The sequence below is a fragment of the Mytilus galloprovincialis genome, chromosome 3, assembly GCF_965363235.1.
Source record: "Mytilus galloprovincialis chromosome 3, xbMytGall1.hap1.1, whole genome shotgun sequence".
In the NCBI taxonomy this organism is placed as follows: Eukaryota; Metazoa; Mollusca; class Bivalvia; order Mytilida; family Mytilidae; genus Mytilus; species Mytilus galloprovincialis.
Genome location: NC_134840.1, coordinates 43731046 through 43791993, shown reverse-complemented (window position 1 = coordinate 43791993; position 60948 = coordinate 43731046). Strand labels below are relative to the sequence as shown.

The 60948-nt window shown below is 31.8% G+C and overlaps 3 protein-coding genes and 1 long non-coding RNA gene across 6 annotated transcripts in view; 3 read left to right on the top strand and 1 right to left on the bottom strand.

Moving 5' to 3' along the window:
• The first annotated feature begins 2189 nt into the window (after positions 1-2189).
• On the top strand, positions 2190-6708 carry LOC143068026 (uncharacterized). 2 transcript variants are annotated; one of them, XR_012976085.1, is made up of 3 exons: positions 2190-2558; positions 3097-3760; positions 5695-6708. It is a non-coding gene; the product is annotated as an uncharacterized LOC143068026 (long non-coding RNA). The 2 variants fall into 2 exon arrangements; XR_012976084.1 differs by lacking the exon at positions 2190-2558 and having other exon boundaries at positions 2565-3760.
• Positions 6709-7468: 760 nt separating this feature from the next.
• Positions 7469-17450, bottom strand: LOC143068025 (neo-calmodulin-like). The gene is made up of 5 exons (XM_076241766.1): positions 17306-17450; positions 11291-11330; positions 9607-9750; positions 8545-8793; positions 7469-8020 (listed from the first exon to the last, which is right to left on the bottom strand). Exons 1-5 carry the CDS (start codon positions 17306-17308, stop codon positions 7995-7997), a joined length of 462 nt encoding a protein of 153 aa, XP_076097881.1. The 5' UTR covers positions 17309-17450; the 3' UTR covers positions 7469-7994.
• An 11189-nt stretch (positions 17451-28639) lies between these two features.
• Positions 28640-39254, top strand: LOC143066434 (uncharacterized). The gene is made up of 5 exons (XM_076239362.1): positions 28640-28984; positions 31856-32058; positions 34312-34478; positions 38030-38208; positions 39112-39254. The coding sequence occupies exons 1-5, from the start codon at positions 28642-28644 to the stop codon at positions 39159-39161; spliced, it is 942 nt and encodes a 313-aa protein (XP_076095477.1). The 5' UTR covers positions 28640-28641; the 3' UTR covers positions 39162-39254.
• A 20385-nt stretch (positions 39255-59639) lies between these two features.
• The window catches only part of LOC143068024 (ADP-ribosyl cyclase/cyclic ADP-ribose hydrolase-like), an 11711-nt gene continuing 10402 nt past the window's right edge, over positions 59640-60948 (top strand). For both annotated transcript variants that reach the window (XM_076241764.1, XM_076241763.1), the window contains exons 1-2: positions 59640-59878; positions 60449-60578. Coding sequence is in view for 1 of the 2 variants with exons in the window: in XM_076241763.1 (XP_076097878.1) it covers positions 59718-59878; positions 60449-60578 (291 nt within the window). In the remaining variant the exon portion in view is untranslated. The remainder of the gene's footprint in view (positions 59879-60448; positions 60579-60948) is intronic.

Here is a 60948-nt window from a genome sequence, read left to right as displayed (position 1 = left end):
ACTCGGACTTTTACCTTTATATTTGCATTGGTATTATTAGTTCTCAAAACAAAAGAAAGAAAATTAAGAATCTTCTAAAATTTTGGTATATGACCTTTCATGAGCTATTAAGTCTTATATGAAAAAATAAATGGGTGTTATGGGGCAAAATATTTTACATTATATTGTATGGAAAAACACCAAGGAGTCCGAACATTTGACACAAATTCCAAAACCTCACCTAAGTACATCCTTAAGTCACTCTATATATATATATAACGTCGTGAATGACGTTCAGAGTTATATTTGGAACACTCACGTCCATTGTGTTACAGGAATTTTCGCCGTTTCCTAAAATTTCCCCAGTAAGTCATATTGATTGACAAACTGCAATTTAAGAAATTAAAAGCTGTCAAATATCTTCAAAAAACACGCATACCACTTGATGCAGGATTGCAAACACTGCATCGGCTAGGTAAGTACATAACACATGACCAAGATACCCTTAATGAAGCCTTTTGACATGGAGAAACTACAAAAGTGTATTGACAAGAGAGGAATTTCTAACATTTTTACCTATTATGTCTATTTGTTTTGTTAACGGATATTTGCCAATATAAGTGAATTTGATGCAACTGTATTTACAAATGAGAGGTTTAGCTAGTATAAAACCAGGTTCAATCCACCATTTTCTACATAAGAAAATGCCTGTACAATGTCAGGAATATGACAGTTGTTATCCATTCGTTTGATATGTTTTAACTTTTGTGGGTACAGAAGTCAACATTGTTACAATATCACCGAGTTAAAACGGGTAAATGGGAACATTCTTATATATCATCGTATGGTCATAGATAGGAAGGAATAGACAACAAAAGATCAATCGACAACATCTATTTTAGAAAGTTATATTCAGACATGAAAGATCTATAAATGATTTATGATTTTGCTCGTTATTGCTATTTATAATCAAAATAAGTGGTAATGGGCGAATACGAACATTCTTATATCATCGTATGACCATAAAAGTATGAAGAAATTTAAAAACAAAAATCTATTTTAGAAATATTTGTACAGATATGAAAAATGTATAAATAATTGAAGATTTTGATCGTTATAGCTTTTTATTCACTATATTATGCACCCTTGAAATCTTCTTTCACAACTATCATATTCATTTCGAAATAAAATCATTTCAAAACGGAGTGGTTATTGTTCTTTTACTTCAAAGAATGTAAATCAATTAAATAAATATACAATTATATGTTATACTTTTATATTCACATATTCATTTATTATATATAAGAAACGTTAACTTTCATTGGGTTTAGTTTTTCAAAACCATTAAAGCACCACTGCATGCAATTAATAATAATTTTTAAAAAGTTAAATCATAATATGCCAACATGCTTGATAGTTGTAAAGCTGTAATTTTGATACTATCACAAGCATTGAACATTTAATACGGAAGTCATAAGAACTTTTGAACCAAAGCTATCTTGCGATTTTAAATTGAATCTTCAGTTTATTTAGAATAGTATATTGATAGTGATTTTTTTTGCCTGCCGACGCATTACCAACGAGTCGTCTTGCAGTTTAAGTCCAGTCCATTTTATGTTCTGTTGTTACAAAACATATGCTTCTTGCATTTTATTAATGTCTCATGAATTCAACGATAGAAACATTTTAGTCATTAAAAAGTGTATAGTGCATTGATTTTTTTCTAGTGAATTGAGAATGTCAATTGGGAATGTGTCAAAAGAGACAACAATCCGACCAAAGAGTACAAAACAACCATAGGCCAACAATTGGTCTTCGACACAGCTTTAAAATCCCACACCTGCAGGCGGGCTAAAGACTGGCCCTTAACAAAATGTGTATTAGTTCAATGAAAACGGATGTTACACCAAACTCCAAAATATATATCAATGCACTAAATTTGAAAAAAAAATATACTCAAGACAAAAAAAGGCCAGAGGCTCCTGACTTTTAACAGGCGCATATAAATGCGGCGAGGTAAAAGATGTTTTGTGAGACACCAAGTCTTCTCCTATACCTCTAGCCAATGAAGAATAAATAAACACACAGCAACTCTCAGTTTTAAAAAAGTCCGAGTCCGATGTCAGAATAGGTAACAAAAGAAACTAATGACAATTATACATAAATCAACAAGATTAATGTGTCCTCATCATATGAAGACATCATATATATATTTTATTTCGTTTGAAATTGGTGTTTTCCCGTTTGCTATTAGTGGTAATTATTTATAGATGGGAACTAGTATAACTAGTTCTGCAACAGTATGTACTATTTATAGAGTTTGATGTCGGGTGTATAATGCACGAGGAAAGTTTTGGCGGTTTCTACGGGTGGGATTTAATGGTACTATATAAAGTTTGGCATTTAAATGTAATATTATCGAAGGTGCTCGCAGTTGCGTCGAACTGAAGTTGGTCACATTGGTAAATTGACAGTTGCTGCTATGTTTATTACATACGTACAGTCGTTGGAGGTATTAACTCAGGAAAAAGAAAAGATGCGAATGAGAAACAATGTTATATGGAAGTATTATGAATGGAGTTGAGTATAATGTTGATTTTAATTACAATTTTAAAATTAAGTCTGGAGATCAAATTATTAACGTTAAAGTGAATTTAAAATATAATGTATACTTTTGGAAAACCGTTTTACAGGCTTATAATTTATTTTAGATACGATATAATTTGGTTATATAATTCCATTCAATAATGAAGCATGTTGTGTTCATTAATCTTAAAAAAAAAAAATCAGCTTTTAAGCATGCAATTTTTGTTGAAGTCTTTATGAAATTCTATAATTGTAGCAATGAAATAGAGTGTCCATAATTTGTATTAAATCCGATAACTGTTTCAGTACAAAGTTCAGGTATAGAAAGACGTGTACTAGATTTGAGTCGTGTAAACAAATATATATAAACGAAAGATCAAATTTGAAGGTGTTAATGGAGTCTAAACGTTTGTACATAATTCAATATATGTATACATTTTATTTGAAGCATAGATGAGAATTGTGATCATCAAAGATTTCATTTTTTTCCCCCTAGAAATTTGACTAAAATCAGATTATTTACTTTCACAGTTTTACTAGAAAACGATCAGAGTTTTAGAACAATATTGGAGAGCTGTAAGTATTCCGATTGTGGTTTATTTAGACGACTGATAGGGAACAGCAGAAAGTTCTGAAATTTGTGAAATTATGGACTTGCAGGTTAAAAGTGAGTTAGTAAAAATATGGTTTTATTTTAAACTTTAGTAAGACTAGAGCATATGGACACCAGTTCAAATTATAGAATGACTAGGTGTTAATTGTAATTTAAAATAAGGGACATTAGAAATACCTGTTAAAATTTAAGAGTTTATAAAACATTATATCTGTTTTATTTGCATGAATGCGATATTACTATTAATTGTGGAAATTTAGTTAAAGTGGGTTGAAAAATAATTTTAAGGTTAACAGCATTTTCAGGTATTTGTCAATTATGATGAGGCTTTTATGTATGACGATCTTGTAGAGCTTATTGTGATTCTTTTGTATTTTGAAAGACAAAAATTGGGTTTGGGTATTTTGAATATGACAAATCTAATTTAAGGCATCTTTTATATTTTCATAGAATACCTGAGAGGATTTGTTTTTTTTCCCGATGCCACTGAATATGCAGATGTACTAGGTAATAAATGTAACACATTTTAAGAGAGATAAATCGGAGTGAACCAAGAGTTAAACTTGGAGAGAATTAAAAACGGTAAGCAATTATATTTTACAATCCGTACATAACCTATTGAGTGGATAATTAGTTTAGATTTACACCGATAATTAGAATGTATAAACTAAAGAAAATAAGAAAAGTTTGTATGAAGTAGGAGCTTCAGACACAGCTTTAGAGTTTTTAACGATATGCTTAAACTGTATTAGATATGATCAAAACTGAATGGATTCCTAGAGATAAATATATAAAAGCTGACAAATTTAGTAAAATTTTGATTTCGAAGATCCGGGTGTTTCAGATATCAATTTCAAATAATTTGATCTGTTACGGTGTTCATTCATTTGTGATTTATTTACCGACAGAAGAAATATGGTGTTGTAGTTTGTCTTAAAGTTTGTTTTTTTTACACCTCGAACATTGAGTGTTGATGCATTTGCATATGATTGGTCATCATTTAATAACTGCATTAGTTTGGATAGTTCCTACATGTATAATTATTTGATTGATAGGGTTATTTAATAAATTTTATACTGCATATGCGAAAAGTAACAGCTACATTAATGGTACTTAAGTGAAAATCAGCTGTGAATTGTTTACAGTACGAATATTAAGGCTATATAAAATATTTCCGTGGTTAGAGAAATCAAATTCAGTTTTATGCAAGGATCGGACGAATACAGCATTTTTGATATGCAACCATTTAACAGTAATTTGTTAGATTTATTTCGGTCTGCCTACTAATAGTAATTTAGAAGGTATATATTTAAATAAGATACACTTATAAGGGTATTGCACACAGTGTGTACAGTTTATTCGTGAACAATATAGCTGTTCTGTGACATAATATACAGTATTAGGATGGACTTTGTATGGAATTTCATGAGCTATGTTGTACCATAGATGTACAGTGTAGCAGTGTGATTAGATGTTGATGTATGTAGATATGAGATATGTACATGATGTATATATGTATAGACTTTCATGAGTTGTGTTGCACAGTGTAACATAAAGTATCGCAATGTGGTTAGAAGTTTAATTTTTCACGTGTCGTTAGTTTACGGAGAAATACTGAATTGTATGTACAGTACTAGTGTATAGTTTGTATAAGGTTAAGATATGTGATTATTTTATAGCGGACATTTTCCTCTGATACTATCACTTTATAGGCCGGTGTAGACCTGAGGTGTAGACAGGGCATCATTCAAGTTTCATTCATATTATGAATGTACAATGATACATGTATATTTGTTTTTAAAACAATACACGTCCGAGTATGTCTAGCGAGACGTCTTGTCGCATTGGATCGGATCCAGGTTTCCAGTTGATCCCTTTATTAGGTTTATTGGATTGTTCCTAGCCGGCGGGGTAGTTCCTGAGTTATTCATTTATTCAGTTATTGTATTTAGATTCATGCCAACCATACATAAGTTATTGTTTGTATATGATTCACATTAATTTAGTCAAGTTGTACCTAATAGTTCATGTATATATCCTGGTTTCGTTTTGGGAAAAATTGTGGTCTTTGTTTTTTCATATGTTATATAGATATGAGATATGTATATGTATATATATATAGACTTTCACGAGCTATGTTGTACAGTGTACCATAAAGAATCACAGTGTGATTAGAAATTGATGTATGTGCACATAATAAAGAATCACACAATGTGATTAGAAGTTGATGTATGTAGATATGAAATATGTATATGTATAGACTTTCGTGAGCTATGTTGCACAGTGTAACATAAAGAATCACACAGTGTGATTAGAAGTTGATGTATGTAGATATGAGATATGTATATGTTTTGACTTTCATGAGCTATGTTGCACAGTGTAACATAAAGAATCGCACAGTGTGATTAGAAGTTGTATATAGATATGAAGTATGTATATATCTATAGAAGTTTAATGTTTATCTAATTAACATACATGTATATATGAAGTTTTTGATTGTTTTCTTCTATTTGCAGAATCAATGGAAACAGTCTGGGAAATTATCCAATGATTCAAGATTTGAAAAATTGTCTTTGCATTACCATCTCATGTGGAAGCGTCAGTCTAGTTCACTATATATATTTACCGTTTTGAAATATAAATTTTATTTTGGAAAGTTACGTTTTTGGTGTTCCGATTGCCGATTTGGATATGAGATCAGTCCTGTTAAGTGGTTAAAAGATTTATCTGAAATTAACTTGTTTAGAATCTGATTTCATTTTTGTTTTGTGTTCTCTTTGAAGTCGCGAAGTGTTTACTAGCTAAGAGAAGATAATACACCTTTATCGTACTATAGAGCTCGTGATGTCAGTTTGAAGATGGTTATATGAAGAAAAATTTTAGATCTGACATCAATTGGTAATATCTTTTTGTATCGGCATCTTATTCTGATCTGTTTCATTTCCTTTGTTTCGATGTTACTGCGAGCAACTAATCCTATATCTGTGTTCGTTTTGTTTATAGCCTATTGAATTTAGAGATTAAATACTTTAAATTCGGACGAGCAGGGCGAGGGAGAATTTAAATATATTTTATTTCGTTTGAAATTGGTGTTTTCCCGTTTGCTATTAGTGGTAATTATTTATAGATGGGAACTAGTATAACTAGTTCTGCAACAGTATGTATTATTTATAGAGTTTGATGTCGGGTGTATAATGCACGAGGAAAGTTTTGGCGGTTTCTACGGGTGGGATTTAATGGTACTATATAAAGTTTGGCATTTAAATGTAATATTATCGAAGGTGCTCGCAGTTGCGTCGAACTGAAGTTGGTCACATTGGTAAATTGACAGTTGCTGCTATGTTTATTACATACGTACAGTCGTTGGAGGTATTAACCGAGGAAAAAGAAAAGATGCGAATGAGAAACAATGTTATATGTCATGGATTTATATGTCAGTGGTTTGAATCGGAAGAAATATGTAGAAGAAAGTAAAATAAAATATTGTATCGCAATAGAAAATGATATGTTACTGCGAGCAACTAATCCTATATCTGTGTTCGTTTTGTTTATAGCCTATTGAATTTAGAGATTAAATACTTTAAATTCGGACGAGCAGGGCGAGGGAGAATTTAAAGTGTTTTCATGTGCATCGTTTGTGATGTCAATTCTTTGGCTAAAATCTGTTTGTATTAAAAATCTGTATTGCGGGTAATTCTTATGTGTCTTTCAGAAACAGCACTTCCAAATACATAAAAAAGTAGAATTCTTCATAGCATCGTAAACTTTTTAAATAACAAAGGAGTAGGTCTGGTAAAGGTCGATTTTGTTCTCAAATTTCAGGTTCATCTGACGAAAGATTTTGGACACTTTTTAAACACTTGAGTGTCTATTTCAGTTGATTCAATTAGTTTATGTGAAAGATTTTAACTGATTTAGTCATTAAAAACGCTCCGATTCAAGCCAAAATATGAAAAATCTATCAAATATGCCCCCAAAAAAATGTCACTTTTCAGATGGTTTTTGTCAAAAATGAAAGTGGCCGCATCCGTGTTCATCCTCAACCTTTATATAAGATATGTATTATCATCTTCATATTAATCAGACTTAATGATGCTAGTACCCGATAAATGTGCATTATTTTGTCGAAAACAGCCCATATGTATGTAGCAGAAGCATTCTAATTTCTAATAAATAAATAAAAGTTTACATTTTCACAATTTTGTCAAACTGCTATATTTTGGGGCCAAAAAGGGATCTTACTGGACCTACTTCTTTCCGTTCCGTGCGTAAATAAATTCAAAACTGCAATTATAATTGATATTTATTTAGAAATATATATTGGTCTTTACGTGTGTATACATATTAAACTAAAGTAAGCACATACAACATACATGTATGCTATATACTGTGTGACACTTATGTTGATACCACAAAGTACAAAATATTTAAAACAACAAGATAACAACGGATACATGTATACAAGGTCTAAGACTACAAATTGTTTACAATTGTCTTGTTCTTTTTCCATATGCATTTTTATATAAAACATATACTCTTTAAGTTACATTAATAAGCTACAAGTACTTTTACTAATCTATATCTGCCAATATGCAAAATCTAATTTTATTAGATAATTGCATATTTAATGTGTACCATAGTTGCATGGAATAGAACCGACATTTGGCTTTAAATGTCTCATGCATAGTCTTATGCAAAGCACATTATCACAGTCTAATTATAGTTCACAAATGTTGAATGCAACAATCCTAGTATGTCATAACTTGTGTATGACCTTAAATATAAGGTAAATATCTTAGCACAACTTGATTCCATTTCAGTTTGACATCATTTGTACGAATTCTGAAATCAAGATAACATGATGATTAAACATTTCATTAACTAACTATCTAACAGTGTTGTTTTCTTCTGCATGTACTGATTTTGTATCATGGAAGGATTTTCTTTTTCTTTTATACTACTCGATCTATATGTTTTGCTGTTGTAGTGTTTTGTCTTATATTACATCAATTTTTCTCATCACGGTCTTGTCTTTTTTAGTTCGAATTTGTATTATCTTTAATGTTTGTGCTTGTTTTATGTAGAATACGATTAAAAAGGTAGAGTAACATTTCCATATGCATGAACATTCCAGTAAACAATTCAAGGACATCAAATAAAAAAAACAGAGGTCCTCTCCGTGTTTTGAAATCAAAATTGTATTTAAAAAAGTGTTTAGCTTAGTAAATTTTTAAAACTACAAAATCAATCATATTCATTTACCTGTAAATGTTGCCATTACAAAAGGAATGGTAGATAATCTAAAGTGTTTATTTAAATGTAAAACAAAATATATATTTTATGATTATATTATCATTATGATATACCTTTATAATTGATTTCACCATCCCCATCAAGATCAACTTCTTTGATCATTTGTTTGACTTGTTTATCTGATAATTTATTTCCTAGTTTAGCCATAGCTTTCTTGAATTCTTTCATAGTTATGACTCCATTGCCATCTTTGTTAAATTCCCGAAATGCATCACGGAATTGATCGTTTGTTGCTGGGGGTTCCTCTGCTGTTTCAGTCGACATCATTACCAGGAATTCTTGAAATTCTATAGAACCACTATCTTTAAAAAAAACGTATTTGTATTAAGGTATATTTATTTTCATTTGTAAAACAGTCGCCGTCAAGCTGAAAGTCCAAGACATCTGATTACAATAGAGTTATGTTAGAAATGCATTACTACCTTTCAAAGCTGAAAACAACTTTCTAAAACTATTTCATCAACTCAGATTTGTCTTCAATTGTACAAATACATTGATCATTTTGATCTAAGTATATTCAGAATGGACAAGGTCATATATAATAGCTTAAAACTAAAATACAGTGACAACCAATTCATTATCTATTCCAGTTACAAATTTTACACGTACATCCATTATGTAATATGTGTAGTGGGCGGCTTTAACTTTTACTACTAAACCAAGCGTTTTAGTTTACGTCATCATATGACATGAACGGAATGTCTATGCCGAATACGATTTTGTTATAGAAATACCATTCATGTGTCCTGTCTCATTTGCATTGCCTATTTTTTTTTTTATAACTTGTCGCCAATGGCGAGTTAAACTTGTTGTGACCAACATTACAGGTGCCATTTAAAAAGTGAATTAACTCATATTTCGGTAAGATTACCTGCAAAATACATTTGATCTGGAATCTTGGTTTTTTTTCATATCTGTACTTTCATCTACTTCCGAGTAAGATTTATTCATATAACATCTATATTGTTATATTCATATATACTACTTGCTCTTTCTGTTATAAACATATGTAGCGGTTAATCGTACTAAATGAGCATACGTTGATACACTCCGAAAAGATCTTTTGCATGCTAAAAAATGTGTTGTGTTCGTTCGTCCTGATTATTTATACTTACTATCGTGATCTACTCTTAGCATTATCCTTTGTACTTCAGCATCAGAGGCATCTTGTCCTACAGAATTTAGGAATGTCCTCAGTTCTTTACAAGATATTTTTCCATCGCCATTTTTGTCGAAGTTCTTAAATGCTTCTTTAAATTCTGTAAATACATCATTATAATTTATATCAAAACAGTAATACACGCATACTGGTCAACAAAGCCCATATCAAACTAAAATTTACATTTTCTTACATATCGTATTACTTAAGGATGTACGTCGGAATTAATTAAGATATAGATCTATATTGATATTATTTGGGTCTCAGATCGACAGAAAGAAAAACCAGGAATCTGCTTAAATTTTTCTGAATGACCTTATATGAAAAGATAAAGGGGTGTTATGGGGCAAAATATTTCACTTTGAATCGTATAGAAAAACACTAAGGAGTCCGAACATCGAACACAAATTCCAAAAAATCAAGTACATCCTTAATGCTGCTATCATTGAAAGAATAAAAGAATATGATTTACATTTTACAGCTCTCTCGTTTTTTTTTCATGTTTTTGTCGATATTTCTTCGACTGATGGATTTTGATTGACATTTGGGTATCTTCCCCCTCTTTTTTGACTGATGAATTTTTTTGAACGATCTTTAAATTACAATCAGGAAAGGAACATTCATGACATTCATTCATTCATTGACATGGTGATAGTATAAAAAATGCATATAGGATTCTGCAGTTTTTTGGACATATTATCTTACAAGTAAAATAACAAAAATACCGAACTCCGAAGGAAATTCAAAACAGTAGGTCCCTAATCTAAAATATTCGTATTGATAGGGTGTGAATCGATTATATCGTCTTTTTGTCTCGTTCCAAGGAAAATGTAGGGTCTAAGATTATTCTTATCTCTTTGATTAAGTCCAAATGATTCATAAAAAAATCATTTTTTTCACTTAACAAACAAAAAGCAAGACATTGCTGTTTAGTAATGTTCGTTATTGTAAAGTAAGGAATGCCTTCAACTGTAAGTAATGATCACACCAAAGTAATGTAAGCTACTTGAACCAGTTTTAGCAGAAGAGTTTATCAAGTGTATACGATACATGTACACCATTTATATATTGATATTGAAGAACGTATATGTACTGTGGCATAAATATACATGTTATAAGAGAGATTACAATTTCAATCTTTAATTGCCCGACAGAATCATTCATAATGATCGGTCTTTCTTCTAATGAACACAAAATAAATATAAAATAGGGTTCAAACTGAATTTACATACAAGTACTAGACGCTTACGAATTTGTTTGAAAGTAAGTTAAATTCAAACAACAAAAAATGTAGACATTCACTTAGTTCAGCCATCACTGTTTCAAAACTAATGATTTTAGTATAATTATGCACACACAATACTTTTGGATGAAAAAGGCTTCAATTGCTTTTCGTTTCGTTAAAACGGTTACGGATCCAATGTCGTAATAGGCACTGCATGGTTCAAGAAACTTCAGTGTATTTTTTCTCTCGATTAAACGGGATTATGTTACTGAAAGAACGACAATTTTCTATTATCCAAGCATTGGCCCGAAGATCGTGTTAGTATTACATAATTGATTGCACATATGCATTTCAATATGTTGAAAACATCGAGAAATTTGTATAATCCATGTTTTGCTCCATAGTTAGATCTTACCTTGCACTTGGGCTTTCGTTAATTTTGACTTTACATCAGCCTGCACAAAACAAAAAAAATAGTTTTAGAATAAGTATTGCCGGAACTAAAAGAAAAATTAATTTAGAATAAGTCTTGCAAGAACTCAACAGAAATTGGTATTATACATGTAACGATAAGCTTTCTGGCTTAATTTTATAGCTGGTTTTGTTTCGATATGATATTTTAACAACAATCATGTAAGTAGTGCTGTCGATGAACGTTTTACGATTAAGATGACAAATAAAGTTCGTCGTCATGTGAACATGCTAATTCTAGTTCTGCTGGAATTGTTGAGCCTTCCGAAGTACCTGTGTTTATCCATGGTTTTTGCTCATTGTTGAAGTCTGTAACGTTGTGACCTAGAATTGCTGATTTAAATTGTATTTAGACACTGTTGATAAGTTGTCTAATCGCACCTCCAGAAAAATCCTTCCATAAAAAGGAGGTGATTTTATGCAAACGGTTGTGAGATATTTTTTTTGCAAAAATTTTATACAATAATTAGATCTAAAACTATATATATGAAATTAGAAATGGATATTGCCTTTCTGTTTTTTTTTTTTGTTTTTTTTTGTTTATTTTGTGTATATATATACATTTCAACCACAACTACATTTTAATGACATGCTAAATGTAATAACCTAGTAGACATTTGATTGGAAAGGCTTTTTATTTTAAAACATTTTAAGCACGTATACATGAGCTAAATTCCTACTGCAAATATGTATTGAATTAAAACTTGGGTAAAAGCTAAAAGACAAAGTTTCCTAAATTCTTATATCAAATACTGCACAATGTAATTGAAATATATGCAAATAACCTGATAGACCTATCATATCAAGCATAATTTACACTTTCGAACATTTAAAGCTTTTTAAAAAATACACGTGTATGCTAGAGCCCTATGTCTCTTGTTAAAAACTGTATATATTGACCTCTTATATTTAGTTAGGTCAATATAAAAAAGAAGATGTGGTATGATTGCCAATGAGACAACTGTCAAGAAGAGACCAAAATGACACAGACATTAACAACTATAGGTAACCGTACGGCCTTCAACAACGAGCAAAGCCAATACCGCATAGACAGCTATAAAAGGCCCCGATAAGACAATGTAAAACAATTCAAACGAGAAAACTAACGGCCTTATTTATATAAAAAAAAAATGAACGAAAAACAAATATGTAACACATAAACAAACGACAACCACTGAATTACAGGCTCCTGATTTGGGACAGGCTCATACATGTTCATAATAATATGGCGGGGTTAAACATGTTAGCGGGATCCCAACCCTCCCATAACCTAGGACAGTGGTATAACAGTACAACACAAGAACGAACTATACAAATCAGTTGAAAAAAAGGCTTAACTCATCAGATGGAAAAAAAAATACAAGTGGATGTGGCCGGGTACTTGTACATCCCGACACAAAAAGTCACAATTAACAGATCTGAGAGTACTCACAGTTATCTGACAGCTAGTTCAAAGCCACTAACTACTAATAGAATGAAATTCAAAACAGTGTAGCTGTGGCCATTGATTGACACATTAAAATCATCCATTGACTGGGACAATTTAGGTGAACGTTTGTATGTAACGACCAATGCTCACTATGTACTTTTTAAAGACACTTAAACTATGGGGTCACCAAAGGTTCTCAACACCTAAATAAAGTAATTCGAAAAATTAATCAGAAATAACACGATATTTTGATTTATATCAATTATATAAATCAAAACACAAAGGTTATTCCTGATTAATTTTTCGAATTATTTTATAATTAAAGGCGTTAAGAAACCTTTGGTGACCCCACAGTTTAAATGTCTATCGTAGGTTCGTCGTGAACAGTGGTCGTTACAGACAAACGTTCACGTAAATTGTCCCAGTCAATGGATGATTTTAATGTGTCAATCAATGGCCACAGCTACACTGTTTTGAATTTCATTCTAAAAAAATCATGCATCTAACTTAAAGATTAAACTATCAATCCGTACATCCAACATCCATGGATTAAGTGAAAGACGTCATAAACAGCCAGAGAAAAACATGACCTTGTGCAATGCCAAGTTACAGGTATCGACAGATTGTAGATCCATGCATATGTATATGTATATACCACACTAGTAATATTTAGTTAGCTTTTAATTTACTGATAACAAAATCAATATTTATACGAATAAAAACAATATTCAATTATCTTATTACAGTATTGAATAGGTAACCTTTTAGAATAAGTTTATTTAAAGGAGCGACAAGTTTACATGGATCATTTCTAAATTTTCTGCACGGTTAACAACATTTCCGAAAAAAATAAGGATGTGCTATCCCGTTTGAAATAAATTTTATACAGGTACAACCAAACTTCAAAACCAAATCTTTATATCTATGGAAAAATTTAGTAAAGATTTTAAGTAATGTATGGTAACGATATCCCTGGTTTAATAATTTACCAGTAATACATAGACTGCGTTCGTTAAAATCAGAAACGTCACAACAGACACGTGCATACCGAACGAGCTGTGAAATATAAACACCGTAAGATGGTGCCAAAAGAACATCACCATCTAAAAATGGAAAATTAACAAAAGGGAACGAAAAATCGTCTCTTTTGTCGTAAATTTTGGTGTGGAGTTTCCCGTTTAAAACCGAAATATCTAAATCCAGGAAAGAACAGTTATTACCGAATAAATTTGATTTATTTAAAGTAAGTTCCTTGGCGTAAATTTCAGCAGTATATTGAGAAAATTCTTGATTATTTGACGAAAAAATATCATCAAGATAACGGTAAGTGTTGTTGAATTTAACAATTAAATGCAATTTCGACGGGTCTTTACTGAGTTTAGTCATAAACTGTGATTCGTAACAGTACAAAAACAAGTCTGCTATTAAAGAGGCACAATTTGTGCCCAAAGGGATACCTACAACCTGTCGATGAACTTTGTTGCCGAAACGAACAGGTTACAAATTGTTGTAATGTTAGGTGAAGCACTTCATAGATTGTTGTAATGTTAAGTGAAGCAGGTTACAAATTGTTGGAATGTATGATGAAGCACATCAGATATTTTTGTAGTGTAAAGTGAATCACTTCATAAGCTGTTGTAATGTTAAGTGAATCACTTCATATATTGTTGTAACGTTAAGTGAATCACTCTATGGATTGTTGTAATGTCAGGTGAATCACTTCATAGATTGTTGTAATGTTAAGTGAATCACTTCATAGATTATTGTAATGTCAGGTGAATCACTTCATAGATTGTTGTAATGTTGAGTGAAGCAGGTTAGAGATTGTTGTAATGTTAGGTGAATCACCTCATAGAATAGATGGTTGTAAGGTTAGGTGAAGCAGGTAACAGATTGTTGTAATGTTAGGTGAATCACCTCATAGAATAGATGGTTGTAAGGTTAGGTGAAGCAGGTAATAGATTGTTGTAATGTTAGGTGAATCACCTCATAGAATAGATGGTTGTAAGGTTAGGTGAAGCAGGTAACAGATTGTTGTAATGTTAGGTGAAGCAGGTTACAGAGTGTTGTAATGTTAGGTGAAGCAGGTTAGAGATTGTTGTAATGTTAGGTGAATCACCTCATAGAATAGATGGTTGTAAGGTTAGGTGAAGCAGGTAACAGATTGTTGTAATGTTAGGTGAAGCAGGTTACAGAGTGTTGTAATGTTAGGTGAAGCAGGTTAGAGATTGTTGTAATGTTAGGTGAATCACCTCATAGAATAGATGGTTGTAAGGTTAGGTGAAGCAGGTAACAGATTGTTGTAATGTTAGGTGAAGCAGGTTACAGAGTGTTGTAAGGTTAGGTGAAGCAGGTTACAGAGTATTGTAATATTAGGTGAAGCAGGTTAGAGATTGTTGTAATGTTAGGTGAATCACCTCATAGAATAGATGGTTGTAAGGTTAGGTGAAGCAGGTAACAGATTGTTGTAATGTTAGGTGAATCACCTCATAGAATAGATGGTTGTAAGGTTAGGTGAAGCAGGTAACAGATTGTTGTAATGTTAGGTGAAGCAGGTTACAGAGTGTTGTAATGTTAGGTGAAGCAGGTTACAGAGTGTTGTAAGGTTAGGTGAAGCAGGTTACAGAGTGTTGTAATGTTAGGTGAAGCAGGTTACAGATTGTTGTAATGTTAGGTGAAGCAGGTTACAGAGTGTTGTAATGTTAGATCTAGCGCGTTACTGACATATTGTTGCAATGTTAGATAAAACAAATCATAGATTGTTGTAATCATGTTAAGTGAAGCAGGTTACAGATTGTTGTAGTATCAGGTCAAGAAGATTAAAGATTGGTGTTATGTAAGGTCAAGTATTTTACAGTTTGTTGTAGTATTTGGTCAAGCAACATAAAACGAATAATTTGTTTGTGTAAAGGATTATTTTGGCCGTGAGAATGAATAAGTTTAATAGGTCTTTGAAATGACATAGTATACATGATGTGTTATTGTTATGCTTTTGGCTAATCCGTATTCAAATCAACTATCTATCTTACATGTATCAACTGGTACCCTTATGTCAAGTACTATACTTTTGTGACATGAAAAAAAAACAAAGCTTGAACTTGTTTTGTCCTAAAATTTACAATATTTACATTTCCCTTGTTGAATGCAATGACCTTGTTATTACATTTAAAACGAATTATTCCAACAATAAGCTGAAGACATGTTTTGTTAAAATTTACTGATGCGAAAGTTGATTTAAAGTCAATACATGTTTCTCTTTGGAATTGACGCGTTCTGAACTTTTTTTATAAGGCTGAATGGTGAATTAGAATAATAAATAATTTGTATTCTTTACTATGAGTTTTTACTACAAAATAATGAAGCTGTTGATTTTTTTTTTGCATTTAAATTATTAAAAGCGATCGCGGTATTATTAATAAGTTACACTTGAGTGTTCGTGCTGGATGAACGCCTTGTTATGTGTAGATTATTATGTACGGAATAGCGCACGGTGTATAAAGCATGAAATTCTTTATGAATCTCCTATACTAAAATCCATTTAAGAAAATAACTTGATTTTTGGTTTGACTGGTTTTTGTGTCTGAAAAAGTTTCTTTATTTGGAAGTCTTCAAGTTATAACGATACAGTAGATAATGGGAAAACACCAATAAAACTGCATCCAAACTACTCATGTTAACTACACTAAAAAGCATAGAATTAAATATAAGGACCTCATTATAAAATTATTGAAAAACTAATTCATTTTAAGTGGGTTTTTTTTTGTATAAAATAAAAACTTTAATTGAGTGAATGACGACAGATTGTCGTTCTGCTGGAAATGTAACATGTGTAATCGGGACTTTAACATGTAAATGGCCATTTTCTTAAAATGCTCTTAATGTTTCAACTTAAAGGAGTTTTGTATGTCCCTTTTGCTCTAAATGCTCTTCATCTTAGTTCCAGCATGTTGGGTAAAATTCTCAAACATAATACACCGAGAAAGACCAAAACTTGTATCATCATAAATAAAACCAGTGTCGAATTACTTACGGGAAATATGAAACACTCAGTCAAATAAAAGCCACCAGCAGCCGGATGCAGTATATTACACACATTGCTCTTAATGTTTGCATTTGTTTACATCCCGATGGTATTCAGAACGCGCCCACGGGTATTGAAATGTCTTAAAATTAACTTGCTTATATAAAGACTATTTCATTGCAGCTCTTATTTCTTAAAAGTAACTGTATATGCTATAAATTTACAATAAAAAACTGAAACAGTCGAAAGTATTTATTTCAGGATAAATAAGTGCATACAACTCTTGAAATGTCCTGCAAAATGATCAAAATTTATAACATATAACCCCTATCCACATAATGAAGTTTGACATTTAAATTGATCTTATGTTCATAGATGTCTTTGAATTCGTTTTTCAAATTAATATCTCTTAAACAAAATTGAGTTGAAAGCAGAACAAATATCGTCTTGAAAATAGAAATAAATGAAGGCGACACACATACATAAAGAAGTTTTACGATAAAACTTACCATTATAGCTACTGTTTTGTCTCTTTCTTTCCAAAATGCAAGGTGTTCCTAAATCCAATGTCAATTCATAACTAACTTTAAACTCTAATTTGTCTATGATCTCCACTTCGATCTTATTCAAAAGTATATCTGTATATTAGATAATGCTTTGACAACAACATAAAAAGGTTATTTAAAAGTTTGGTTTACATTGACATGGTTGACAATAGCTTTCATTTGTAATTAGAAGAGACATTTAAAAATCTGAAGGGAATTTAACTATATTGATACTCATAATATATCGCCGAATATTTTGTTTCCTTTAATTAAACCCTAACGTAAAAACTATTATAAAACATCTACAGTATTATAATTAAATAGATCGACAGCATAACCAGACGAAAAGTTTGTCAATTGTTTGAATTACTAGTATGTTCTTTTCAGACTTTAATTTGTATTATCTTTTAATTGTCATGATTCTATAAAAGCTGTAATTTTCTCCACATAATTATCTCTTGGTTTAAGATATGTTTCAACTAATCCGACAATGGACTTCGTATCTACGTGTCAAAGACAGTTTCTTGCAGATTATCTTAACAATAGACACAGTCTATGGAAGAAGCGTATCGATAAAAACTTTTCTTATATCACATAACGATATTGTCTAATATCAATTGTAAATATGCAGACATTCTATGCGGAAAATGTTGTTTTCGGCAACGAAAAATTAAGAAAAAACTAACTTTAAAACTTATTGTTCAAATATAAACAACAATTGAGTCTGAATATAAATTCAGAAGTTGGTTAGAAGCTAAAGTTTATGTCCGTGTAAAATTTGAAGTGCTGTGTTTTTCTTATATACATAAATAAACAAATGCCATTAGTTCTTATATCAATGCGATACTTTTAAAATATCATAGCGGTGTTTTTGTTATATCAATATTAGTACTAATTAGTATTAATATACTGAACTACTTTAGAAACGCAACACTCATTTTGTTGATTTATTTTTACCAAATCTTGTTTGATTCTCTCACAACTACTTTTAATGCTTATCATGCTTCTTTCTCCTTACAAAAAATCAAATTCTGACGTACCTGTGTTTATTGAACATACCGAATTTTTGAAGTCGCACGAATTTTTTAAAGCGAAATTTTGGACCCATGAAAGATTGTTTCAGGTTTTTTTGCTTTGTGAAACAGTTCTTTCAATCCTTTGTCTCACTTAAATCAGTTAAAAAATGTTGCATCTTTATTTTGCCAAGACTGAGAAATAAAAAACTGAATTAGCCCTTAAAAATACTGCAAACATGAAAGCATAAACGTGCTGCAACCATACTGTATGACTTCAGAAACTCGTCTTACCGTCCTTCCAACATCGATACAAGTAGATAAGATTTGTTGCTGGCCATCAATGAACAGCTCAACGTGTAGTGACAATGAAACGTCAACAGAATTTGATTATGCAACGTCATTTGCCAGGCATATTTACGGCCGCAACGTCAACTGCTAATCAAATTGCCGAGTGCCATTGATTACAGATACATGCCATAAATGTTTCACATCAACTGAATTGCCAAAGAATCGACTGAAGGAAAACCTTTAAAGCCCTAAAGTTCCAACCGTATAATTGCCAAAACCAAATAACGGGTTGAAAAAATGCAAAATCAGAAGGTGTAAAACATAACCCAAAACATGTCAGACAGAATTTGTTGACCTTTCTGACAATCATTTTGGCGTTTGTAACAGGCAGTCATCGCATTTGACGGTGACAAATTCATTCAAAAATAACACAAAAATAATCTAGTGTTGCGTTTCTAAAGTCGGTCAGTATATTAGACTGCTGTACCAATATTTTGACAATTTTACCTATTATGTCTGTTTTGTTCACGCATCGTTGTAAATATGACAGAATTTAAGGTGGTACCCAACACTTTCACTAAAATTAATTTGGCTCGTTTAATTTTCATAAAATTTTGTCAAAGTATTTACTTTAACCCTTTAACAAAAATATAAAAATTTAAAAAATTTTGAACCAACCGTTTTGTCTGAAAAATTACACTGATTATATAGCAGTTTGACAAAGACCAATTTTGATCATTGAGAAGCTTAATATTCCTTTTACAACACAACGTAATTAAAACGTTTAGCTGACTTTACAGAGTTATCTCCCTGTAGTGTTAGGTACCACCTTAATGAAACTGTCATACACGTGAGAGGTTATTAAGTGCTATAAAACCAGGTTCAATCCACCATTTTCAAAATTTGAAAAATGCCAGTACCGAGTCAGAAATAGACAGTTGTTATCCATTCGTTTGGTGTGTTTTATCATTTGATTTTACCATTTAATAAGGAATTTTCTGTTTTGAATTTTCCTCGGAGTTCAGTATTTTGTGATTTTACTTCTTAGTAGTATAATTTGTATGTAAATAAGCAGTTTAATGACTACTGCTTAAATTAAAATTGTTTTTGGTAACATCTTACAAATTTCTCAATTGGTTTTGGAAGCAAAACTAATCAAATAAGGGTTAAATAAACAATGTCATAATCAAATAGCTAAGTATCAAAACGATTGTTCACATATACACATGGAAAAAAGTATTGCAACACCTTGATTTGTTAAAACTTGAAAAATCAACCTCTTTTTTTGGATGAAATATCATAAAATATGTGTATAATATTATTGAAACATAGTTTATGATAACATTGGCATTGAAACGAACAAAAAATGTTTGAAAAAAAAAAAGATTTATATAACCACAATTTTAATTACAAAATGAAGTGTTTTTTTGTACAAAAAAATGCATTTTACAACTTTTACTGTAGTCGAACTTTACAATGTCAGACATATCAAAATTAATCTTCAGATGACTGTTCACATCATGGTTGATCGTTATATGCCAAAGAATTAGTACTTTGTGCGCAACCTCCATTCAAACGGATAACCGCATCTTAACGTCTTCTGATTCCTGCCATAAATCGACTAATTTGTTGCTCAGGTAGCAGCAACCATTTCTGATGAAGGGCATTGTTTATTTCATGATGTGTTTGCTTTGGGGTGTCTTTTCGCGCACTTTCCGCCCAATAGTGTCCCATATATGCTCGATATGGTTCAAAGTCGGGCTACGATCGGGCCAAGGAAGATGAACCAAATTCCATATGAACATTGGATCTTCCTCCACGATGCTAATTTCGGACTTTGGCGAGCTCTGCACTACATTAGACACGGAAAACTGTGTGTCTGTTCGTTAGCAAAGGTCTCCGAAATGGTCTTATCACACGATAACCAGTAGCGATGAGTTGATCTCGAACAGTTCTTGTTAAAAGGCTCCTGTATGGCCACCACTCTCTTTTTAGGATTGTCTTGTATGCAATGGGTTTCCTTCTGACCAACCTTCATTATGCTTGATTTTCTCTAGCAAATGGTATAGGGGGTCTTCATTATCTCGGAAGGTCTTTAACAGCGTTTATTGCCTGATTTTTATTCTCAAAACGACTTATAGTGGAATGGTGATGACCAACAATACATGCAGTTGTTACAGCGACATCCCTGCTTCTCTTATGCTGATAATCTGCCATCTTGCTGCAGTTAAGAGTTGTCAAGGACCCATTACAAGGTGTCAATCACATAACTTTAAAAACTTGGTTATTTAAAGTGTTGAAAACAATGAGGGTAAAAACATTTGTTTTGCTGTTTACGGGTACAGTAGCTGCGGGTGCAGATAAAAACTTATCGAGTCGATATTTATTGATTAAACTCAGGTGATACTTAAATAATGTTTAACTAGTTCTATTTTACCAAATTATATCACAAAAAAATAAAGAGTGTTTTTTTCAATTTCAATTTCAATTTGGTGTTGCAATACTTTTTTCCATGTGTATATATAACATTTAGCAAATTTTATAATGAACGCACCGAAATAATATATATCAGATATTCTCGCAACGCACGCGTGGAAGACTTTCTTTATTGATAACAATGAACTTAAATTGTGACAAAGATGAATCATACTGTCCTCGTTCAGATTGATTCGACAAAACCTGACCTGTACTTTTGAATCTCATTTTTTTTTATACAAATTAGACCGTTGGTTTTCCTGTTTGAATGGTTTAACACTAGTAACATTTTTCTTTCTATATAGCGTGGTGTTCGCTGTGAGCCAAGGCGCCGTGTTTAAGGCCCTACTTTGATCTATAATGGTTTACTTTTAAACAAATTATTACTTTGATGGAAAGTTGTCTAATTCGAACTCATGCACCATCTTCTTATATCTATAAATCTTTAAAATTTCCCCTTATAAATAAATGCTTTCCAGTCCTCCAACTGAACGATCTAAATTTATAACTATAGAAAAAATATATACTTTCTAACGTCAACAGACATTTACATCTTATTTATTTGTGTTCTAAACATTTTTTATTAGTACTCATTGAAGAAATGAATTTATAATTAAACTGTCAATTGTTCTTGAACAATTGAGAGGTCTTTCCTTTTGTAATGTAAAATACATGTTCCAACAGACGTAGAATGATTTTAAAACGTCAAGGTCAACCTTAAAAAGCTCGAAAACACACTAAAAATCCTTTAAATAAGGTTAAAAACACTAAATTCGCTATCTGGGACATGACCTTGACCTTTGACCTTTTGACCTTTGTCAAGGTCATTAGTCCCCAATGCCATTACTGAAGACCCCAGGGGTCTAGGACCTTTGGTTATATAGTAAAAGCTGATTTTGTCTTTTCAGAAACCTAAAACAGGGGTTATGCCCCTTATAGAAAGGTCAAATCTCTTTGGTCAAAATGTAACAAAGTTGCGCCATAATAACCAAAACATTTTCCACTATTTAAAACTTCTGTAAGTATAATGGTTTCTGAGATTTTTCCATAACAAGGTGTTAGGTCAAAGGTCAAGGTCAACATACAAATTTGACCTTGAGATATTTTTCAAAGATGCATGAATTGATGATGAATGGTGAAGATCCTAGGTCTCTACGACTTACGGTTTCTTAGTTTTGGTGGTCCACCGACACCGGTTAATTTTCATAGGGGCATAACCCTACCAATGAGTCGTTGAATCTTTTCGATCCAAATGTAACGAAGAACCAAGGTCTGGTCCTGAACAAATTTCACCCTTTGTTTTTTTTCTACCTATTATGGTTACGGTGTTGGAACGATAACAAGGTTTTTTGGTTTCGGAGGGATTACTCCGAACCGACAAAATATTTCGACTAACAGGGTGAGTTCCAGATAGGTATTCATGACACCGATACAAAGTGTGAACATGAAAGCGACACGTCTTACGGTTTAGGCTGCTAACTTCGTCAAAGTTTGGCGGAAGAATAATAATAATAATAATAAACAGAAGAAATACAGTAAGGTCTTTCCCTTTTGTAAAAGGAAAGACCTTAACAAGCGATACGGATTGTTAGTTTGCACTAAAAAATGTTCGCGTATTTATACTAGTCAAAAACGAAAGTCAAATCTCTGTGGCAACAATACATCGGAATGCCCTCACGGACATCGCGATGTAAAAGATCGTCCACGTGGCGAGCTGATTATGTTCATAGAGATATCGATTTACCAACGGGAAAAGTCTTTGATATCTAAAAAGAACTGTTTTCCTTCTCAATATTTTTTTTATGTTAATAATAAATACATTTTCTGTTTGACAAGATTTTTGATTTTCGTTGTATCTGAAGTTGTCCAATTTATAGTCTGATGCTACTCAGTTGGTATCTTCAACGTTCGCGACATTAGCATTTGTACATTTTAATTTGTTTGGATTATTTATTTTACCATTTGAATATTCATAGTAATTTGAAGCTGTATTGGATTGGATTGTTTGAAAGAATGTTTCTTTTAAGTAATGATATTTTTGTCTATTTCGATATTACCAAGGTGAATAGTGTGACCAGTATATTAGAATCTAATAGGTCGGTAGACTATTTGCAACCGCATTTAAATTCCGCCATTGCATCATCACTTCAAATAGAATTAGTTGGTTAAACCATGGGATTGAAAACAATAGACTGAATAGGTTGTTGACACTTTCAACTATCAAATGATCAATAGGGTCAAGCAACATTTTCGAAATGATAAGTTTATGTAAGTGTAAATTTTGTTACAGTTACGAAATTTTAGTGCTATTGATCCTAAAACATTAAACCGGTCATGATCTAAGTTTGTGAATTATGTTTGCAGTTTTCTTGACATGCATTGTGACTACTTGCATCACAGTCAAATCAGGCTCTTGTTGACAATAGCATCATTTACCGACAGATAAAATCAACGTCAGATTGCCTCAAACTCCAGGAAGACCTTGAAGGGGCAATCAAATGGGAACAAGACTGGCTAATGCAGTTCCACCCTGATAAATGCAACATACTTCGAGTGACCAGAAAGAAAACACCTATCCATTTTTATTATAACATGCACCGTCACATTCTTGAGTCAGTTGAAAATGCAAAATATTTAGGTATAACTATATCATCAAATTTAAAATGGAACAAACACATTCAGAACATGACATCTGAAGCAAATAAGACCCTTGGATTCATCAGAAGAAATTTAAAAATAAACTCAGTAACCATCAAAGACCGAGCATACCAAGCCCTTATTAGACCAAAACTTGAATACTGCTGCACTGTCTGGGACCCTTACACAACAGAGAACATTAACTCCATAGAAAAAGTCCAAAGACGTGCAGCGAGATATGTATGCTCCAACTACAAATATACCGAAAGTGTAACAAACATGATCAACACACTTCACTGGCCAACATTACAAGAAAGGAGACTCAAAAGCAGATTAAACAAGTTCCATAGAATAACCAACAACAAAATTGCCATACCACATACTGATATACTAATTAAAAGCCAATCAAACACCAGGTCTAGCCACGAACAAACATACCGACAAATTCGATGCAGCAAAGACAGCTACAAATTTTCATTTTTCTGCCAAACTATAAAAGACTAGAACAAATTACCAGAATTAATAGCCTGCAGCACCACTACTGAGTGCTTCAAGGAGAAAATCACTAGAGAGATTGACACTTACAAACACCTACATGTTTAATATGTATATTGTTTTTATCTTATACCAAAAATTAAAAATAAAAATTGAAAAATATTACTTACATATACATTTGTATATATAAAAATTGAAAAATTATTACGAAATCAAAAATATATATATTTTTTTAATAATTAACAATATTGTTAAACCAGGCATGCGCCGGAAAGTAATCATCAACCAGTTGATGTTTTTCTGTATATAAAAAAGAAGAAGAGAAGAAGAAACACTGTCATCGTATTCATTTTATATTAGAAAACTATAGCAGTTATATTAGAAAAGTATCGCATTCATAAATTTTTGATATTGAAAAATCATCGCTATGATATTAGACAAATGTCGCATTGATATACTAAAATATAGCAGTATCTTTGACCTATAGGTGATTTTGGCTTAGAAAACAATTGAATTCATCTCAATTGCATTCCACTGAATTTGCTACATGATATTTATAGAATGTGTACATCTACAAATGAATAATCGTGCATTTATGTTTCATTTATTCAACAATTCAATTTTCTCGTTTATATACACCTTGCTTGTTATTACATAAAAAAATTCAAGGAAATTATACACCAGACGTATGTCGTGTTAAATGTCACCCTGTTTTAAGAAAAGAATCATTTCTTTATACCTAGAAATCTGCCTTTCTTCGTACAAATGCTAACATTCGTCTGAAATTTCCTACAATGCAACTCGTTGATATAAGACAATATCGCTCTTTGATATAAGACAAGTTTTTATCGAATCGCTTCTTTCATAGACTGAGACAACAATTTTTAAATACATTGTTACAAATATTTCTTTATAGTGTTTTATATACAGTAACTTTTAACAATCATTAATATTCAGTTTTGGAAAGGTTCTCTAACCAAAAACACTGGACTCAATATTATAACATCGTGTTTATTCTTGCTTGATTGTTTCGCTTTATTGTTTATAGGAAAAGAGAATACCAAGGGGACATTAAGTCGAGATAATAAAATGAAATTGAATATGGAAATTTGGGAATTATATGTCAAAGAGACAACAACCCGACCAAAGAACAGATAAGAGCCGACGGACACCAATGGGTCTTCAACGCAGCGAGAAAATCCCGCCTCCGGAGGTGGTCCTCATCTGGCCCCTAAATGAAAATGTGTTCTGAAAGTAAACGTCACACTTTTAAAACTCCAAAACGTATAAACTAACTGAAATAAAAAAAAACATACAAAACTAACAAAGGGCAGAAGCTGCAGACTTGGGACGAGCGCAAAAATGGGGCGAGGTGAAACCTTTTATGTGAGATCTAATCCCTCCTTTACCTCTAGAAAATGTAGAATAAAGATCGAAACACATAGCAATACAAACAGTAAAACTCAGTTTAAAAGAAGTACGAGTCCGATGTCAGAATAGGCAACAAAAGAAACTAAGAAAAATGTCAATGATACATAATATAACAAAGGACTACTAGGATTGAAATCAGATGATGATACTATAAACTTTCAAATATATATATATATATATATATATATATATATATATATATATATATATATATATATATATATATATATATATATATATATATATATATATATATATATATAAAGGACAAATGCAACTAACGATTAACACTAAAGAGAAAATCCTCAATAAACATACTAGGTCTGTTAAATTTAACAGATTTAACGAACTATGTTAACATTGTTTCCTAAAAACGGATTTTAATGATGAACAAGATCAGGATAAATCATACTTTGTGAAAACTATTCTGATTCAAATCAAACATATAATAATAAAACCAACATCATGAATGTTGATCCATATTTGCTATGTTTTAGGTGAACTTTTTTGCATATCTATAGGAACAAACATTGCCCGTCGTCTTGCAAATTTGTTCATTTATTCGTTTTCGACATATGTTTAGAAAAAGTAAAAAAAAGTTTAAATTGCTTCAAAATATGTCTTGCATATGAAACTACTTGTAAGCTGTCCATTTCTGTTGACCAATATAAAAACGAAGCAGCACTTACACATATTTTACTACATTGATCCAATATATATGGACTATCGTTTCCTTCTCTGACCTAGTTTCTTTTATTACATATGTATGACCAAAAACAATACAACTTACCACTGATTTGATCATCATTTAGGGCTTTTTCAAGTGTTACATGTATTTTGGTATGTCGTTTTGTGTTATTCTTATGGCCCCGACTAGTGTGCTATGCGATTGTCGCTATTCTTGTGGCCACTGGTTGTTTTTTTTTCTCCATTTCCCCTACTTTTCTCCTTGTGTTAAGTGGAAGCGTGATTCAGTCGACGTTATGTTATTTTAATTTTAATGTAAAAACAGCACAACAACCATCCAGTTCTTAAATGAAAGATGAAATGCATACTGATAATTCTTAACCAGTTCTTAAATGAAAAATGAAATGCAGACTGATAATTATTGACCAGTTCTTAAATGAAAGATGAAATGCAGACTGATAATTATTGACCAGTTTATGTAATGTAATTAATGAGTCTTAATTAGCATTGTAAAATTGTCGACAATTGCATTTTTACTAAGCACATTGAAAATTCATTTAAAGAATATAATTAGAATATAAAACAAACTCAAACACATGATTATTAATATACCTAGCATGCTTAACAACCTGCCTTGATTAAAATCAAAAGGATACTAGCAGTAACCGGGATAATCGAAGGAAGTTACATATAATAATTTACAGGTTGCAGTCATGATGTGTAAATGTAACGGTTTATTTCTTCCTCTTAGATATTTCATCCTGAGGATACTTTGTCACAGTAATTTTTTTCCAGACATGGTATTTCACATTTTTTCTGGAAGAGTGAAAGTCTATCTGTGTTATGCGGATAGTATGTACCGCTATATATTTGCCGTCCCATATTGCACAGAACCTTGTGAAATAGAGTCCCATTAACTACTATGTAAGTTACTCGCAATCAATGTATACCAGACTATAATTGTAAAATGTTTCACAAAGGTAGAAAACCTTTGCATAATTTATCAAAGGGAGGTAATTATGAGCAATTTATCTTTTAAAGATAATATTAATATAATATATTCCTGGATCTATTTCATAGTGAAATTTTTCCTTGAATCTTAATTTTTATATATTCATTTATTTAAAAAGATGACTTACAGCATGATTTAATAAGACAGACAACATTTCACAGATAAATACTATCCAGCTGTTAAAATTGATTTTGTTCCAATATATTGTTATGCTATGATTTATCTGATTTCCATATAATCAACAACTACATCTTTGTCCCCAGACAAAACTATTTATATAGTTAAAAATATCATCATAATCAAATTTTTCCATTACTGTTAACAGTAGTAATGCAACTTTTTTGTTTCTACCTTTACTTTTTAATTTATATTTGTACTGAGATATGAAAACAACTCACTATTACATGTATTCCACTTACCTTATTTAATCATGATATTATTTCACAATTACGACCTTTGAAATTACATCTGGTTTTCTTTCTTATGTTTCATGATAATTTTCTTTTTAAAAGAATGATATTTAATTGAATATTTCAGGAAACTTTTTCAAAGAGAATTTTGAAATTATTTTCCATTATAACACATTTTTTTAACAAGTTAGCCTTAATTCAAATACACTTTTATTATTTCATAGTATTTGTAAAGGATATTTTTTTTCTTTTCTAATAAATTTTCAATAAGTTCACAACCCAGATAGAATTTTACAGCAAAGGAAAAAATATCCCAGGGAAATATTTTCCTCTGAATAAAAAAATAACAACAAGTACTGTGACATTTTTTCATCCGGATCAAATTTTACCTGGATATAATTTTGCTTTAAATAAACACATGACATTTTTTGACTTATTTAATACTTCTGATTGGATATATTAATATTATAACAGATGTGTAAACAAATGACGTTGTTTGATTTATTTTAATAATAATTTTGATTGGATAAATAGCATTAAAGATGTGCAAATAGCTGACGTTGTTTAATATTTATTCTTATTAAGAATACTTTTGATTGGCTTGGATATTGATAGATACGTTTCCTCCATTCCTTCGTTTCCGATAGTCACTTCATCATATACACATTAAAAATAATTATTGTTTTCTTTACACTCCAAGTACGATAATTTGTATATCAATAAACAATTGAATATTTGGTTAGCTTTAATTTATTACTTTGTCCACTTCGCCTTTGTCGAATTCACTACTAATCAAGTATCGTATAAAACAAAGCTACATTTTGTAATTGAACCCATCAAAGAGAAACCATGGAGAGTAAAAGTAGTACCATGCCGACTGTTACATTATTTCAGCTTTTTGTTTATTTATCGGCGTTTACTTCGGCGGATACCATTAATCACATAGCACGTTCGCAGATATTTGAGACAGCTTTCAAAAGGTGCTTCCATTCTTCAATAGAGAACAAATCTCTTGTATTAGATCATGACGTAAAATCACAGTGCACCATGTTTTGTTTACAAGATCCTAAATGTACTGCGGCGTGTTACAATGCTGGTACAAAAACATGTTCTCTGACTTTCAGTGGCAAAAAGAATATGAGGTCAAACATTATGACGTGTGAAATGTGTACATTAATGTGGAAATCAAAAGGTTTGTAGATAGGATTATTATGACTATTTAAGATAAATTATAATGTTGTATATATAATTAAGAAATAATTCATGGAAGCCATAGATTTGTTGGAAATTTACACATGGCCTGGGCCGTGATATTCGAATTTTACCCTTAGGGGACGACCATTTGATATTCTGGAGGGGGGGGGGGGGGGGGGCAGGAGGATTTTGAAAATAGATAACTCAGCCTTGATAATCACAAAAATAAATGGTTTGTTCTGTGGTAGTTTGAAAATAAATTACCTGACTTGCAATGTATAGAAAATAAATAACTCAGCAGGTCTAATCGAAAGTATGAGATGGCACCAGATTCTTCATAAATTCATCTTTTTTCCCAAAAAAAATCGGGAAACACTTCCCAAATTTTTTAATAACAAAAGTATAAATATTATTTAAATATACTTGAAATGTCTGAAAATTGGTTTTATTTAACTTGAAGTATATTGTCTCAGGAAACCTTACCTCACCTTTATTTTAACAGGGCCGTAACTCCATGTAGGAAATTTCAAAACCAAACGCTTGTCTCCATATCAAATTGTGTTCACGGCCTTGCAAGAAGAAAGTTCTGTTTTCCCTCAGACTTATAGCCCTGATTTTTCGGAATCAATGTTTCTTATTTATTTGTCTTTTGTTCATTGATTGCCCTTCTGTATTCTGTTAGTGTTGCATTCTTTTTGTAATCTAGTAATTTTGTTATGAACTTGATCATGAGTTTAAAAAAAAAACAGCAGCCACAGGCTTAACTATGTGAATTCCATTTTTGCTCTATCAGGCACATTGGTCTTTTGATGTTTTCCCTAGAAACTTCAGTCTTACACTGAATTTATACATTTTGCTTTGAGACCAAAATATTGTCAAAAAATTATTAAAACAAAACTTCATTTTCAGATTATGAAAGGGTCTTCCGAACACCCAGAAAGCATGATTTTGCATCATTTGTTCTACAGCTTCTTGGGCCTTCAGTGGCTCCAAAACCCTTCAAAAAAAATTTTGCTTCGCTCCGCTCGGCGTAGTAGGTTTGCCAAAACATTTAAAAGTGCCTAGTTATAACTAAACTTAATACTATGTATATATGCAGTTGGGAATTTAAAAGATTCATTTCTGTAGAGGGGGATGGTTAATCTAATTAAATGTTACATAATGACTTGACTATACTATATGTATTATTTATAAACAAAACATTTAAAAAATTGTATGTTTTCGAATATAAAAAATATAGTTGTGAAAATGAATAATCAGTCCCTTGCTTTAATGAAAATGAAAAATCTTGCTTCAATAGTACAGAAAATGAATAATCTGTCCTCTTAGTTTGCAAAAATAAATAACCGATCAAAAACAAATCCTCCTGCCCCAGAATATCAAATGGTCGTCCCCTTAAAAATAGCGAATATCACGGGCCAGGCCATGTGTAAATTATCAACAAACCTGTGGCTCCCATGATTTACTTCGATTATAATAGGACAAATAAGTTGATTCAAATACTGAAGCGAGGATGGGTATGCCGTGTGTGTACTGAGCTGTTCTTTTTTATTCCTTGTTAGATCAAGCTCAAATATTCTCGGAAATCTTTAGCTTGCATTGATTATTTCGTTAATAACCGCTAGAAAAAAAAAGGGTTGAATTCTCAAACCTAAGATTTGCGATTTTTAATTTACATGTTTTCTCGTAAGCTACCATCAAAACCAAAATTGACATTTAATAACGAACGAGCTGCCATGTTGACTCGCTGAAATCAGTTAATATGCGAATAATGCAAAAGAATAGAAAAAAAAACAAAACCTCTGAATTCCATTTTAACACAATATCATACGAACTTCGATAAATAAAGAGGAAAAAGAAATCGACATTTTATTTTCATTGAAATTGCTTGATTCAGTTCACTTCAGTAGAATGTCTGGTCTAGAGGTCTAGTGGGGTTTTCATTCTTTTCAAAGATAAAATAAAAAGTGATATGGCCCAAATTTCTGTATAAAAATATTGCCGTGTAGATGAAACTACTCGGCAGTTATAATGTATACTTACATTTCAAACTATACCCAACATTTTGTTGGCCATTTCACGTCTCCATTTTGCCAGGAAAATACGTAAAGATGTTCCTATGTTGCAAACCTTTGTATATAAGAAAGAATAAAAAATGCTTGTCTAATAGTTATTAAAGGCTACTTCTGTTACCATCTGTTAGTTTGTAGAGGTCTTACATACATTCAAGGGCTTGTTCAATTAAATTATACCATCAGAGATATAGCCTGGACAATATGTAAGTCTTTTTGATCTCACGATACAATCAATGGGTGTATGCAGACTTGTAGAGGATGGAACTACTGTTACAATCAATTTTGGACCACCTTTTTTTCTCGCGTAATATCGACCAGGTCACCTGAAATATTGTAAAAAAGAGAAAAACACACAAGCGGCAAACATTCATTTGAACAATAAAGAGTAACTTTCCAACTGTTTTGATTCATGAATTGCTAGCGAGTCTTATGTAGACCAAACGCGAGTCTGGCGTTCACAACTATAATAAGCATGTTATGTTTAGTTTTCTACATGAATATCTAGAATAGAAATGTATTTAGTCTTTCTTATCTGCATGATATCGTACAACACATATTCGGATGTATTATGTTGCATAGTATATTTAATATTTTCTTCTGTAGAAAAGGGAGAAGATAAACAGTTTTTTTTTCCTTGGACGAACATTTTTTTTTCAACTTCAATAAATATTGGTAATTATTGTTGCTTTTAAAAAGAACAAAGCCTATATGTATGTCTGCTTTGTATAAAAATTTAAATTAATGTATTCGGTTTTATAATTTAAAATATTTACTTTTACCTTGTTGTGTTTCAGGGAAACATGACTTCAGAAATCCAAAGTGGAAAATGCTATTTAGAGGCACAAAGAATATTATTCTTCCTGTACATTCGTTGTTTATGATGGATAATTTGAGAAATCAAGATGCTGAATTATGTCAGAGTATCAATACAACAGCGTGCCCTTCACATTATCGAAGTTCCTTTATTGATAAATGGAAAGAACTCGTTATCTTTCAAGTAAGTTCAAATACTTGTTACCTGTTTTGATAGGTGCATAAGCATTCTAAATAATATATTGAAACCGTACAAACTTTATTCATTCTTTTTACAATTAAGTTTAATAACATTTATTCGTGTTTATATCATTCGACAGTCGACCATGCAAAAGATCATCCAATTGTTAGAGAAATCCATTTCGCCATGCAATAAGGCATTATTTGTGACTCAACACATTGTTAGAGAATTTCATTTAGCCATGCAATAAGGCATTATTTGTGACTCAACTCATTTGCATCTATTGTACGTTTAGCCACTAGTGTTAAAAATATTTAGTCATGATAATTTACACAGAAAATAAAGTATTTGATTGCGTCAATTTAAAAAAAAATTATCCTCCTACTTAATCCTGGCTTTTTTTACCGACAGTTTACCCTGGCGGAGTTAAGGTAATTTCAAGTCATTTTATAATAATGATAATTTTAAAAAATTAAACTATTTACAGTAGGTATTCTCAAAATTTGAATGTCATGATATAAACATAATTTCTACGGCTGAGGTTTCATTACGTATAATATTGATACTTTCAATAGCCGTTTCGTTTTCTGGTTTTACTTTATGCCTGCTTCTTACCGCTGCTGTACGGAAGCGTATTAGCGCCACACATTTTTTTTTTTAATTTTTCTTCCTATGTTTGCGTTATAACGCAAACATTTGTTTTATCTTATTTCTTATTTAAGATTCAAAGGAAACAGTAGTTATTAATGGAGGAGGCTGTATATAATAAAATTTATCACCTTTGTAGTAATTGCAAAGTAAACTGCTTGAATAATTAGATCCTATCAATGACTAAACGCCAATGAGTTTTTGACTGTGGTATGAGTGCCAATAAGAAAACTCTCCATCTAAGTCACTATTCGTAAAAGTAAACCATCATAGGCCGAATTACGGTCTTCAACACGGAGCATTGGCTCACACTAAACAACAAACTATAAAGGTCCCCAAAAACGATATCCAAGTTACTACTAGTATATATATTACAAAGAAAATTGAGTAAATTGAGGTTATACCTAAGAAAAAAATCAACCCTGCTAATATAGCTATAACCGAATATAAATATACTTCCAAAGTAAGCTCTCGTTTGAGAACTGTGTAAAGTAGGTTACATTCAAACAAGCTACCCTTTGGCAATAAATGTATAGAATGAAGATGTTTTATTAATAAAATTATGTTCTCTTTATTCAAATTGCTACCCAAGCATCTTAAAAATACTTCATTATATTGAAATGAAAATTCAATGACTTTCTATCAAAGAATCTTGATCATATTCTGAGATTTAAAAAAAAATGTTTCCTTATTAATAATTCATTTTAAAGCAGAGAGATCATTTTGTCTATTTGACTTGGAGGTTTCACAATTGTATGACATTATTTTTGATCTTTCAATTTTAATATGACTATATACTATATCTATTTTCTTGTTAAATTATATACTTTTCTGATGCACAAATCAGTCTTAATTTATGTATAATTGCACTTCAATTATTCCATTATTCCTATGCATATTTATTATAATGATTTGGCCTTGTATGCATGTTTCTTCTTTTATCTACTAGTAAATCACATCCGAAATGAATGACAGACGGACATATATACAAAACTTAATGAATCATTGAAATAAAGATGTTTGAGTTATAACGCAAAGGTTTGCGTTATATCGCAAAGGTTTGCGTTATATCGCAAAGGTTTGCGTTATAACGCAAAGGTTTGCGTTATAACGCAAACATAAGAAGAAAAATAAAAAAAAAAAATGTGTGGCGCTAATACGCTTCCGTACTGCTGCATTTTTACATCTTATAAAGAAAGCCACTTGAAATTTCATAAAATTGTGCAATAAATATAATACACAGATGGATGCGATGAAACCTTTTCGCTAGTGCAAATCTGTAAATGATTTAATTAATGTTTATAGTATTGTATATACCTGGTACTCTCATTTCATTTTTTAAGCAACAGTAGTCACGGTTATTCTATAAATTAGTTTTTGAGGAATTTAAAGTATGAAGGAATATTATATATGATAAATATTTGTACAGGTAAATTTAAATTGGTGCAAAAATGAATTCTATATATTGGCGGATTTGATATCGTTGAGAATTATCATTTGTCGCCAATGGTACATATAGAAAAATAACAATTTGACATCAGCCTCATTTTGGTTGACTTCAATGACATTGTTACTTGTTTGCTGTGTTAAAAATGTTTTTGTTAATAGGTAAAGGTTGAATTGTATAAGAAAGGGAAGAAAGTGGCTTACTTGAAATTTGGCGGATTTCCTAACTATGACAATGTTAGCAAGTCTACTTGGTTTAAGCCAGAATTTCTACAAGACAGTTCATGGAGTGATTTGAATAAGCATATCAACAGTTCAACTTTGAATGGGTAAGTTAATAAGTACGTGCATTATGTAGCGTCTGTTCGATGCCACTGCTGGTGGAGTTGTTATCGCTCTAGGGTATCACCAGTCCACCCAGTAGTCAGCACTTCTGGGTTGACATGAATTATCATTGATATGGTCATAATTATAAATTTTCTGTTTACAAAACTTTGAATTTTGGAAAGACTAAGGCCTTTCTACCTCAGGAATAGATTACCTCAGCTGTATTTGACAAACTATTAAGGGACGTTTAATCCTCAATGCTCTTCAACTACGTACTTTTATTGGGCCTGTTTAAAATTCTTTTGATTCGAGTGTCACTGTTGAGTTTTTTGTAGACGAAACGCTCGTCTGGTGCTAATGAAAATCCTGGTATTTATGATAAGTTTAATATTTACTAGCATTCTTCACATTTTATCGTCCTGAGTAAGTGTGCTATGTTTTCAGATGAACGTTGAGAATCCACCGATCTGTGATATCATTCGAGTTATGGTTCTGTGTTCAAGTGGTCATTTAACTATTATATATAGGTATACGTTCATATGAAATAGAAGTATCCACTTAGGTCCGCTGGACGGAAATGTAAACAACTTTATGTCTACATTCGGCTTTCAATAATGCGCAAACCACATACATCATAGTAAGCTTTAACAAGCCCCGACATGAAAATTGAAAAGCAATTCGAACGAGAGAAAAGACCAATGGCCTGATTTATGAAAAAGTAATAATCAAAAAGCAAATATGTTACCAACGACAACATCTAAAATACATTCATATACATAATTTAGTTGAGTTAATTTTTTTGTATCATTCCCAAATATCGGATAGTAGTTTAAAAACACGCAATCTAAGCAAACTGTAGAAACCAGTTGGAAAGGTTTGACACATCAAATCGGCACGAACAAAACATAAAACTATCTAAACGACGAAAAATTTCACAGAACCATCTAAAAGTAATTGCAAATACTGATAGCTAGTTCAAAGTCAATTACAACTAGTAAATAAATCATAAATCCAAGACTGAACTATCAATCAGTGCTGATTCAACACATTTAGTATAATGACGTCATAAACAATCTTAGAAAAGCATGACCATTTACAATCCAACAATATAAATTAATGATTTAAGGAAACTATTGTTTATAACTTTATGTTTTAATACATGCGGCTTATTGCATGTTTAGTTGTGTTTTCAATTTATCATTAACAAAAGGAATTGAGAATAGAAATGAGGAATATGCCAAAGAGACAACAATACGAACAAAGAATAGATAACAGCTGAAGGCCATCAATTGGTCTTCAACGCAGCAAGAAAATCCCGCGCCCAGAGTTGGTCCTCAACTGGTACCCATTAGGGTAATGTTTTTTTTTAATCCGTGAGGGAATTTAGGAGGGATTGAAAGTATTTTCTGGAGACAAGATTCTCTACTAAATCATTTACCACTCATTCATAGATAATATTCATTTAAACTTATTCGTAAATACAAACAGAATCATAGCGAAAATGTTAGGAGACAATACAGCAAAAGAATATATGGGCCACAGTCACGTCACCGATCAATACTTGAAAATGAACACTGTATGGAACAAAAACCCTTTTGTCGTAAATTTGTGTATACAGTTTCACATGTTAAACTAAAATATCCTAATCTGCTATAGGGCAGTTGTTGCCTTTTAGTTTTACCATAAATAGTAATTAATACCAGCATAGGAACAAGACTGCTATTAAAAAGTACTAGAAGCAATAAATACATGTACAACCTAAATGACATCACAGTTCCAGTAAGTATGATTATCTAGCATATTTTTTTCAATGCAAAAGGAGACTTCCGTATATCGTCAGGTTATTGGAATTCCAATGGGGACTAACTGTGCACCACTTATTGCGGACCTGTTTTTGTATTGCTATGAGTTACAATTTATGACAAAAATCAGCAAAGACCCATCGAAACAACATCTCATAAACAAATTTAATAATACTTTTAGATATTTCGATGACATTTTGGCTCTCAATAATAACGACTTCAGTATGTATACTAAAGAAATTTATCCTGTTGAACTTACTTTAAATAAAGCTAATACTAACAATGACCACTGCCCTTTCCTCGATCTTGATATCTATATCACTAACGGAAAGCTTAATACTAAAATGTATGATAAAAGAGATGATTTTTCATTTCCTATCTTTAATTATCCATTTTTAGATGGTGACGTTCCATTGTCACCATCTTACGGTGTTTATATATCTCAACTTGTACGATTCGCTCGTGTATGTAACAATGTTTTAGATTTTAACGAGAGAAATTTATGTATTACTGAAAAATTATTACACCAGGGTTTTCGATATCACAAACTAGTCAAAACATTTACTAAATTTTATCATCGGTATAAGGACACCATTCGTAAATATAGCTCAACATGCAGACTTCTTATACGTTCAGGTATTTCACATCCATTTTTTTATGGAAATATTCTTTATAAAGCACAAAAATGTCAGTATTCACCTCAGAAACTAACAAAACCTTTAAATAGACTTATCAAGAAGGGATATGTTGTCAGGTCACTAAAGATTGCTTATTTTGGCGTTAATATTGATTCACTTATAGGTTCTTTGCATCGGAACTAAACACATTTATTAAAAAAACAGTTGTTGGCATGACACGGGTTATGTTCTTCTCATATATGTTATGATGGTATGATACTAAACCCCTAACGGGAAGGATTGTGCCTGATATTCATATGATGAAATCATAATCTTTCAATCAGTTTAATTGAAGTCTGGAGCTGGCATGTCAGTTAACTGCTAGTAGTCTGTTGTTATTTATGTATTATTGTCATTTTGTTTATTTTCTTTGGTTACATCTTCTGACATCAGACTCGGACTTCTCTTGAATTGAATTTTAAATGTGCGTATTGTTATGCATTTACTTTTCTACATTGGCTAGAGGTATAGGGGGAGGGTTGAGATCTCATAAACATGTTTAACCCCGCCGCATTTTTGCGCCTGTCCCAAGTCAGGAGCCTCTGGCCTTTGTTAGTCTTGTATTTTTTTAATTTTAATTTCTTGTGTACAATTCGGAAATTAGTATGGCGTTCATTATCACTGAACTAGTATATATTTGTTGAGGGACCAGCTGCAGGACGCCTCCGGGTGCGGGAATGTCTCGCTACATTGAAGACCTGTTGGTGACCTTCTGCTGTTGTTTTTTCTATGGTCGGGTTGTTGTCTCTTTGACACATTCCCCATTTCCATTCTCAATTTTATTTATCAGCAAATAAAATTGCAATCATATCATAACACTGAATGAAAACACCTTTGTTTATAAATTGTATATATTTAAGCGTTGTGTATAGAGTTGAAAGTTATATACAGTAATTGTCAACCAAATGACCACTTCAAACACATCATTGATCTAAAACATTCAAATAGTTTGTTTTGTCGATTGCCTAAATGTCATTGTATTTATACATGTGTAGTCCATGAACCTGTTTTTTATTTCAGCAAGATCAGAAATATTGTTTTAAATACTGCATACATTATTTCCGTATATTTCAGGAATGTCGATGTTGGTAAAAATAATAAGTTTGACGTTACAACATATAACAACTGTTCACAAATGTGGTTTATGATTGCTGATAGCAAGAACAATAATTGCTTTAATATTCCAAATTCAAATTTACTGCAGCCATTTTTCGTGTATTCAACGAAAGGCACACATGCGAACAGTCCTGGAGGTATATTTTTGTTTATAACCATAAAACGACCATTATTACTTCTAATACGTATTTAGTATATAGCTCGGAAACAGACAGAGAGGAACTTATATTTTCGTTATTTTTTTTCTTCTGATGTTTTTTCTTTTCCATTTTTGGGGCTTTTGTTTTGTATTTTATATTTTGCCAAAACAATTACCGAAGACGCGAAATTGTCAAATTCTACCACATCTTCTCATTTCTATATTGATCTTAAGTTACCTATAGCTAGCAGACGAAAACATTTTTGTTTTATTTAGAATCGGCAATACGGAGTAAAATATCAAATTAACAAATATAGGTCACCCTATAGTCCGCTATGAAAGGCCCTGAAATGACAAATGTAGAACAATTCAAATGAGAAACTTAACGAGCTGATTTATGAACAAAATAATAAAAGGTTTACAGAAACAAACGACAGCCACTGAATTACAGGCGCATGCCTTGAGACAGCCACATACAGAATGTGGGTTTAAACTAAAATGGCACATAAATGATACTAAGAGTTAACAATAATGAACTTAAAGTTTCTATTGGCAAAATCAAAATTTTAAAATAAGTGAATGAAGCATGTAAATAATTTTTTGGACAATTCTTAACTATGCATAATAACATGAAATTATACAAAATCATTTTAACGTATATCGTGTTAAATTCATCCTGAACTGAATCTTCGTTAAAAACATTTCTAAAAAAACACGCATTTTGTTAAATATCGTATGAAAACCTCATACACATTATATATACAGACTAAATACCAAAATAGTAACATATCATTAGCCTTTCTTGCTACTATCCATCACGATTTTCGATGGAATATATTCAACAATGCATTGAAGAACTTGTATGCACCTTGAAATATAAAAAATCATGATTCTTTTGCAGATGTTGGTTTTGCTGATGTCTTAGCCATATATGGTGACGTAGAAACCTAGACATTCAGATCTTCATTTTGTCAAGTTAATCTAAATCATTAACGGTATCAACTAACCACTGTAAGAATATTTGGAAAGAGCGTTATTGTATATGTACAGACATTGATTTTGTTAACAATAAAATAAAAAAAATAAAACACTAAATATTATTGTTTTACACCTATGAATATTTATGGTTCTACAATCTGTCAAATTAATATTTGGCATTGTATAAGATCATGTTTTTGAATTGGTTATTTTGTATTACTTTTTAATAATCTAATTGGATGTATATTTAATTATAATACGTTATTTTGATTGGCTAACAGCACTCGCGTCATTCTGATATTAACCTTCATTTCAAAATGAAATGTAGCATTTATGATGACATGCACGTTTACACAAACGTTTGTGAAGGTCACATGTTAAAATGAGAAAAACTTTATAGAAATCCTGTTTTCATGATCATAGCGGAAACATGTAATTATAATGATTGAATGCTTCTTTTAGTAGTTTCATTGGGTTGTAAAAACGTCGACCGTGCCTGTCAACGCCTTTACATCCCAATGAATTTACAAAAAGAATCATTCAATTTTTAGAGGAGCTTTAACCATCTTTCAATATGTGTACGTACTCCATGTTCGGTACTACAATTGTAGTGGTCTAAAGTATTTTGCTGTAGTTGTTTGTTTTTAATGTTATTTGTATTGATCTGATGAGTTCAGGTTTTTTCAACTGTTTTTTTTTAATATTTTGAAGCATATTATTAAATGGTTTGCGTTTATACTTGTATAGCAAATTTGTTTTGGTTTATTGTTTTTATCTAATGAGGCAGTTTTGGTTTATTGTTTTTATCTAATGAGGCAGTTTTTGTTTGTTTGAATGGTTTGATATATAAAGGTAACCGTAGTATACCGCTGTTCAAAACTCGTCAATTGATAACAAAAATCTCATATCGAGGGCCTGATACAGCTCGCTATACGGTTCATGCTTTTCTTATTGTTGACAGCTGTATGGTGACAAATTAAAGATACACAGAAATATCAAATGGACAATAATGGCAACAGAAGAATAACACTGTTCAAAAGTCATAAATCGATTGAGAGAAAAGAAATCCGAGTTACAAACTAAAACCATGGGAAACACATCAACTATAAAAAAAAAAGAAAAACAACGGAACAACAGAAATACTGAAGTGCAACATAAACAAACGCCAACATACGTAGACACGGATTATTTCATAGCAACTGCCATACACCTGACTTGGAAAAAAGTAAAATCACAAAAATACTGAACTCAGAGGAAAATCAATTCGGAACAGGACTTAGTAAGACAAAATGTTTATGTTTGATTGAGAAAAAAAATAGTTAGAATAGTCAGAATTGGAAATTATTGACTAAATGTGTCCATTTCTAGCAATAACTTTTTTTCTCTCAATCAAATATGTAGTTTTCACGCTTTAACAACACATGTATAATGTAATTCAGTGTAACGGATATACGATAATTATTATGTATTATAGTGTCAGTGATACGTATCAGGTAAAAAAAAATACAAAAAAAAACAAAATGATTGGTTGAAACTGATTTTTTGACTAGCCAAACCTTAAATGGCAATGTTAAAAAATATGACTAAATTTACGACGCTACGTGACAAGAATACAGTATAAACAAATGCAAGAATACTAATCGCAGAGAAAAGCATACAAAATTGTCTAATAGTACATGTCAATATGTACAACAATTAAGATAAGCATAAGACAAGATCTACACATCAGTCAACATTTGTCAGTCGAATCTTTTCTTTGGTTTTTGGATTTATTGCCCTTTAATGACGATTTTTAAATTTTTTTTCAATTTGCAAATTATTTTGAAAAAAATAAAAACTACAAAAAGCGAAAAAAAATACCAATACACGATCTATACATATAAATCAATATTGCTAGAATCGTCATTTAATTCATTGGTGCCGTTAAATGACAATCTTTACCATTTTACGAAATTTTAAAACGCTAAAATGATCAACAATGCAAGTTCTGCAAATAGGTCAGCATAGATAAAAGTCGCATTAGTCTTCTTAAAGGAGTTTCCCTATGAGACGAAGTGTACAGTTCTTTGTAATTTGGACAGAGAGAATCTGTAGACAGATAAACAGGAAAAGCCATTAACAATACAAAATTAATAATACAGAGAAAGGCCATGATTTTTTTTTTCTACAATCTTGGAGAGTTTCAATTACATAAATGCACATAAACCTTGGTGACCGACATAGGCTTTTTGGAGTCTCGTGTTATGTTTTCTAAATTTTCATTAAGCTTATAAATCCATACAAAAATTATTGGCATATGAAGCAATTTGAAAATATAAGCAACAAATCAACGACATCATAACCCAACTAGCATTGGTGGAGCGGCGGAGAGTTTAGAAATTTGAAATCCCTGCATTCCTCATGACATTCAATAAGCTCATTGAAATTAAAATGTGTATATTATTTGACATTTCTTATATCAAGGTTAAAGTTTTTATGCCCACCTACAATAGAAGAGGGGCATTATGTTTTCTGGTCTGTGAGTTCGTTCGTTCGTCGTACCGTTCGTCCGTCTGTCCCACTTTAGGTTAAAGTTTTTGGTCAAGGTAGTTTTTGATGAAGTTGAAGTCCAATTAACTTGAAACTTAGTACACATGTTCTCTATGATATGATCTCTCTAATTTTAATGCCAGATTAAAATTATTACCCCAATTTAACGGTCCGCTGAACATAGAAAATGATAGTGCGAGTGGGGCATCCGTGTACTTGGTACACATTCTTGTTTTTATAATTCTTTATTTTGTATTTCTTCATCTCATACAATATTCATACGCATTGTTTCTATCAAAGAAGAATATAATACATGTTTATTCATTTTGACCTGTCCAAAAAAAAAAAACAAAAAAAAAAAAAAAATAAAAAACAAACATAGAAACAAACAAACAAAAAAAACAACAAAAAAAACCCCAACAAAAACCAAAACCAAAAAGACAAAAGACAATAAAAAAAGATATTACAATAAAAAAAATCATTGACTTATATACATATTCGATTAAATTGATATTAAAAGATTATAATTATTATTGATACAACATGGTTATCCTATTCGTACATGTACTCATACAGAAAAAAATATATATAGTGACATAAATTATTTGTATTTTGTTATTTTCTCTTCCCAATAATATCTGGAAATCATATAAAAACAGTATTTTAACTCAAATTATCATACCAGAGTAACACACATTTAATTCTTAAATACATATATATATATATATATAATATCAATAGGATGCACACTAACCACTGTCCAATCGTGATGTGCATTCAGTTGTATACACATTTATATTCAGTTAAGTATGAGTTATCTTTCTTGTGTCATATAATTAATTGTTGAAATGGCTCCCATTGTTTTTCTATTTTTTCACCTATAGCAGGAGAACTGTGAAAGGTTGAAGATAGTTTTTCAATTTCTTTAGTGCAATCTTAACACAAGGTAACAGTGTGTTCAATCTACAAGAATAAATATAGTACTTCATGAGAACAGTGAGAAAATTTCCAGAAATATCTATTATATCTGATCCCAAGAGGATGTTTTGTTTTGAAATCAGAAGCTCATAATTGCAATCTGATTGTAATGCATATACTAGTTGAAGCCAACAAAATTTGACAATTTAACATTCCCAAAAAATATGTTCTATCGTCTCTTTTGTCTCCTTGCAAAAGCTGCGTAGGTGTGTTTCTTTAAGTTTACACGTATAAAGCAGATCATTTGTGCATAAAATTCTGTGCATAAATTTTGTATTGAAAAATTATCAGTTTGTTACTCAAGGAGCACTTGAAATGATGCATATAGAAGAGATCCCAGTGCCCTATTTCCATATGCCTTTCCATTTATTTTGTGATTTTATGGGGTTTTAAAAAAAGTAGCCAAAAATAATTTATAAAAATATAGGCATGATCTCTGATTTGTCTAAATTATTGCAAGTAATGTTGATTTTCCTTTCACAATTTTTGATGTGGTCCTCCCAACAACTTGGGATCATATGACATATACCATTAAATTTACAGAAAATTTGTATTAATATCATATGTTTCTTTAAATTGATTAAAAAAAAAGAAATTCATTGTTCTCATTCAGTAAATCATTGTCAAAAAATATTCTTGCCTCACACCATTTTTCATTAGGCATCTGTAGTCCAGCAGTATCATATGATCCGATAAGAACATTTCTTTTGATTTAATCTGATTTACCATTCCATAGAAACTTTTTTCAATTTTCTTAAAATTTTCAAAAGAGGGATTTGGCAATATTGCTAATGACTGAATGAGAATTGGCAATGCTAAAGACTTTATGAGGTATGTAAGATCTTGGTAAATCCAAGCATTTAACAATGCCTTTATCTTTTCAATTTTCTCTTCAAAATTATAGGCAGTCTTGTCGACAGCAAAACGATCATAGTTTATACCTTAGAGTTTAAATTTCCCTGTTTGATTCCAGTTTAATCTTTCTCCCTTGGTGAAAATTTTTCTTTTGAATGTGCTTTTGACCAAATCCAAATGGCTTCTGTTTTTTCTAAGTTTGTTCGTAAACCAGAACACTCGGAGAACTTTTCTAAAATATATAGAGACTGTTCTAACGAGTTTTCATCATTATCTAAAGTTAAGGTTGAGTCATCTGCAGATTGACTAAGCAAATATTCAGAGTTGTCTATCTTAATACCATAAATATCTGGTTTATTTTTCATTGCAGCACTCATCAGTTCCAAAGCCAGTATAAAAATGTAAGGGGATAAAGGATCCCCTTGACGAACCCCTCTTTCTATATAAAAGAAACTAGAGCAATGACCATCATTTATGATACAACGTTCAATATTGAAATATAAAGATTTTACCCAATTACAGAAATCAGGACCAAAACCTAAGAATTCAAGTGCTTTATTTATGAATGACCATTCAAGAGTATCAAATGCTTTTTTCAAAATCTAAAAGGAGTAAAAGTCCAGGTATATTTTCTTTTCCAGTTCTCTTTATCAGGTCAAAAATAAGTCTTGTACATTCCCCAATGTGTCTACCTTTAATAAATCCTAACTGTGTTTCACTTAGGATTTATTAAAGGTAGATACATTGGGGAATGTACAAGACTTATTCAAGGTTCAAGTTCATCACTGACAAAAATCCTTTTTTGTCTAAAGAAACAAATTAAGGCAACAGTAGTATACCGCTGTTCGAAATTCATAAATCGATTGAGAAGAAAACAAAAAACAAATCCGGGTTACAACTAAAACTGAGGGAAACGCATCAAATATAAGAGTATAACTACGACACAACAGAAACACATGAAAATGTAAAACTCACAGAAACAAACTATAATATAACAATGGCCATTTGCCGGACTTGGTACAGGACTTTTTAAGAAAAAAATGGTGGGTTGAACCTGGTTTTGTGGCATGCCAAACCTCCCGCTTTTATGGCAATTAAAATGACAACATAACATGACAGGACTACAATACAAATGAATGGGAGAACATCTAGGACAGAGAAACACACAAATAATAACTTACAAAAGGTACCAGATTTAAAATTTATCATTCCAGACGTGCGTTTCGTCCACACAAGACTAACCAGTGTCGCTCAGATGAAAAAAGTTAGAAAAAGTACAAAGCTGAAAGTACAAAGAGGACCAAAAGTTCCAGAACGTTGCGACCAATGCGGCCAGGGTTTTCTGCAAGGGTTAAGAACCGCAGATTTTTTTCGAACTTAACAATCCATTCAATGAATTATATAAGAAGCAGTATTTACCAATTCTTAAGTTCCGGCTTGGATGTGTTTCATAATTGCACATCCCATTAGAATAATGTACCATTTAACTATTTCGAAGTGACATGTTTGATGAAAATATAACAGTCTAATTAAAACAGAAACAGAATTACCTTGATCTTCGACGGATGATATTTACTGTTATGACTCAATGACCAAAATCAGTAAAGATCCGTCTTAATTATATTTAATAAATAAATTCCAAACTATTATCTTACACTGGAAGACAGATCTGAATATTAACAGCAAGCAATAATTGTCAGTTTCATATGGTAAACTCTCCACTATATTTCACGACAAAAGAAACGAATTTTCGTTTCCCAATCAAACCACATCTTATCATTTGTATTGTATGCCTTTTCGAAGTCAGATTATCTGAACGATGTGTTTTTCATTTACGTTTGCTTTCCTATGTATGTCTATTTTAGAAGATGTCAGATTTCGTGACTGGTGGGATATATTACCATCTGATGCAATGATTCCTGTCATACTTAACGTTTTATGTATTTTAAGGAACAAAATGTTATAATTTTGAGCCTAGTTTCTTTGATCGGAATGTTTTGTATTCACTAGTATAGAACATTTGAATAATCTATTATGTCAAAGTGCCATGAAAGAGTTCAAACTTTGGTTTGAATGTATGTGATAAGGAATGTATACGAATACATTGTATATAGATACCAATAATACAGATAAGATGACACAAACCGATTGAATAACCTCAAACTGAGTACTGCATTACAAAACAATGCATTTGCTTCAATGTTTGGGTTTTGTAGTTATTTTATCAACGTGTGATGTTTCAAGCAGTGAACTTACTGATTATAATGACGGTTTGACTTTAAAAGATATAGTTTTGGAAATGCAAAATGCAATAGAACATCAAAATGTGCGTATAAAATATCTCGAGACATCACTATCTCTAACCGAGAACCGTTTGCTCCTGGAACAGAAAAAATCTAAACAGCATATAGAAGCACTGGAACGTCGGCTCTCAAAAATGCAAAATGATTTTAAAGACTGTCAAAGGATAGACCAGAGCCAACAATCTGTAGATTCGTTCTCCGAAAATGGTGATCAATTCAGAGAATTTAATGCAAGCAAAGAGCGAAGTTCACTATCAGCAATCAGAAAAGGTAACTTTTTTTGTATTCACAAAATGTCGCTAAATTTTAAAATTAATCAAGCATGTCTAAATAATAATTTTTAAAAGGAGTGACTGGAATGGCAATAGTGCAACAGTTGTTTTCTCAATTTCAAAATACATAACAAATTTCCCCAGTATTTGTTTTATTTAGAGGATCGACATCTAAAAGTTATTAAACGCTTTCTTTATAGAACGACTCTTAATACCAATACCCACACCGTCATCAGCGACTACAATTTCCGAAGTAGCATTTTTTGCCTACATGTCACAACCATTGACAAACCCAAGTGGAGAACATATACTCAAATTTGATGTTTTAAAGCTTAATGTTGGAAACGCCTACCATCCATACACTGGGGTTTTTAATCCACCAACTTCGGGTATTTACGTCATGGCTTGGAGTTTGCGGTCAAGAATAACAGAAAGACATTCCACCGAACTTGTTGTTAACAGTGATGTGTATTCGTCAATGTATTCATATTCACACAATAACGACGACCAACACAACACAGGAATTGTTGTAGTTCATGCGAACAAGGGAGATGATATCTATGTACGTATCAAAATGGACAAGCATGTTGGCGACATATGGAGCGATGCTTATGGAAGATCAACATTTGCTGGATGGAAAATATATTGAAATGTAGATAATAAAGTAAATGTAATTGAGTGTTCCTTCATTTTTCATATAAACAACATAATATATATATTTTAAAACAATTAAATCATCTTTATTGCACTTAATGCTGTTTAACAATTTATCTTGTCCTATCGTACGTTAAGCTTTTGGTGTAAACAATAAAAGTTGTAGAATTGTCAGCTTAAAACATGGTTATACGATTAGCATATTAGTAATGCTTTGTTTTCGTAGTTTTACAACTGATGCATCAGATATTCTGTATTGAACAATGCTTATCAATATTCATGGAATTATACTTTAGAATTCTAATATGCAAATGTATCGTTACCGTAACAATAGTTTACCGATGTTCTTATAAATCGCTTAAGATGACAAACCAAAGTAACAATATAAAACTGAGGGAATCGCATGACATCCAAAAGTAGCGAGACCAGGTGCGTCAATAAAGTATTCGTCCTCTGCTATTTATACAACACTGTCATGCGCATATACTTTCAATGACCAAACCTTGTTGATCGCACTCTTTATTTGTTTCTCTTTTTTCATTGAGGGAATTTGATGTTCATTGCAGATCTTTCAAAACGTCGTTTTAGACTAAGTCCAATTATATTCACTGATTTGAAATACGAGTGAATTAGAGCTTGATCTTTTTAGAATCGTATTCTAACATAGATTTGGTTGTGTCGTTGTACAACGTATTGGTGTTTTATGGACGTGTTCCGGACCATATGAGTATTTGGACCATACGCGTATGGTCATGACCATATGGGTATATACTCTTATGGTCCGACCATACGCGTACGGTCGGACCATACGCGTATGGTCGGAGTAATTAACATTCTGTTACAATTTACTTTTTAAACTTATTAACTTTTCATATGGAATGACAGTTCCTTAAAAAGACGCTATTATATAGATGATATTATTATTATATTATGATAAAAATTAGCTAAATAAGAATAAGAAGTTTCACGTTGTTAATTTTATTTTATTTTACTATGCAAAAACTATGATAAACACATTTTATACTGATGGTCATAACCGATGGTCATTACCGTTTTTTTTTATTACGAGAGACCAGGAACATATATATTAGGATATAGATATACTGTTCCCAGGAGTGACTTAAAAAAACATTCTTGAAGTGTTACACAAGATTTGAAGGCACTGGAAAGTAACATTGTTTATTTAATTTGTTTTGTGAATATGGTGTATTGCAGTCATGTTACAATATTTGAGATCTATAGCTTTTTAAAAACACCGTAGACATATCGGAATGGCCCAAGACCTCGATATCACTGTACGCAGCTACAAAAAGGCTAGCTTTTCACTGGCAAATAAAAGGTGTAAATGAAAAGGATCGTGCACATCCAAGACTTGCAAATGCACTAAAATCTATGATACCGTGTGGAAGTAAATGTCACCTAAGCCTACATATAAGACTGTAATTAGATATGAAAACTAACTATGGCATCAATGTTTAATATTTACGTAGTATTTGAATTATAAAAATAATACACTGTCATGTAAGTAGACCATCATTGTTTTTTTAGATAACGTTTTTGTATTATTAAAACTTTTAAATGTAATTTTAAAAAAATACCTATATGGTCCGGCCCGTTAGTAACCAAACGAGTATTATACTGATATGGTCCGACTATACGCGTACGGTCGGACCATACGCGTATCGTTGAACCATATGAGTATACGCATATGGTCATGACCATACACGTATGGTCCAAATACTCATATGGTCCGGAACAGACGTATAACTCACATTTATCGTCCTTCTCTACGCGGATATCGTCTAACGCAGTCGCTCCGTTATTCAAGTATCACGGCTCTGCGACGAGATCAGGCATTATCAGCTTCGTCAGAATATCTGAGGAGAAGTTATCACTGAAGTCACAATGTGTTAGGAGATTTTATCAATGTGTAGAAACTCCGATAATCTGTACTAATTTTTCCACAAATGATTATATTGTCTTTTCTGGAAAATCTCATGTGGTATCCAAGCAGTTTAAAATCTACTTCTGGAAGAAGAACGATGAATCGTTATGCAGATTTTTAAAATGCATTCAAGCAGGCTTCTGAATTGAAATTATAAAGGTATTTCTTTTCTATTCTTTAGATGATGATGAACCGACTTTTTTCGTTACAATTGAAGTATTAACCTCACGCTCTGTTTAATTCGTGTATATATTTATTCACCTCTATTTTCGCCGTTTTAACAATAACATGTTAAAGAGATCAATATATTTCTGGTAGATCGGTTATCATAAGTTCGGAGTTGTTCCTTATTTTGTAATTCTTTTTCATTGGTATGCTATTCGTGTTTCTGTGGTTTACCTTTAAACATGCATTTTTTCTTGGTGTGAAGACAGTTCGTTTACAGCTACTATGTATATTTCATGTTAGACTAGTCCACATTGAATTTATCTCGATCGTTTTTCTAATTATTAACCAAACTAATGTCTTATCAACCGGCACTTATTAACAATGTTTGACCATCCTCCGATCAACAATCGATATGGACAACTGACAGAGATATTTTTATTGACTATTGTCTTTCGGCTTAAATGGAGATATATAAACATATACTTCCTCCAGTGGACATTGGCTGTTCGTAGGAACAAGATATAAATCTACTTTGTGTCACCTTCGGTTGGAAAGGAGTGAAATTATGTCAAAATACTATACGTCGCAATACCTGTAAAGGTAAATGAGGGACGAAAGTTACCAAAGGGACAGTCACACTCATAAATCTAAAACAAACTGACAACGCCATGGCTAAAAATGAAAAAGACAAACAAACAACAGCACACATAACACAAACTAGAATACTTAAGAATAAACAACACGAATCCCACCAAAAAACTAGGGGTGATCTCAGGTGCTCCGGAAGGGTAAGCAGATCCTGCTCCACATGTGGCACCCGTCGTGTTGGTTATATGATAACAAATCTGATATATAGTCTAATTCGGTAGGTCACATTCATGAAAGGGAAGGGGATTGTAGTTAGGACGTAAGGAACATATCCGATATCATTTGTGAAACGGTTATTCCATAACAGTCAACCAACTCGTGATGGCGTCCGTAAAATTTACGAAGGGATGATTTCAACTTCACCATTTGGAACTCTTGGTTTAATAGCTTCCTTGTGAGCAGCAACCCGTTATCAAGAAAACCATTATAGGAAATGCAAGCACGGGAATATCGTATCAATTGGGAGATATATACCCCGTATGCAGGTGCTGCTGGAATGTTGCTACTTAGAAATGGAAAGTTCACAATAGAAAAGCAGAAAACATCTATTTTGTCGTAAAGTTTTGTTTTCAACCGACCCTCATTGTCAATTTCAAGATGTAAGTCAAGATATGAGGCCAACTTAACTGTATCTGTAGTATCCTTTATCTCTAGCTCGATGGGATAGATGCGTTCCACATAGTCACCAAATTTTGAATTATTTAGTGAAAGAACATCATCTATATAGCGGAAAGTAGAGTTAAAGGATATTGCTAACTTCTTATCTTTCTTCCTAAGAAGTTCCTGCATGAAGTCAGCCTCATATTAAAAAAGAAACAAGTCGGCAAGTAGAGGGGCACAGTTTGTTTCCATTGGAATGCCGACAGTCTGTTGAAGAACACGTCCTCCGAACGTAACAAATATGTTGTCAATCAAGAAATCAGGCATCTTGATAATATCAGATTCAGAGAATTTTTGTTTGAATCAGAGTGATCCTTTACAAAGTAGGGTTTATCCCTCCCTAAGACAAGATACTTGTATCTACGTTAGCCATTCTTTTTTTTTTTATGAAGCGAAGAAATACCAACTCTTTCAATTTGTCTCTTAGTTTGGAATGTTGAATACTTGTGTAAAGAGTAGAAAAGTCAAATGTTTTAATACTGTTACAAGATTAAAAAGACTTAGATTGTATGTACTCTAAAAGATCTTTGGAATTTTTAAGTATCAACATCTGATTCACGCCACCTCTAGAATAGGCAGTTTCACAATAACTTTGAAGCCCGTCTTTGATTGCTGATAAAATAGATGTTAATAATTAAGAAAGAGGTTTCGTGGAGCACTTGGAAGACCCAGCAATATACCGTTGTTTGTAAGGACACTTATGTAGTTTAGGTATCCAATACAGTGATGGAAGATCCAGTTCTTCATCTTTGGTTGAAATTCCAAAGGAACACAGAACAGAGCTATGATTATCCAGGATTTCCTCTTTGGTAAGTGTCCTGAGGGTATATGATGAGTTTTCAAGTTAATTGTCAATACCTAATTCGTTTATCAAGCAGTTAATGTACTGAGTTTTACACACACAAACAATGTTGTTTGGGGCTTTATCTGCGGGGACAACAACATATTTATCATGGAGGTAGGATAGGTGTTTTGCAACATTTGGATCTTTAAAAATTGATGTAGCATGGGCATTGATAGACCCATTCAGTTTGTTAGTTTTGATTTGTATAAACGACCTCACTGCTTTAATCCATTCGGAAAGAGTGTCTACGTCTTCCTTCTCGCGCGTACCAAGCCGTCATCAATCAACAAAGTGTTTATTTGTTATATAAGAAGAAACTAGGCTATATTTTGATACGAATTATACATTGTAATTGAATGGTATTTAAATTTATTTGGCAAAATTGTATATGCTGTAGAAACTTATTTTCAAGAGAAGGTCAAATTATCGACCCCATACAAAGGCTTTAATTATAGAATACAGTAATAAGACATTGTCCATTGTCGGGTTACAGTGTAGCATGAATCCCATGCATTATGTATTAGATACAGATTATAAGAAACAGGCCGGTAACAAACGGCGCCGGATTTTTTTTTCTGCACGAGTAGTCAGGTCAAGTGCAGAAAAACTATACGACAGGTTGTTTCCGGCTTGTTTTTTTGTTACCTTTGTTTTGTATCTGACTTATACGACATTTCAAGAGAGCAGTAGTACAATTTGCAAGACTGAATTTTTGAGAAACTTAAATGGCCATAAAGTACTAAATGTAAGATATAGTTTAAACACATTCTTTTCATTTCCCTTTAGCCGAGAGTTTTTTTCTAGAAAAAAAATCAAGAAACTCATAATTTCATTTAAAAAAACGACCATTTCAAGAAAAAGATGAATGTTTTACACATTTGAGACTTTTACAAATGCAACTTCATAAAACAGTTATATATTAAAGAAAGATTTAAGTGTAGAGTAAGCTAACGTTCGAAATTTATGGGGGAACAGAAAGGAGGGATGGGTGAGGTCGGGGGCTAAATTATTTTTTAATAAACAGGCTTGATCTTTATTTTGATGAAAAAATGCTGGATGTGACATGCCATTCCCCCATTCCCCCTTTAAAAAAATCGTAAAAATACGTTTGATGCCAAATACATGACTTTAATATTCAGTGGCGGAAAGGAGGAGAGGTTTCAGGGGTTTTACTTCCTTTTTTGGACGATCAATGCATTTGAATGGGGACATATAATTGGACCCCCCTTTTTGTCCTAGGTACGATACCCCTTTTTTAAATGGTTGGATCCGCCCCTGATGTATATATAAGTAGGACTCGGAACCGCGATGGTCACGCTGAAGTGCGATGGTCTACGCTGAAGTGCGGTGGTTAACACGCTGAGGTGCGATGGTAACATTGTGACGTTAACTTGTTGATATTTACGCTGAAGTGCGATGGTGGTTACGCTGTAGTGCGATGGCCAACTTAAGACTTTGAGTAAAAGATTAATTCACATGGGCTGTTGTAATAAAATAACACCATTAAAAGTTGGCTGCTAGCCTCTTATTTGGAAGATGTTTTAACGTCTGTTTAGATCAAACCAAAGACTTTAATTTTTGTTTTAATCTAATTTTCCAAGTCTCCAATTATTCTTTTAGCACGCAAGAGTATGGAATAAGGTGTTCAAATGAGAAATAATAAAAAAAAAGATTCAGCGTGTAGGTCTTTATAATAGTACGAAGAAGTGTCCATCTCATGTACTTAAATATATGATAAAACTTAGTCATTGCTCACATTCTTCTTCACTTTATATAGACATGTTGTAACTTAAATGTCGGAACAGTATCCACGAAGTAAAAATACCGACAAGTAAATTTATACTTTACTAATAACGAAGCTTGTCAATTATTTCACGGAAAACAAAGATGAGGATGATAAATTGAGAAGTACACGTAGGGTTTAGTCAGGTTAATTTCTGTCTAACATGTTTTAGACTGAAACCTAAAAAAAACCAAGGGCGACGGTGTTCTTTCAAAACAAAACAAAAATATCTCGGAAATAAAACAACATTATATGAACTTGATGTAACAAAATCATTGAAACATTGCTAATACTATCATATTTTTTTTAATCTTTAAATTGCCAACATAAAATGATGTGACGCTTACCGTAAGATAAATTAAGATTAATATTTAGATTAGTATATTGTATTTATCGTACAAAAGTCTGCGGCATAATTCAGAATACTGGTTAGCCCATTTGGTGACCAAGTTCATCTTTCAGCCGCTTGCTGCCTAAAATGTTTTTAACCTCAACATGTAATGCTTAAAACTGTTCGGGACTTGAATTGTGTGTTTGTTTCTTATTTCCTTGCTTTTCTTTGTTAGCATGAAACCTTCATCTACAAAACCCTATACTCCTGCCTGCGAATCCATGTTGTATTTTGAAAACGTCATATTATTCAAACGTTATACACAAAACCATCGCACTTCAGCGAAAGGACCATCGTACTTTGGCGTAGACCATCGCACTTCAGCGTGACCATCGCACTTCAGTGTCCCCATTGCACATCCGAGTCCTACATATATATGAATTCAACTTAGATATCAATTCAATAACAATATAAATGTATCAAAATAACGAATTTCCTACTTCGTTAGTGAATGAAAGGTTTTGAAAAAAATGGATATTGTCTTGTAATGAGATAATACTTAGGCATCTACTATGATTTAAATTCATGCTCGTCTCTGCAAGTGTTGATCGGGATTAAACACGTGTTACTAAGTGATCCAATCGCAGCTTACCGTCGAAAATTGATCACTATTTAGACATGTATTACACGGACACTTTTTATTTATAGGATCAATCGCATTGGTGAGCTGATAGGAATTTTATCTTTTGATAAGATTTGATATTTATTTACATATTTCCTGTCCTTTTTTATTGAAATATAAACGTCGGTATCATCATATTTCTTTACTTTTGGCATTGTCCAAAATACTATTCATGTCTATATATTGAATAAAATGCATTTATTGGCCGATTATTTTGCTTCATAAAGGGAGGCGGTATGTTTTTTTCTTAGTATGAAAATTATTTAGTTTTTTAACGCCATCACTCAAGTAAATATATATTTTTTTTAATTAGCACTATTATATATACGGTATTTGGAAAATCAGGAATCATGAAGAACATTAATTTGTAATTTGCTTAACCACAGTAAATTTCTTCTCATAAAATTTTGGATCAAAATAACTTTTCTAGGAGTTCCCCCCTTTTTTTTTAAAGTTAAATGACTAATCCCTTTGTGTAGTGATATGAATACTATTTTGCTAGATTAAAAAAAATGATTCTAACGTACACAATTTATTTTTAAAAAGACAGGAAATATGTCGGTGAACCAGAAAATTCAAATCGAATTGAAATTTAAAGTGCCCATGAACTCACTGATGCACGGGTGATTCTATTCATAAAAAGTGTCTGTGTAAGAACTCAAAAGAGTTCGTGTATCATCTAAGGCCGTGTTCACACCAAACGCCGTGTAGAGTAAACATGTTTACATTTGGTTTAATGTAATGTACACTTGTTTCACATTAAAGTTGTTCACATCTATACACATTGATAAGCTACCTGTACATAAGATTTGTTCACACTTGTAAACTATATGTCATTTAAATGTTCATTACGTAGAACCGAATTCTAATTTTCGAACAACTTTTCTAGCAGTTAGGGTACGACCATTTGACTTTAAAAAAAAAGGGGGATGGATGTTTTCACAATTTGATTTAAAAAAATCGGGTCATTCAGATGATTAGAATGAAAAAATATTCTGAATCCAAAGTTTCCCCATACATTATAGTGTTAAATATTGAATTGGTACCATCGAAAAAAAAACTAATTATAAACTTTCACGCGAGAAAAATTTCTGATTCAGACCCCCGCCCTATGGCAAGCCGTTCTCGTCAAAACTATGTTTAAACCCTTTTTTCTGAAAAAAAAAAAAAAAAAAAAAAAAACACACTAAGATTTAAAACCTAAAATAACACACCGAGAAACCGAAATTACACACTGAGATTGAAAAAAAAACAAACACACACTGATAATTCAAATTACACACTGAGATTTTAAAAGGCACACTGAGAATTCAAAATTACACACTGAAATAAATTGAAAAACACACATTGAGATTTCAAAAATACACACTGAGATTAATATGCAAATTACTAATGAACATTTCAACAGATTAATATCTTGATCTCAAGAACTCTTGTCATAATAATGAAATGCGATTCCTTCAACCAACATTCGTAATAAATTTCAAGACTTAACATGAATTATCGTCGATATGGTTTTATTTATAAATTAACTGTTTACAAATTTTTTTGAAATACTAAGGCATAGATAACCTTAGCTGTATTTGGCAAAACTTTTAGGAATTTTGGTTCTCAATGCTCTTCAACTTCGTACTTTATTTTTTTGGATTCGAGCGTCACTGATGAGTCTTTTGTAGACGAAACGCGCGTCTGGCGTATATACAAAATGTAATCCTGGTATCTATGATGAGTTTTTTATATGCTATAATAGACACTTGAGTAAAAAATTCACTGCATTCTTTGTTTTTTTGGAGATTGTTTCAATGTTTTCATATAATTTTAATAAAATTTTTCACCATTTGGTTATATTTTGTAATAAAGAGTAAGTGGGTAATTTTCTTGTATTTCTAAAGTTTTTTTTATAAATAATTTGGAACCAAATCGAAGGACTAACGAGTTCTATCCCTTAGTTGTTTTAATAAATTCAGATTAAGTATGCTAATTAGATATATGTGCATAAAAAGTGCGCACAATTCTCAGTGTGTAATTTCAAATTCTCAGTGTGTATTTTCATGCAGTTTATTAATTCTCAGTGTGTCTTTTTGAAATCTCAGCGTGTAATTTTCAATTTTCAGTGTGTAATTTTCAATTCTCAGTGTGTGTTTTTCATTTTTGTAATCTCAGTGCGTCTTTATGAAATCTCACTGTGTAATTTTTAATTCTCAGTGTGTAATAGTTAATTCTCAGTGTGTAATTTTTAATTCTCAGTGTGTGTTTTGAAGTTTTTAAATCTCCTTTAAGAAAGTCATTTTGGATGATTTGCAGTATTTTAAAGATGCCTCGATTACGCATTAAAACCGTCGTACTAGGCTCGCCATCAGCGTACTTACATGCAGACGAAGAAAAATAATTGCGATGTTAAGGATCACTACATTTCTATCTTTTCTGTTTGTTTCAAATGGTATTTTTTTCTCCAAGGAGTACATTTTGTATTTGGCAAAGGGAGGGGGTAATGTTTTTTTTTTTTTTATTTCTAATTGTATCTTAACGGATCTGAGATACTACACAAACAAACAATTAACTTCACCCTTTTTTTCAGTCATGCATTTATGAGTGAATCGTTGTTTGAGTATAAAGACCACTGGCAAATATTTCTGTCAGTGTGTCTAATCGATTCGGGAAGACCTTTTCAAATGAGTTATGTGTTCGGCAATGATGATGGATGAGCCTTGATAAGGGGTTAATAGGGCTACGTAAAGTGTTTTATAACAAATAAATATATCAAGTAATCTCAGTGCGTCTATATTTACGTTCTTATTGTTAATGTACTATTTTTCTATAGCTCTGCTGGGGGTAAAGTAGTTCAAAATCTATTTAACATTCAGCTTGATATTTTGTGACTTAATTTAACAACATCTGATCTCAGCTTTTTGTTTCCATGTTTTGATGTCCCTAACACGAAGTTCACCATTGTTGTCGTCTTATTAATCTCCATCGTAGTTGTCATCATAACACAAAAGTGATAAAATATTTACGATACCCTAACGTGAAACATTAAACATAAAACTTTAAAGAAGTTGGATATATGAACTTATCATGTGCGGACTAGAATCTTGAGATGTTTTATCAAACTTGATTTCATAGGTCTTTATATCGGAAATAAACACATGTATTCTAAAGCAAGTTTTGGCATGACCCAGGTTATGTTCTTATCGTATTCTTTACGATGATTTCATATGATGAAGACATAATCTTTCGATCAGTTTTATTGAGGTCTGGCGCTTCACGTGTCAGTGACTGCTAGATGTCTTTTCTTATTTTTGTTTATTATTGTCTTTTTGCTTGGTAGCTAACTCTTGGTGCCGGGTTTGCTTCTTTGAAGACTCATTAGTGGCCTTGTGCTGTTTTCTGCTTGTTGGTTGGGTTGTTGTCGCTTTGACACATTACATAGTTCCATTCTCGAGTCTATTAATTTCAAATGATTTACCATGACGTATTTTTCCTTCGTTCATGACATTGCAACCTTTTATTTTTTGGCAAATACAATTTTAGAAAGAATGTTTTTGAAAAACGACACGTTACGTTGATTTATTTCTAGAAGACCCTTTAGCATTATCATAAATGGTTACGGAAAATTAACATCGTTTGAAAACAAAAAAAATATTGATGCCAACGTCAGATAAGTTAATGATCTAATAAAAATAGATGGGAAATTGAAAACCATTGATTTTAAACTTTTAATCTGCTAACCGAGGACTTGTATTTAGTATGTTGTTAGTGTCTGATTTATTTACTAACTTTTATATTTAGAAAATATTTAAAGAAAAGATAAAAATCATAACATTCATAACATTCATACATAGTAAAGCTTTTATGTAAATTCCACTTCTTCTGAGGTAGTATGGTAAACACTTTATCATCACTTTGTTTAAACATGATAAGGTCAATGCTTGTCTTGACAGTTTCCAAAGTGTTTGCTCCACTTAAATAAGATGAGCGATCAAAACTATGAATAATTCTTTTTAACTAATACTTTACCTGTAAATAACCCACTATTTTTATAGCTTATTTCATGCGAATTCTTGTTGTTCTTGTTATTTTATACATCAAACAAAGCAAACTAATTTCGGAAGGTCTATGAAGAAAATGTACAAGTTATTCACGGTCTATATTTTAAGATAACGAAAATCAAAGAACAATAACTGAAGTCACAGGCAATCAGGTCATTTGAGCTCGTTCTGTTGAAAACGTATCTACAGTCCTTGATTGGTTGATTAACGCGTGTAAGTTATGGTATGTTGGAAACATTCGATTTCTTTGAAATATGAAAATATTTTAAACAACTTATTTAAGCAGACCGTGTATAATTAGTTCTAATTTTGCTGGTTTATTAAGATAAAGCCATTTGTCCAATTCGACAAATCTACATACAGTCATTGGAAATTGTCTTACGTTTCATTTCGTCTGAATGCTTCAAAATAGTATAAGCCTTGACTCTTGGTGCTATATATACATAAACCTATTTTTGTTATAAAACAAATATGGAGCAAGATTTGCCTCCCCTTTTTTCGTAAAAAAGAAAATAATACATTGGTATGTATCGTCTAGATTTTTTACAAAGATCGGACATGGTATCAAACTTGATAAAACAACAGTTTACATTTTCCCATCGTTATCATGTTCGTATGTGAGCAACTGACGGGACTTACTGATATGTTGTGACATATGATCGTTATTTCTTTAAGAAACTATCACTTGGCCAAAATATTTTATAACCTAATGGGAAATGTGTCCCTGACAATAATCTAGTATGAGTGTTTCTTAAACTAACCACCCAATGATACAACTACTATTTATATGCAATTCCGGTCAAAGATTTGTTTTTAAAGAAAACAGCTAAATTCCAGCTTCAGCCATTTATAAATAATGAGCGTTACAGATTTACGGATGTAAATTCTTTTTGTAGTATTAAACATTTTTATAAATTCATTTTGTAGTATTAAACATTTTTATAAATTCATTTTGTAGTATTAAACATTTTTATAAATTCATTTTGTAGTATTAAACATTTTATTTGAATGTTTCAAAATAGTATAAGCCCGAAAACCTAACACATGATTGTTTTATTTGATTATAATCTTTAAACATTTCAAATTACTATCATGCAATTAAGGTAGATGTCTTAACAAAATCTAAGATGCTCCATAAAGATACACAAACTACCCATAACCTTTCACAACATGATATTTGATTGATAGACATTATATCTATTAATAAGTTATAAGTCAAGAATCAATTAAGGCAGCAACGACAGCCTCGTTATATAACATAGCGTATTTAAATTAATGTAGATTTACGATATAAAAAATTATAATGATTCAAATAGACATAGTTTAGTATGACGTCCATCATCACCGAACTCATTTTCGTTAAGAGCTCGAGGCCAGTCGAAAGACGACTCCAGGTGCGGGATTTTCTCGCTATAGTTAAGACCAATTGTTGGCCTTATGCAGTGTTCAGCTCTTTGGTTGGGTTGAGGTCTCATTGACACATTCCCGATTTCAACACTGAATGTGATTGTACATGGTTTGATTGTGCATATCACATGAGGGTAAACAATTGTGCATATCACATGAGGGTGAATAATTGTGCATATCACATGAGGGTGAACAATTGTGCATATCACATAGAGGGTAAACAATTGTGTAAATGAGAGGGTTGCATCATTCAAGGGCTGTATATACTTTTAATCAAACATTCTCGTTGACCTGTACCCAAACCTTGAGCTTTACATAGCATACGTTCTTACCTCGATAATATGTTTACTTTGGTGGTCTGAGACGTTATCTAAATATAACCGCAGCGCTAATCAGTATCATACAATTATCTTGAAAAGTAATGGCTAAATATCTTACTATAACGCTAATATGTTCTTTTGGATATGTTTTATCATATGGATGTATTAATATGCATAGAAATTATACAGAATGGAAAACCTTATTCATTGGCAAATGTCTGGCTTACAAATCTGAATACGGGACAATCTCATTTTGTAAAAGGTAAGGTTACGTTTTTTTCTTCTGCTACATGCATCTTGAATTATTAATGGTGATTTCACGAGTACATAAAATTAAATTTGATGGCCTAAATGACTTTAATCGATATAATTCAATATTCATTATATTTGAGGTAATTAAAGTATATGAAAAAGTCTATTACTGATTTAAATCCGAATTCAATCCTTTTTTAACATGTCTACAGACGCTCTTCTGTACGAGGTCAAGAAGACTGTGGGTTTATTCACAGAAATATTTTAATCCGCAAAAAATGCACAGAAATCATGCTGAATGAAAAGCCTTATTCATTGGCAAATGTCTGGCTTACTAACTTGAATACAGGACAATGTCAATATGTAAAATCTAAGGTTACAGTTTTTGCTACTGCTAGGCGCGTCTTTTAATCATGGTTAATGGGAAGTTCACGACTACATAAAAGGAAAGGAGAAGGTTCGATAAGGCCCACACCTGAACATTTATTTTTCTCGACAATAGACACTACATTCTTGTGAAGGACTTTTAAAAATCATAAAACCTAAAAAAAAAAAAAGTGTTACGCTTTATTGTTTACAGGAATATTGACTGCGACGATTTGTGGCAGAAATTCATCAGAGGAGTAGAATTTCAATCGAAATGTAATTTCAATCAAAGTAACTACGAAGATTTTCTACGTGCAAGTGAACATGCTGTTCCGGGAAATAAGGTATGAAATTTTATTTTAAGTTTCATGATGATTTTTAAATGCATCCCTTACGGTTTTGTGTACCTTTGTTTACAATCTTTAGTGTGATGCATTTGATATTGAGAGTATATGCTGTACACTACTTCAGAAACTCATTATAACGATTTCTTATCTTTAAAAAATTAAATGCTTGATTTATTTCCCTATATATGAAAATATGTTGAACAGATAAGCGGGAAAGTGATTTGATTTGTTTTGGTCATGTACGATTAATAGATTTATGTTAATTTGTGATTTAATAAAGTTGGAGATGAATAAAGAGTCTCATCAAAGAGACCAGGATTTAATTTTGTATTTATGCCAGACGCGCAGTTCTTCTACAAAAGACTCA

What these genes read in the sequence shown, in the direction of transcription:
- LOC143068025 (XM_076241766.1), bottom strand. An exon ending in AACGAAAGCCCAAGTGCAAG is followed by an intron (nt 9,751 to 11,290) that starts GTAAGATCTAAC and finishes ATGTATTTACAG; the next exon opens with AATTTAAAGAAGCATTTAAG. An exon ending in GCTAAGAGTAGATCACGATA is followed by an intron (nt 8,794 to 9,606) that starts GTAAGTATAAAT and finishes TTTTTTTTAAAG; the next exon opens with ATAGTGGTTCTATAGAATTT.
- LOC143066434 (XM_076239362.1), top strand. Translation starts at nt 28,642, where the DNA reads ATGGAGAGTAAAAGTAGTACCATGCCGACTGTTACATTATTTCAGCTT. An exon ending in ATTAATGTGGAAATCAAAAG is followed by an intron (nt 28,985 to 31,855) that starts GTTTGTAGATAG and finishes GTTGTGTTTCAG; the next exon opens with GGAAACATGACTTCAGAAAT. An exon ending in AACAGTTCAACTTTGAATGG is followed by an intron (nt 34,479 to 38,029) that starts GTAAGTTAATAA and finishes CGTATATTTCAG; the next exon opens with GAATGTCGATGTTGGTAAAA.